The sequence below is a fragment of the Pleurodeles waltl genome, unplaced genomic scaffold (assembly GCF_031143425.1).
Source record: "Pleurodeles waltl isolate 20211129_DDA unplaced genomic scaffold, aPleWal1.hap1.20221129 scaffold_39, whole genome shotgun sequence".
NCBI lineage: Eukaryota > Metazoa > Chordata > Amphibia > Caudata > Salamandridae > Pleurodeles > Pleurodeles waltl.
In genome coordinates this window covers 4,860,512-4,931,938 of record NW_027150097.1, presented here as the reverse complement: position 1 = coordinate 4,931,938, position 71,427 = coordinate 4,860,512, and the positions used below count along the sequence as shown (strand labels likewise).

Below are 71,427 nucleotides of genomic sequence, written 5' to 3'. Positions count from 1 at the left end.
TTCCTAAGAATGTGCGCTTACGTGCTTTTAAGAACATATGTCTGGTGTTGTGACAAAACAGCAGTGACCACTTCAGCTCAGCACTTGCTTCTTCCTCTGCTGTCCCAAAATACTGTGGAATTACTAGTATCTGCGCCTCTGACAAGGCTGCTGACATCCAATTGATGATTCGTAGGCTTGTGGGCTCTGAGTGCTTTGGCTGTGCTGCCCCCTGGCGGTCACTCTGTGAAGATGCAGGTACCTGGGAACAACCCAGACTACTTCTGAGCTGCTTCTTCTCTGTGTGAACCAATCCAGTGTCAGGACTGGAGTCGGTGCTGTTAGTAGATAGAGAAGGAGTATAACTCGAGCCCCAGGAGGGCAGCCTGGAGCCTGTGACAGGTGCAGGGGAGTGTCGTCAAGGAAGCAGCTGGAAGATAACTGGAGAGGGGTCTGTGGGGCCATCAGTCTGGTGAGGAAACCCAGGAGTCAAGGGGTGTCCTGCGGGAGGGGCGTGGCTTTGTCTGGCTCAAGGGGAGGGGTTAGTAATAGTCAATGCAGGGACTGCTGCTGTCCTCCGTGTCCTGGGCTCTGTGTATGTGTAGAAGTTCTAAGGTTGTAAATAATGAGACCTGACAGGTTGTGGCAGAAATGATGACTTCTGGTCATTCCTTCTCTTTTGTCAGAAGTGAGGTGTCTGTTACCCCAATTGATTGTGTACTACTGAGAAGAACAATATAACTCTCAGTGTACGGAATGCCGTGTGACCTTGGGAGACACCTCACATACACTGAGCTGTATGAAGAGGTCACAGTTCCCATATGGTCTAGCAGTTAGGATTCCTGGTTTTCACCCAGGCGGCCCGGGTTCGACTCCCGGTATGGGAAATCCATTTTTTGTTTTTCACTACTCAGACATTTTAATCTTTCTCAGTTTTTTTCTATAAACCTAAATGCACCTAAAGTCTTAATAAATGTCACTTGCTTTGTCTTCTGCTTCCATCTAATGCCGTCAGAGGTTTACACCGACCCCCAAATCTACTGCCCTCTCTCCCCAGCCCTTGACCTGTACATTAATACTATGAAGGGTTATTCCTTGTTTTTCTTTTATTGCACAACAAAAAGTACAGATTATATAATGAGACCGGGGCACAGAGAAGAAGGCAGCAATTGACTGTGGTCCCACCATGGGAAATTCGCATTTTATTACCTGCTCCGTCCATACTGTGGGTTCATCATTTGTTTTATGACATGATTCCCCTGCTGTGTTGTTTCTAGTATAAGACTTGAGCACTTTATGTGTTTTATATCATCTGTGATATTGCAGCTGCTGTTTGCAGTGTCCACATTTTGCAACCAGTGTGCTTTGTACCCTCACTGCTACTCTCTCAGAGAGGGTAGGCTGAACACTACAGGTAGTATCAGACACCAGAGATGCCTCCTGTACCTGGAATAAAACTATGCTTCTTTGTAAGAAATACAGGGGTGAAGATCTGCTGCATTCACAGTGACCCACTTTGTCTTTTACAAAGGTTCCCAGCCGTGCAAAGACTCTTGGTGGTTAGTTAAGGGGCCATGCTAAATGGAGATTTCGAAGCATCAGACGAGACGTTTTCTTTGTTTCTGCATCAGCAAAAGTATATTTCTGTTTTTATGTTATTACTTGTGAAATACACATTTTAGTTGTGCTGTTGGACTTGTCATGTTTGATTTACAGTGTGAACGAATTCAAGCGATAGACAGTAGGTGGTGACTGACACTGTCAGGACTCCTAGGGTTGAGGATCGTGGACGTTGGTTCCATCGTGTAATGATTAGCACTCTGGACTCTGAATCCAGCAATCTGAGTTCCAATATCGGTAGGACCTGGAATGTTTGTAATAATACTTTTGTTTTAATTTATTGCAGGTCTTGAGCAGGAAACAATTTGTATCTCTGACATAACCCGTCTCTTCCTATTTTCATTCCCCTCGTGGTTTCTGCGGCTTGGGGGCATCTATACATTATTCTATAGGCGTTGCTGGGGGCACGTGATGCTACACACAGGTGTTGTCTACGTCCTGTGTCTGTGTGGACACCTCTCTACTCTGGCTACACAACAGTAAGATGCACAGTGTGGACCTGACTCCACGCGGCCTTCACACCGGATAACTTACAAGGAGAGAGAAACTTACGGAAATGTACGGTGTGAAAGAACGACTTTACCAAAGTGTTAATGTATGAAATTGCCCTTTGCTTTTTTTTTTGTGAGTTGCAAATGGTAACCTTTGACTAAAGCAAGTACCCAAAAATAAACAGTTTTCAGCTGGACTCATATAACTTGCATTTGCAGTGGAAGATCTGCCTGGAGCAGTATATGAGTGTGAAAAGGTCTCTAGTTTTGTCTTGAAATACCAGAGACGTCGGCGCTCTCCACCTTTCTCCTTCGACATCACATCCTGATGCTGAACAGTATTAGCACATAAATGAATAAAAAACTGGCTGACGTGTACATGCACATGTGTGCATATGTACCACGGTGCTATAGTCTGATGACATGTATGTGCCAGTCTGTGGGGTCAAAGGGCAGTCAGAAGTTACTGGGCCACAGTTGTATCAATGAGGACTGTGTACTTCCTGTGCCCTGGGGCATTCGTACTCTGGTCCCTCAAACTAGGGTGGAAGCCCCCCTTTAGCACATGACTCTCAGAATAACAAGTCAGAGCAGACATTAGTGTAACTGGGTACTCACACTTGTGAAAGGAGCAAGTGCAAGTAGTGAACTGCAACCTGACCTCACAGCATACACTTTAGACATCCTTTGTAAACACACACACATATTTTCAGTCTAACTTGTTTACATTTTACATCAATAAATATGGTAATATTTGTACTTGAAATGTTTAATTTGCCTACCTTTTGCGCATATTCCTAGTACCTTATATTTTAACTTTTCTCCATTCGGGTGTATACAATTGGTATAAAGTCAGAAAGGGAGAAGACGACCGAGAATGCCTAAGAGTGTGTGCTTACATGCTTTTAAGAACATATGTCTGGTGTTGTGACAAAACAGCAGTGACCACTTCAGCTCAGCACTTGCTTCTTCCTCTGCTGCCCCAAAATACTGTGGAATTACTAGTCTCTGCGCCTCTGACAAGGCTGCTGACATCCAATTGATGGTTCTTGGCTTGTTGGCTGTGAGTGCTTTGGCTGTGCTGCCCCCTGGCGGTCACTCTGTGAAGATGGAGGTACCTGGGAACAACCCAGACTACTTCTGAGCTGCTTCTTCTCTGTGTGTACCAATCCAGTGTCAGGACTGGAGTCGGTGCTGTTAGTAGATAGAGAAGGAGTATAACTCGAGCCCCAGGAGGGCAGCCTGGAGCCTGTGACAGGTGCAGGGGAGTGTCGTCAAGGAAGCAGCTGGAAGATAACTGGAGAGGGGTCTGTGGGGCCATCAGTCTGGTGAGGAAACCCAGGAGTCAAGGGGTGTCCTGGGGGAGGGGCGTGGCTTTGTCTGGCTCAAGGGGAGGGGTTAGTAATAGTCAATGCAGGGACTGCTGCTGTCCTCCGTGTCCTGGGCTCTGTGTATGTGTAGAAGTTCTAAGGTTGTAAATAATGAGACCTGACAGGTTGTGGCAGAAATGATGACTTCTGGTCATTCCTTCTCTTTTGTCAGAAGTGAGGTGTCTGTTACCCCAATTGATTGTGTACTACTGAGAAGAACAATAGAACTCTCAGTGTACGGAATGCAGTGTGACCGTGGGAGACACCTCACATGGACTGAGCTGTATAAAGAGGTCACAGTTCCCATATGGTCTAGCGGTTAGGATTCCTGGTTTTCACCCAGCCGGCCCAAGTTCGACTCCCGGTATGGGAAATCATTTTTTTTTTTCACTACTCAGACATTTTAATCTTTCTCAGTTTTTTTCTATAAACCTAAATGCACCTAAAGTCTTAATAAATGTCACTTGCTTTGTCTTCTGCTTCCATCTAATGCCGTCAGAGGTTTACACCGACCCCCAAATCTACTGCCCTCTCTCCCCAGCCCTTGACCTGTACATTAATAATATGAAGGGTTATTCCTTGTTTTTCTTTTATTGCACAACAAAAAGTACAGATTATATAATGAGACCGGGGCACAGAGAAGAAGGCAGCAATTGACTGTGGTCCCACCATGGGAAATTCGCATTTTATTACCTGCCCCGTCCATACTGTGGGTTCATCATTTGTTTTATGACATGATTCCCCTGCTGTGTTGTTTCTAGTATAAGACTTGAGTACTTTATGTGTTTTATATCATCTGTGATATTGAAGCTGCTGTTTGCAGTGTCCACATTTTGCAACCAGTGTGCTTTGTACCCTCACTGCTGCTCTCTTAGAGAGGGGAGGCTGAACACTACCGGTAGTATCAGACACCAGAGATGCCTCCTGTATCTGGAATAAAACTCTGCTTCTTTGTAAGAAATACAGGGGTGAAGATCTGCTGCATTCACAGTGACCCACTGAGTCTTTTACAAAGGTTCCCAGCCGTGCAAAGACTCTTGGTGGTTAGTTAAGGGGCCATGCTAAATGGAGATTTCGAAGCATCAGACGAGACGTTTTTTTTGTTTCTGCATCAGCAAAAGTATATTTCTGTTTTTATGTTATTACTTGTGAAATACACATTTTAGTTGTGCTGTTGAATTTGGCATGTTTGATTTACAGTGTGAACGAATTCAAGCGATAGACAGTAGGTGGCGACTGACACTGCTTCAGGACTCCTAGGGTTGAGGATCGTGGACGTTGGTTCCATCGTGTAATGATTAGCACTCTGGACTCTGAATCCAGCAATCTGAGTTCCAATATCGGTAGGACCTGGAATGTTTGTAATAATACTTTTGTTTTAATTTATTGCAGGTCTTGAGCAGGAAACCATTTGTATTTCTGACATAACCCGTCTCTTCCTGTTTTCATTCCCCTCGTGGTTTCTGCGGCTTGGGGGCATCTATACATTATTCTATAGGCGTTGCTGGGGGCACGTGATGCTACACACAGGTGTTGTCTACGTCCTGTGTCTGTGTGGACACCTCTCTACTCTGGCTACATAACAGTAAGATGCACAGTGTGGACCTGACTCCACGCGGCCTTCACACCGGATAACTTACAAGGATAGAAAAACTTCCTGAAATGTACGGTGTGAAAGAACGACTTTACCAAAGTGTTAATGTATGAAATTGCCCTTTGATTTTTTTTTGTGAGTTGCAAATGGTAACCTTTGACTAAAGCAAGTACCCAAAAATAAACAGTTTTCAGCTGGTCTCATATCTTGCATTTGCAGTGGAAGATCTGCCTGGAGCAGTATATGAGTGTGAAAAGGTCTCTAGTTTTGTCTTGAAATACCAGAGACTTCGGCGCTCTCCACCTTTCTCCTTCGACATCACATCCTGATGCTGAACAGTATTAGCACATAAATGAATAAAAAACTGGCTGACGTGTACATGCACATGTGTGCATATGTACCACGGTGCTATAGTCTGATGACATATATGTGCCAGTCTGTGGGGTCAAAGGGCAGTCAGAGGTTACTGGGCCACAGTTGTATCAATGAGGACTGTGTACTTCCTGTGCCCTGGGGCATTCGTACTCTGGTCCCTCAAACTAGGGTGGAAGCCCCCCTTTAGCACATGACTCTCAGAATAACAAGTCAGAGCAGACATTAGTGTAACTGGGTACTCACACTTGTGAAAGGCGCAAGAGCAAGTAGTGAACTGCAACCTGACCTCACAACATACACTTTAGACATCCTTTGTAAACACACACACATATTTTCAGTCTAACTTGTTTACATTTTACATCAATAAATATGGTAATATTTGTACTTGAAATGTTTAATATGCCTACCTTTGGCGCATATTCCTAGTCCCTTATATTTTAACTTTTCTCCATTCGGGTGTATACAATTGGTATAATGTCAGAAAGGGAGAAGACGACCGAGAATGCCTAAGAATGTGCGCTTACATGCTTTTAAGAACATATGTCTGGTGTTGTGACAAAACAGCACTGACCACTTTAGCTCAGCACTTGCTTCTTCCTCTGCTGTCCCAAAATACTGTGGAATTACTAGTCTCTGCGCCTCTGACAGGGCTGCTGACATCCAATTGATGATTCGTAGGCTTGTGGGCTGTGAGTGCTTTGGCTGTGCTGCCCCCTGGCGGTCACTCTGTGAAGATGCAGGTACCTGGGAACAACCCAGACTACTTCTGAGCTGCTTCTTCTCTGTGTGAACCATTCCATTGTCAGGACTGGAGTCGGTGCTGTTAGTAGATAGAGAAGGAGTATAACTCGAGCCCCAGGAGGGCAGCCTGGAGCCTGTGACAGGTGCAGGGGAGTGTCGTCAAGGAAGCAGCTGGAAGATAACTGGAGAGGGGTCTGTGGGGCCATCAGTCTGGTGAGGAAACCCAGGAGTCAAGGGGTGTCCTGGGGGAGGGGCGTGGCTTTGTCTGGCTCAAGGGGAGGGGTTAGTAATAGTCAATGAATGGACTGCTGCTGTCCTCCGTGTCCTGGGCTCTGTGTATGTGTAGAATTTCTAAGGTTGTAAATAATGAGACCTGACAGGTTGTGGCAGAAATGATGACTTCTGGTCATTCCTTCTCTTTTGTCAGAAGTGAGGTGTCTGTTACCCCAATTGATTGTGTACTACTGAGAAGAACAATATAACTCTCAGTGTACGGAATGCCGTGTGACCTTGGGAGACACCTCACATTCACTGAGCTGTATGAAGAGGTCACAGTTCCCATATGGTCTAGCAGTTAGGATTCCTGGTTTTCACCCAGGCAGCCTGGGTTCGACTCCTGGTATGGGAAATCCATTTTTTGTTTTTCACTACTCAGACATTTTAATCTTTCTCAGTTTTTTTCTATAAACCTAAATGCACCTAAAGTCTTAATAAATGTCACTTGCTTTGTCTACTGCTTCCATCTAATGCCGTCAGAGGTTTACACCGACCCCCAAATCTACTGCCCTCTCTCCCCAGCCCTTGACCTGTACATTAATACTATGAAGGGTTATTCCTTGTTTTTCTTTTATTGCACAACAAAAAGTACAGATTATATAATGAGACCGGGGCACAGAGAAGAAGGCAGCAATTGACTGTGGTCCCACCATGGGAAATTCGCATTTTATTACCTGCCCCGTCCATACTGTGGGTTCATCATTTGTTTTATGACATGATTCCCCTGCTGTGTTGTTTCTAGTATAAGACTTGAGCACTTTATGTGTTTTATATCATCTGTGATATTGCAGCTGCTGTTTGCAGTGTCCACATTTTGCAACCAGTGTGCTTTGTACCCTCACTGCTGCTCTCTCAGAGAGGGTAGGCTGAACACTACAGGTAGTATCAGACATCAGAGATGCCTCCTGTACCTGGAATAAAACTATGCTTCTTTGTAAGAAATACAGGGGTGAAGATCTGCTGCATTCACAGTGACCCACTTTGTCTTTTACAAAGGTTCCCAGCCGTGCAAAGACTCTTGGTGGTTAGTTAAGGGGCCATGCTAAATGGAGATTTCGAAGCATCAGACGAAACGTTTTCTTTGTTTCTGCATCAGCAAAAGTATATTTCTGTTTTTATGTTATTACTTGTGAAATACACATTTTAGTTGTGCTGTTGTACTTGTCATGTTTGATTTACAGTGTGAACGAATTCAAGCGATAGACAGTAGGTGGTGACTGACACTGTCAGGACTCCTAGGGTTGAGGATCGTGGACGTTGGTTCCATCGTGTAATGATTAGCACTCTGGACTCTGAATCCAGCAATCTGAGTTCCAATATCGGTAGGACCTGGAATGTTTGTAATAATACTTTTGTTTTAATTTATTGCAGGTCTTGAGCAGGAAACAATTTGTATCTCTGACATAACCCGTCTCTTCCTATTTTCATTCCCCTCGTGGTTTCTGCGGCTTGGGGGCATCTATACATTATTCTATAGGCGTTGCTGGGGGCACGTGATGCTACACACAGGTGTTGTCTACGTCCTGTGTCTGTGTGGACACCTCTCTACTCTGGCTACACAACAGTAAGATGCACAGTGTGGACCTGACTCCACGCGGCCTTCACACCGGATAACTTACAAGGAGAGAGAAACTTACGGAAATGTACGGTGTGAAAGAACAACTTTACCAAAGTGTTAATGTATGAAATTGCCCTTTGCTTTTTTTTTTGTGAGTTGCAAATGGTAACCTTTGACTAAAGCAAGTACCCAAAAATAAACAGTTTTCAGCTGGACTCATATAACTTGCATTTGCAGTGGAAGATCTGCCTGGAGCAGTATATGAGTGTGAAAAGGTCTCTAGTTTTGTCTTGAAATACCAGAGACGTCGGCGCTCTCCACCTTTCTCCTTCGACATCACATCCTGATGCTGAACAGTATTAGCACATAAATGAATAAAAAACTGGCTGACGTGTACCTGCACACGTGTGCATATGTACCACGGTGCTATAGTCTGATGACATATATGTGCCAGTCTGTGGGGTCAAAGGGCAGTCAGAAGTTACTGGGCCACAGTTGTATCAATGAGGACTGTGTACTTCCTGTGCCCTGGGGCATTCGTACTCTGGTCCCTCAAACTAGGGTGGAAGCCCCCCTTTAGCACATGACTCTCAGAATAACAAGTCAGAGCAGACATTAGTGTAACTGGGTACTCACACTTGTGAAAGGCGCAAGTGCAAGTAGTGAACTGCAACCTGACCTCACAGCATACACTTTAGACATCCATTGTAAACACACACACATATTTTCAGTCTAACTTGTTTACATTTTACATCAATAAATATGGTAATATTTGTACTTGAAATGTTTAATTTGCCTACCTTTGGCGCATATTCCTAGTACCTTATATTTTAACTTTTCTCCATTCGGGTGTATACAATTGGTATAATGTCAGAAAGGGAGAAGACGACCGAGAATGCCTAAGAATGTGCGCTTACATGCTTTTAAGAACATATGTCTGGTGTTGTGACAAAACAGCAGTGACCACTTCAGCTCAGCACTTGCTTCTTCCTCTGCTGTCCCAAAATACTGTGGAATTACTAGTATCTGCGCCTCTGACAAGGCTGCTGACATCCAATTGATGATTCGTAGGCTTGTGGGCTCTGAGTGCTTTGGCTGTGCTGCCCCCTGGCGGTCACTCTGTGAAGATGCAGGTACCTGGGAACAACCCAGACTACTTCTGAGCTGCTTCTTCTCTGTGTGAACCAATCCAGTGTCAGGACTGGAGTCGGTGCTGTTAGTAGATAGAGAAGGAGTATAACTCGAGCCCCAGGAGGGCAGCCTGGAGCCTGTGACAGGTGCAGGGGAGTGTCGTCAAGGAAGCAGCTGGAAGATAACTGGAGAGGGGTCTGTGGGGCCATCAGTCTGGTGAGGAAACCCAGGAGTCAAGGGGTGTCCTGCGGGAGGGGCGTGGCTTTGTCTGGCTCAAGGGGAGGGGTTAGTAATAGTCAATGCAGGGACTGCTGCTGTCCTCCGTGTCCTGGGCTCTGTGTATGTGTAGAAGTTCTAAGGTTGTAAATAATGAGACCTGACAGGTTGTGGCAGAAATGATGACTTCTGGTCATTCCTTCTCTTTTGTCAGAAGTGAGGTGTCTGTTACCCCAATTGATTGTGTACTACTGAGAAGAACAATATAACTCTCAGTGTACGGAATGCCGTGTGACCTTGGGAGACACCTCACATACACTGAGCTGTATGAAGAGGTCACAGTTCCCATATGGTCTAGCAGTTAGGATTCCTTGTTTTCACCCAGGCGGCCCGGGTTCGACTCCCGGTATGGGAAATCCATTTTTTTTTCACTACTCAGACATTTTAATCTTTCTCCGATTTTTTCTATAAACCTAAATGCACCTAAAGTCTTAATAAATGTCACTTGCTTTGTCTTCTGCTTCCATCTAATGCCGTCAGAGGTTTACACCGACCCCCAAATCTACTGCCCTCTCTCCCCAGCCCTTGACCTGTACATTAATACTATGAAGGGTTATTCCTTGTTTTTCTTTTATTGCACAACAAAAAGTACAGATTATATAATGAGACCAGGGCACAGAGAAGAAGGCAGCAATTGACTGTGGTCCCACCATGGGAAATTCGCATTTTATTACCTGCCCCGTCCATACTGTGGGTTCATCATTTGTTTTATGACATGATTCCCCTGCTGTGTTGTTTCTAGTATAAGACTTGAGCACTTTATGTGTTTTATATCATCTGTGATATTGCAGCTGCTGTTTGCAGTGTCCACATTTTGCAACCAATGTGCTTTGTACCCTCACTGCTGCTCTCTCAGAGAGGGTAGGCTGAACACTACAGGTAGTATCAGACACCAGAGATGCCTCCTGTACCTGGAATAAAACTCTGCTTCTTTGTAAGAAATACAGGGGTGAAGATCTGCTGCATTCACAGTGACCCACTGAGTCTTTTACAAAGGTTCCCAGCCGTGCAAAGACTCTTGGTGGTTAGTTAAGGGGCCATGCTAAATGGAGATTCCGAAGCATCAGACGAGACTTTTTCTTTGTTTCTGCATCAGCAAAAGAATATTTCTGTTTTTATGTTATTACTTGTGAAATACACATTTTAGTTGTGCTGTTGGACTTGTCATGTTTGATTTACAGTGTGAACGAATTCAAGCGATAGACAGTAGGTGGCGACTGACACTGCTTCAGGACTCCTAGGGTTGAGGATCGTGGACGTTGGTTCCATCGTGTAATGATTAGCACTCTGGACTCTGAATCCAGCAATCTGAGTTCCAATATCGGTAGGACCTGGAATGTTTGTAATAATACTTTTGTTTTAATTTATTGCAGGTCTTGAGCAGGAAACCATTTGTATCTCTGACATAACCCGTCTCTTCCTGTTTTCATTCCCCTCGTGGTTTCTGCGGCTTGGGGGCATCTATACATTATTCTATAGGCGTTGCTGGGGGCACGTGATGCTACACATAGGTGTTGTCTACGTTCTGTGTGTGTGTGGACACCTCTCTACTCTGGCTACACAACAGTAAGATGCACAGTGTGGACCTGACTCCACGCGGCCTTCACACCGGATAACTTACAAGGAGAGAGAAACTTACGGAAATGTACGGTGTGAAAGAACGACTTTACCAAAGTGTTAATGTATGAAATTGCCCTTTGCTTTTTTTTGGTGAGTTGCAAATGGTAACCTTTGACTAAAGCAAGTACCCAAAAATAAACAGTTTTCAGCTGGACTCATATAACTTGCATTTGCAGTGGAAGATCTGCCTGGAGCAGTATATGAGTGTGAAAAGGTCTCTAGTTTTGTCTTGAAATACCAGAGACTTCGGCGCTCTCCACCTTTCTCCTTCGACATCACATCCTGATGCTGAACAGTATTAGCACATAAATGAATAAAAAACTGGCTGACGTGTACATGCACACGTGTGCATATGTACCACGGTGCTATAGTCTGATGACATATATGTGCCAGTCTGTGGGGTCAAAGGGCAGTCAGAAGTTACTGGGCCACAGTTGTATCAATGAGGACTGTGTACTTCCTGTGCCCTGGGGCATTCGTACTCTGGTCCCTCAAACTAGGGTGGAAGCCCCCCTTTAGCACATGACTCTCAGAATAACAAGTCAGAGCAGACATTAGTGTAACTGGGTACTCACACTTGTGAAAGGCGCAAGTGCAAGTAGTGAACTGCAACCTGACCTCACAGCATACACTTTAGACATCCATTGTAAACACACACACATATTTTCAGTCTAACTTGTTTACATTTTACATCAATAAATATGGTAATATTTGTACTTGAAATGTTTAATTTGCCTACCTTTGGCGCATATTCCTAGTACCTTATATTTTAACTTTTCTCCATTCGGGTGTATGCAATTGGTATAATGTCAGAAAGGGAGAAGACGACCGAGAATGCCTAAGAATGTGCGCTTACATGCTTTTAAGAACATATGTCTGGTGTTGTGACAAAACAGCAGTGACCACTTCAGCTCAGCACTTGCTTCTTCCTCTGCTGTCCCAAAATACTGTGGAATTACTAGTCTCTGCGCCTCTGACAAGGCTGCTGACATCCAATTGATGATTCGTAGGCTTGTGGGCTCTGAGTGCTTTGGCTGTGCAGCCCACTGGCGGTCACTCTGTGAAGATGCAGGTACCTGGGAACAACCCAGACTACTTCTGAGCTGCTTCTTCTCTGTGTGAACCAATCCAGTGTCAGGACTGGAGTCGGTGCTGTTAGTAGATAGAGAAGGAGTATAACTCGAGCCCCAGGAGGGCAGCCTGGAGCCTGTGACTGGTGCAGGGGAGTGTTGTCAAGGAAGCAGCTGGAAGATAACTGGAGAGGGGTCTGTGGGGCCATCAGTCTGGTGAGGAAACCCAGCAGTCAAGGGGTGTCCTGGGGGAGGGGCGTGGCTTTGTCTGGCTCAAGGGGAGGGGTTAGTAATAGTCAATGCAGGGACTGCTGCTGTCCTCCGTGTCCTGGGCTCTGTGTATGTGTAGAAGTTCTAAGGTTGTAAATAATGAGACCTGACAGGTTGTGGCAGAAATGATGACTTCTGGTCATTCCTTCTCTTTTGTCAGAAGTGAGGTGTCTGTTACCCCAATTGATTGTGTACTACTGAGAAGAACAATATAACTCTCAGTGTACGGAATGCCGTGTGACCTTGGGAGACACCTCACATACACTGAGCTGTATGAAGAGGTCACAGTTCCCATATGGTCTAGCAGTTAGGATTCCTGGTTTTCACCCAGGCAGCCTGGGTTCGACTCCCGGTATGGGAAATCCATTTTTTGTTTTTCACTACTCAGACATTTTAATCTTTCTCAGTTTTTTTCTATAAACCTAAATGCGCCTAAAGTCTTAATAAATGTCACTTGCTTTGTCTTCTGCTTCCATCTAATGCCGTCAGAGGTTTACACCGACCCCCAAATCTACTGCCCTCTCTCCCCAGCCCTTGACCTGTACATTAATACTATGAAGGGTTATTCCTTGTTTTTCTTTTATTGCACAACAAAAAGTACAGATTATATAATGAGACCGGGGCACAGAGAAGAAGGCAGCAATTGACTGTGGTCCCACCATGGGAAATTCGCATTTTATTACCTGCCCCGTCCATACTGTGGGTTCATCATTTGTTTTATGACATGATTCCCCTGCTGTGTTGTTTCTAGTATAAGACTTGAGCACTTTATGTGTTTTATATCATCTGTGATATTGTAGCTGCTGTTTGCAGTGTCCACATTTTGCAACCAGTGTGCTTTGTACCCTCACTGCTGCTCTCTCAGAGAGGGTAGGCTGAACACTACAGGTAGTATCAGACACCAGAGATGCCTCCTGTACCTGGAATAAAACTATGCTTCTTTGTAAGAAATACAGGGGTGAAGATCTGCTGCATTCACAGTGACCCACTTTGTCTTTTACAAAGGTTCCCAGCCGTGCAAAGACTCTTGGTGGTTAGTTAAGGGGCCATGCTAAATGGAGATTTCGAAGCATCAAACGAGACGTTTTCTTTGTTTCTGCATCAGCAAAAGTATATTTCTGTTTTTATGTTATTACTTGTGAAATACACATTTTAGTTGTGCTGTTGGACTTGTCATGTTTGATTTACAGTGTGGACGAATTCAAGCGATAGACAGTAGGTGGTGACTGACACTGTCAGGACTCCTAGGGTTGAGGATCGTGGACGTTGGTTCCATCGTGTAATGATTAGCACTCTGGACTCTGAATCCAGCAATCTGAGTTCCAATATCGGTAGGACCTGGAATGTTTGTAATAATACTTTTGTTTTAATTTATTGCAGGTCTTGAGCAGGAAACAATTTGTATCTCTGACATAACCCGTCTCTTCCTATTTTCATTCCCCTCGTGGTTTCTGCGGCTTGGGGGCATCTATACATTATTCTATAGGCGTTGCTGGGGGCACGTGATGCTACACACAGGTGTTGTCTACGTCCTGTGTCTGTGTGGACACCTCTCTACTCTGGCTACACAACAGTAAGATGCACAGTGTGGACCTGACTCCACGCGGCCTTCACACCGGATAACTTACAAGGAGAGAGAAACTTACGGAAATGTACGGTGTGAAAGAACGACTTTACCAAAGTGTTAATGTATGAAATTGCCCTTTGCTTTTTTTTTTGTGAGTTGCAAATGGTAACCTTTGACTAAAGCAAGTACCCAAAAATAAACAGTTTTCAGCTGGACTCATATAACTTGCATTTGCAGTGGAAGATCTGCCTGGAGCAGTATATGAGTGTGAAAAGGTCTCTAGTTTTGTCTTGAAATACCAGAGACGTCGGCGCTCTCCACCTTTCTCCTTCGACATCACATCCTGATGCTGAACAGTATTAGCACATAAATGAATAAAAAACTGGCTGATGTGTACATGCACATGTGTGCATATGTACCACGGTGCTATAGTCTGATGACATGTATGTGCCAGTCTGTGGGGTCAAAGGGCAGTCAGAAGTTACTGGGCCACAGTTGTATCAATGAGGACTGTGTACTTCCTGTGCCCTGGGGCATTCGTACTCTGGTCCCTCAAACTAGGGTGGAAGCCCCCCTTTAGCACATGACTCTCAGAATAACAAGTCAGAGCAGACATTAGTGTAACTGGGTACTCACACTTGTGAAAGGCGCAAGTGCAAGTAGTGAACTGCAACCTGACCTCACAGCATACACTTTAGACATCCTTTGTAAACACACACACATATTTTCAGTCTAACTTGTTTACATTTTACATCAATAAATATGGTAATATTTGTACTTGAAATGTTTAATTTGCCTACCTTTTGCGCATATTCCTAGTACCTTATATTTTAACTTTTCTCCATTCGGGTGTATACAATTGGTATAAAGTCAGAAAGGGAGAAGACGACCGAGAATGCCTAAGAATGTGTGCTTACATGCTTTTAAGAACATATGTCTGGTGTTGTGACAAAACAGCAGTGACCACTTCAGCTCAGCACTTGCTTCTTCCTCTGCTGCCCCAAAATACTGTGGAATTACTAGTCTCTGCGCCTCTGACAAGGCTGCTGACATCCAATTGATGGTTCTTGGCTTGTTGGCTGTGAGTGCTTTGGCTGTGCTGCCCCCTGGCGGTCACTCTGTGAAGATGGAGGTACCTGGGAACAACCCAGACTACTTCTGAGCTGCTTCTTCTCTGTGTGTACCAATCCAGTGTCAGGACTGGAGTCGGTGCTGTTAGTAGATAGAGAAGGAGTATAACTCGAGCCCCAGGAGGGCAACCTGGAGCCTGTGACTGGTGCAGGGGAGTGTCGTCAAGGAAGCAGCTGGAAGATAATTGGAGAGGGGTCTGTGGGGCCATCAGTCTGGTGAGGAAACCCAGGAGTCAAGGGGTGTCCTGGGGGAGGGGCGTGGCTTTGTCTGGCTCAAGGGGAGGGGTTAGTAATAGTCAATGCAGGGACTGCTGCTGTCCTCCGTGTCCTGGGCTCTGTGTATGTGTAGAAGTTCTAAGGTTGTAAATAATGAGACCTGACAGGTTGTGGCAGAAATGATGACTTCTGGTCATTCCTTCTCTTTTGTCAGAAGTGAGGTGTCTGTTACCCCAATTGATTGTGTACTACTGAGAAGAACAATATAACTCTCAGTGTACGGAATGCAGTGTGACCGTGGGAGACACCTCACATACACTGAGCTGTATGAAAAGGTCACAGTTCCCATATGGTCTAGCGGTTAGGATTCCTGGTTTTCACCCAGGCGGCCCGGGTTCGACTCCCGGTATGGGAAATCCATTTTTTGTTTTTCACTACTCAGACATTTTAATCTTTCTCAGTTTTTTTCTATAAACCTAAATGCACCTAAAGTCTTAATAAATGTCACTTGCTTTGTCTTCTGCTTCCATCTAATGCCGTCAGAGGTTTACACCGACCCCCAAATCTACTGCCCTCTCTCCCCAGCCCTTGACCTGTACATTAATACTATGAAGGGTTATTCCTTGTTTTTCTTTTATTGCACAACAAAAAGTACAGATTATATAATGAGACCGGGGCACAGAGAAGAAGGCAGCAATTGACTGTGGTCCCACCATGGGAAATTCGCATTTTATTACCTGCCCCGTCCATACTGTGGGTTCATCATTTGTTTTATGACATGATTCCCCTGCTGTGTTGTTTCTAGTATAAGACTTGAGCACTTTATGTGTTTTATATCATCTGTGATATTGCAGCTGCTGTTTGCAGTGTCCACATTTTGCAACCAGTGTGCTTTGTACCCTCACTGCTGCTCTCTCAGAGAGGGTAGGCTGAACACTACAGGTAGTATCAGACACCAGAGATGCCTCCTGTACCTGGAATAAAACTATGCTTCTTTGTAAGAAATACAGGGGTGAAGATCTGCTGCATTCACAGTGACCCACTTTGTCTTTTACAAAGGTTCCCAGCCGTGCAAAGACTCTTGGTGGTTAGTTAAGGGGCCATGCTAAATGGAGATTTCGAAGCATCAGACGAGACGTTTTCTTTGTTTCTGCATCAGCAAAAGTATATTTCTGTTTTTATGTTATTACTTGTGAAATACACATTTTAGTTGTGCTGTTGGACTTGTCATGTTTGATTTACAGTGTGAACGAATTCAAGCGATAGACAGTAGGTGGTGACTGACACTGTCAGGACTCCTAGGGTTGAGGATCGTGGACGTTGGTTCCATCGTGTAATGATTAGCACTCTGGACTCTGAATCCAGCAATCTGAGTTCCAATATCGGTAGGACCTGGAATGTTTGTAATAATACTTTTGTTTTAATTTATTGCAGGTCTTGAGCAGGAAACAATTTGTATCTCTGACATAACCCGTCTCTTCCTATTTTCATTCCCCTCGTGGTTTCTGCGGCTTGGGGGCATCTATACATTTTTCTATAGGCGTTGCTGGGGGCACGTGATGATACACACAGGTGTTGTCTACGTCCTGTGTCTGTGTGGACACCTCTCTACTCTGGCTACACAACAGTAAGATGCACAGTGTGGACCTGACTCCACGCGGCCTTCACACCGGATAACTTACAAGGAGAGAGAAACTTACGGAAATGTACGGTGTGAAAGAACGACTTTACCAAAGTGTTAATGTATGAAATTGCCCTTTGCTTTTTTTTTTGTGAGTTGCAAATGGTAACCTTTGACTAAAGCAAGTACCCAAAAATAAACAGTTTTCAGCTGGACTCATATAACTTGCATTTGCAGTGGATGATCTGCCTTGAGCAGTATATGAGTGTGAAAAGGTCTCTAGTTTTGTCTTGAAATACCAGAGACGTCGGCGCTCTCCACCTTTCTCCTTCGACATCACATCCTGATGCTGAACAGTATTAGCACATAAATGAATAAAAAACTGGCTGACGTGTACATGCACATGTGTGCATATGTACCACGGTGCTATAGTCTGATGACATGTATGTGCCAGTCTGTGGGGTCAAAGGGCAGTCAGAAGTTACTGGGCCACAGTTGTATCAATGAGGACTGTGTACTTCCTGTGCCCTGGGGCATTCGTACTCTGGTCCCTCAAACTAGGGTGGAAGCCCCCCTTTAGCACATGACTCTCAGAATAACAAGTCAGAGCAGACATTAGTGTAACTGGGTACTCACACTTGTGAAAGGCGCAAGTGCAAGTAGTTAACTGCAACCTGACCTCACAGCATACACTTTAGACATCCTTTGTAAACACACACACATATTTTCAGTCTAACTTGTTTACATTTTACATCAATAAATATGGTAATATTTGTACTTGAAATGTTTAATTTGCCTACCTTTTGCGCATATTCCTAGTACCTTATATTTTAACTTTTCTCCATTCGGGTGTATACAATTGGTATAAAGTCAGAAAGGGAGAAGACGACCGAGAATGCCTAAGAATGTGTGCTTACATGCTTTTAAGAACATATGTCTGGTGTTGTGACAAAACAGCAGTGACCACTTCAGCTCAGCACTTGCTTCTTCCTCTGCTGCCCCAAAATACTGTGGAATTACTAGTCTCTGCGCCTCTGACAAGGCTGCTGACATCCAATTGATGGTTCTTGGCTTGTTGGCTGTGAGTGCTTTGGCTGTGCTGCCCCCTGGCGGTCACTCTGTGAAGATGGAGGTACCTGGGAACAACCCAGACTACTTCTGAGCTGCTTCTTCTCTGTGTGTACCAATCCAGTGTCAGGACTGGAGTCGGTGCTGTTAGTAGATAGAGAAGGAGTATAACTCGAGCCCCAGGAGGGCAGCCTGGAGCCTGTGACAGGTGCAGGGGAGTGTCGTCAAGGAAGCAGCTGGAAGATAACTGGAGAGGGGTCTGTGGGGCCATCAGTCTGGTGAGGAAACCCAGGAGTCAAGGGGTGTCCTGGGGGAGGGGCGTGGCTTTGTCTGGCTCAACGGGAGGGGTTAGTAATAGTCAATGCAGGGACTGCTGCTGTCCTCCGTGTCCTGGGCTCTGTGTATGTGTAGAAGTTCTAAGGTTGTAAATAATGAGACCTGACAGGTTGTGGCAGAAATGATGACTTCTGGTCATTCCTTCTCTTTTGTCAGAAGTGAGGTGTCTGTTACCCCAATTGATTGTGTACTACTGAGAAGAACAATATAACTCTCAGTGTACGGAATGCAGTGTGACCGTGGGAGACACCTCACATACACTGAGCTGTATGAGAGGTCACAGTTCCCATATGGTCTAGCGGTTAGGAATCCTGGTTTTCACCCAGGCGGCCCGGGTTCGACTCCCGGTATGGGAAATCCATTTTTTTTTCACTACTCAGACATTTTAATCTTTCTCCGATTTTTTCTATAAACCTAAATGCACCTAAAGTCTTAATAAATGTCACTTGCTTTGTCTTCTGCTTCCATCTAATGCCGTCAGAGGTTTACACCGACCCCCAAATCTACTGCCCTCTCTCCCCAGCCCTTGACCTGTACATTAATACTATGAAGGGTTATTCCTTGTTTTTCTTTTATTGCACAACAAAAAGTACAGATTATATAATGAGACCAGGGCACAGAGAAGAAGGCAGCAATTGACTGTGGTCCCACCATGGGAAATTCACATTTTATTACCTGCCCCGTCCATACTGTGGGTTCATCATTTGTTTTATGACATGATTCCCCTGCTGTGTTGTTTCTAGTATAAGACTTGAGCACTTTATGTGTTTTATATCATCTGTGATATTGCAGCTGCTGTTTGCAGTGTCCACATTTTGCAACCAATGTGCTTTGTACCCTCACTGCTGCTCTCTCAGAGAGGGTAGGCTGAACACTACAGGTAGTATCAGACACCAGAGATGCCTCCTGTACCTGGAATAAAACTCTGCTTCTTTGTAAGAAATACAGGGGTGAAGATCTGCTGCATTCACAGTGACCCACTGAGTCTTTTACAAAGGTTCCCAGCCGTGCAAAGACTCTTGGTGGTTAGTTAAGGGGCCATGCTAAATGGAGATTCCGAAGCATCAGACGAGACTTTTTCTTTGTTTCTGCATCAGCAAAAGTATATTTCTGTTTTTATGTTATTACTTGTGAAATACACATTTTAGTTGTGCTGTTGGACTTGTCATCTTTGATTTACAGTGTGAACGAATTCAAGCGATAGACAGTAGGTGGCGACTGACACTGCTTCAGGACTCCTAGGGTTGAGGATCGTGGACGTTGGTTCCATCGTGTAATGATTAGCACTCTGGACTCTGAATCCAGCAATCTGAGTTCCAATATCGGTAGGACCTGGAATGTTTGTAATAATACTTTTGTTTTAATTTATTGCAGGTCTTGAGCAGGAAACCATTTGTATCTCTGACATAACCCGTCTCTTCCTGTTTTCATTCCCCTCGTGGTTTCTGCGGCTTGGGGGCATCTATACATTATTCTATAGGCGTTGCTGGGGGCACGTGATGCTACACATAGGTGTTGTCTACGTTCTGTGTGTGTGTGGACACCTCTCTACTCTGGCTACACAACAGTAAGATGCACAGTGTGGACCTGACTCCACGCGGCCTTCACACCGGATAACTTACAAGGAGAGAGAAACTTACGGAAATGTACGGTGTGAAAGAACGACTTTACCAAAGTGTTAATGTATGAAATTGCCCTTTGCTTTTTTTTTGGTGAGTTGCAAATGGTAACCTTTGACTAAAGCAAGTACCCAAAAATAAACAGTTTTCAGCTGGACTCATATAACTTGCATTTGCAGTGGAAGATCTGCCTGGAGCAGTATATGAGTGTGAAAAGGTCTCTAGTTTTGTCTTGAAATACCAGAGACTTCGGCGCTCTCCACCTTTCTCCTTCGACATCACATCCTGATGCTGAACAGTATTAGCACATAAATGAATAAAAAACTGGCTGACGTGTACATGCACACGTGTGCATATGTACCACGGTGCTATAGTCTGATGACATATATGTGCCAGTCTGTGGGGTCAAAGGGCAGTCAGAAGTTACTGGGCCACAGTTGTATCAATGAGGACTGTGTACTTCCTGTGCCCTGGGGCATTCGTACTCTGGTCCCTCAAACTAGGGTGGAAGCCCCCCTTTAGCACATGACTCTCAGAATAACAAGTCAGAGCAGACATTAGTGTAACTGGGTACTCACACTTGTGAAAGGCGCAAGTGCAAGTAGTGAACTGCAACCTGACCTCACAGCATACACTTTAGACATCCATTGTAAACACACACACATATTTTCAGTCTAACTTGTTTACATTTTACATCAATAAATATGGTAATATTTGTACTTGAAATGTTTAATTTGCCTACCTTTGGCGCATATTCCTAGTACCTTATATTTTAACTTTTCTCCATTCGGGTGTATACAATTGGTATAATGTCAGAAAGGGAGAAGACGACCGAGAATGCCTAAGAATGTGCGCTTACATGCTTTTAAGAACATATGTCTGGTGTTGTGACAAAACAGCAGTGACCACTTCAGCTCAGCACTTGCTTCTTCCTCTGCTGTCCCAAAATACTGTGGAATTACTAGTATCTGCGCCTCTGACAAGGCTGCTGACATCCAATTGATGATTCGTAGGCTTGTGGGCTCTGAGTGCTTTGGCTGTGCTGCCCCCTGGCGGTCACTCTGTGCAGATGCAGGTACCTGGGAACAACCCAGACTACTTCTGAGCTGCTTCTTCTCTGTGTGAACCAATCCAGTGTCAGGACTGGAGTCGGTGCTGTTAGTAGATAGAGAAGGAGTATAACTCGAGCCCCAGGAGGGCAGCCTGGAGCCTGTGACAGGTGCAGGGGAGTGTCGTCAAGGAAGCAGCTGGAAGATACCTGGAGAGGGGTCTGTGGGGCCATCAGTCTGGTGAGGAAACCCAGGAGTCAAGGGGTGTCCTGCGGGAGGGGCGTGGCTTTGTCTGGCTCAAGTGGAGGGGTTAGTAATAGTCAATGCAGGGACTGCTGCTGTCCTCCGTGTCCTGGGCTCTGTGTATGTGTAGAAGTTCTAAGGTTGTAAATAATGAGACCTGACAGGTTGTGGCAGAAATGATGACTTCTGGTCATTCCTTCTCTTTTGTCAGAAGTGAGGTGTCTGTTACCCCAATTGATTGTGTACTACTGAGAAGAACAATATAACTCTCAGTGTACGGAATGCCGTGTGACCTTGGGAGACACCTCACATAAACTGAGCTGTATGAAGAGGTCACAGTTCCCATATGGTCTAGCAGTTAGGATTCCTGGTTTTCACCCAGGCGGCCCGGGTTCGACTCCCGGTATGGGAAATCCATTTTTTGTTTTTCACTACTCAGACATTTTAATCTTTCTCAGTTTTTTTCTATAAACCTAAATGCACCTAAAGTCTTAATAAATGTCACTTGCTTTGTCTTCTGCTTCCATCTAATGCCGTCAGAGGTTTACACCGACCCCCAAATCTACTGCCCTCTCTCCCCAGCCCTTGACCTGTACATTAATACTATGAAGGGTTATTCCTTGTTTTTCTTTTATTGCACAACAAAAAGTACAGATTATATAATGAGACCGGGGCACAGAGAAGAAGGCAGCAATTGACTGTGGTCCCACCATGGGAAATTCGCATTTTATTACCTGCTCCGTCCATACTGTGGGTTCATCATTTGTTTTATGACATGATTCCCCTGCTGTGTTGTTTCTAGTATAAGACTTGAGCACTTTATGTGTTTTATATCATCTGTGATATTGCAGCTGCTGTTTGCAGTGTCCACATTTTGCAACCAGTGTGCTTTGTACCCTCACTGCTACTCTCTCAGAGAGGGTAGGCTGAACACTACAGGTAGTATCAGACACCAGAGATGCCTCCTGTACCTGGAATAAAACTATGCTTCTTTGTAAGAAATACAGGGGTGAAGATCTGCTGCATTCACAGTGACCCACTTTGTCTTTTACAAAGGTTCCCAGCCGTGCAAAGACTCTTGGTGGTTAGTTAAGGGGCCATGCTAAATGGAGATTTCGAAGCATCAGACGAGACGTTTTCTTTGTTTCTGCATCAGCAAAAGTATATTTCTGTTTTTATGTTATTACTTGTGAAATACACATTTTAGTTGTGCTGTTGGACTTGTCATGTTTGATTTACAGTGTGAACGAATTCAAGCGATAGACAGTAGGTGGTGACTGACACTGTCAGGACTCCTAGGGTTGAGGATCGTGGACGTTGGTTCCATCGTGTAATGATTAGCACTCTGGACTCTGAATCCAGCAATCTGAGTTCCAATATCGGTAGGACCTGGAATGTTTGTAATAATACTTTTGTTTTAATTTATTGCAGGTCTTGAGCAGGAAACAATTTGTATCTCTGACATAACCCGTCTCTTCCTATTTTCATTCCCCTCGTGGTTTCTGCGGCTTGGGGGCATCTATACATTATTCTATAGGCGTTGCTGGGGGCACGTGATGCTACACACAGGTGTTGTCTACGTCCTGTGTCTGTGTGGACACCTCTCTACTCTGGCTACACAACAGTAAGATGCACAGTGTGGACCTGACTCCACGCGGCCTTCACACCGGATAACTTACAAGGAGAGAGAAACTTACGGAAATGTACGGTGTGAAAGAACGACTTTACCAAAGTGTTAATGTATGAAATTGCCCTTTGCTTTTTTTTTTGTGAGTTGCAAATGGTAACCTTTGACTAAAGCAAGTACCCAAAAATAAACAGTTTTCAGCTGGACTCATATAACTTGCATTTGCAGTGGAAGATCTGCCTGGAGCAGTATATGAGTGTGAAAAGGTCTCTAGTTTTGTCTTGAAATACCAGAGACGTCGGCGCTCTCCACCTTTCTCCTTCGACATCACATCCTGATGCTGAACAGTATTAGCACATAAATGAATAAAAAACTGGCTGACGTGTACATGCACATGTGTGCATATGTACCACGGTGCTATAGTCTGATGACATGTATGTGCCAGTCTGTGGGGTCAAAGGGCAGTCAGAAGTTACTGGGCCACAGTTGTATCAATGAGGACTGTGTACTTCCTGTGCCCTGGGGCATTCGTACTCTGGTCCCTCAAACTAGGGTGCAAGCCCCCCTTTAGCACATGACTCTCAGAATAACAAGTCAGAGCAGACATTAGTGTAACTGGGTACTCACACTTGTGAAAGGAGCAAGTGCAAGTAGTGAACTGCAACCTGACCTCACAGCATACACTTTAGACATCCTTTGTAAACACACACACATATTTTCAGTCTAACTTGTTTACATTTTACATCAATAAATATGGTAATATTTGTACTTGAAATGTTTAATTTGCCTACCTTTTGCGCATATTCCTAGTACCTTATATTTTAACTTTTCTCCATTCGGGTGTATACAATTGGTATAAAGTCAGAAAGGGAGAAGACGACCGAGAATGCCTAAGAGTGTGTGCTTACATGCTTTTAAGAACATATGTCTGGTGTTGTGACAAAACAGCAGTGACCACTTCAGCTCAGCACTTGCTTCTTCCTCTGCTGCCCCAAAATACTGTGGAATTATTAGGCTCTGCGCCTCTGACAAGGCTGCTGACATCCAATTGATGGTTCTTGGCTTGTTGGCTGTGAGTGCTTTGGCTGTGCTGCCCCCTGGCGGTCACTCTGTGAAGATGGAGGTACCTGGGAACAACCCAGACTACTTCTGAGCTGCTTCTTCTCTGTGTGTACCAATCCAGTGTCAGGACTGGAGTCGGTGCTGTTAGTAGATAGAGAAGGAGTATAACTCGAGCCCCAGGAGGGCAGCCTGGAGCCTGTGACAGGTGCAGGGGAGTGTCGTCAAGGAAGCAGCTGGAAGATAACTGGAGAGGGGTCTGTGGGGCCATCAGTCTGGTGAGGAAACCCAGGAGTCAAGGGGTGTCCTGGGGGAGGGGCGTGGCTTTGTCTGGCTCAAGGGGAGGGGTTAGTAATAGTCAATGCAGGGACTGCTGCTGTCCTCCGTGTCCTGGGCTCTGTGTATGTGTAGAAGTTCTAAGGTTGTAAATAATGAGACCTGACAGGTTGTGGCAGAAATGATGACTTCTGGTCATTCCTTCTCTTTTGTCAGAAGTGAGGTGTCTGTTACCCCAATTGATTGTGTACTACTGAGAAGAACAATAGAACTCTCAGTGTACGGAATGCAGTGTGACCGTGGGAGACACCTCACATGGACTGAGCTGTATAAAGAGGTCACAGTTCCCATATGGTCTAGCGGTTAGGATTCCTGGTTTTCACCCAGCCGGCCCAAGTTCGACTCCCGGTATGGGAAATCATTTTTTTTTTTCACTACTCAGACATTTTAATCTTTCTCAGTTTTTTTCTATAAACCTAAATGCACCTAAAGTCTTAATAAATGTCACTTGCTTTGTCTTCTGCTTCCATCTAATGCCGTCAGAGGTTTACACCGACCCCCAAATCTACTGCCCTCTCTCCCCAGCCCTTGACCTGTACATTAATAATATGAAGGGTTATTCCTTGTTTTTCTTTTATTGCACAACAAAAAGTACAGATTATATAATGAGACCGGGGCACAGAGAAGAAGGCAGCAATTGACTGTGGTCCCACCATGGGAAATTCGCATTTTATTACCTGCCCCGTCCATACTGTGGGTTCATCATTTGTTTTATGACATGATTCCCCTGCTGTGTTGTTTCTAGTATAAGACTTGAGTACTTTATGTGTTTTATATCATCTGTGATATTGAAGCTGCTGTTTGCAGTGTCCACATTTTGCAACCAGTGTGCTTTGTACCCTCACTGCTGCTCTCTTAGAGAGGGGAGGCTGAACACTACCGGTAGTATCAGACACCAGAGATGCCTCCTGTATCTGGAATAAAACTCTGCTTCTTTGTAAGAAATACAGGGGTGAAGATCTGCTGCATTCACAGTGACCCACTGAGTCTTTTACAAAGGTTCCCAGCCGTGCAAAGACTCTTGGTGGTTAGTTAAGGGGCCATGCTAAATGGAGATTTCGAAGCATCAGACGAGACGTTTTTTTTGTTTCTGCATCAGCAAAAGTATATTTCTGTTTTTATGTTATTACTTGTGAAATACACATTTTAGTTGTGCTGTTGAATTTGGCATGTTTGATTTACAGTGTGAACGAATTCAAGCGATAGACAGTAGGTGGCGACTGACACTGCTTCAGGACTCCTAGGGTTGAGGATCGTGGACGTTGGTTCCATTGTGTAATGATTAGCACTCTGGACTCTGAATCCAGCAATCTGAGTTCCAATATCGGTAGGACCTGGAATGTTTGTAATAATACTTTTGTTTTAATTTATTGCAGGTCTTGAGCAGGAAACCATTTGTATTTCTGACATAACCCGTCTCTTCCTGTTTTCATTCCCCTCGTGGTTTCTGCGGCTTGGGGGCATCTATACATTATTCTATAGGCGTTGCTGGGGGCACGTGATGCTACACACAGGTGTTGTCTACGTCCTGTGTCTGTGTGGACACCTCTCTACTCTGGCTACATAACAGTAAGATGCACAGTGTGGACCTGACTCCACGCGGCCTTCACACCGGATAACTTACAAGGATAGAAAAACTTCCTGAAATGTACGGTGTGAAAGAACGACTTTACCAAAGTGTTAATGTATGAAATTGCCCTTTGATTTTTTTTTGTGAGTTGCAAATGGTAACCTTTGACTAAAGCAAGTACCCAAAAATAAACAGTTTTCAGCTGGTCTCATATCTTGCATTTGCAGTGGAAGATCTGCCTGGAGCAGTATATGAGTGTGAAAAGGTCTCTAGTTTTGTCTTGAAATACCAGAGACTTCGGCGCTCTCCACCTTTCTCCTTCGACATCACATCCTGATGCTGAACAGTATTAGCACATAAATGAATAAAAAACTGGCTGACGTGTACATGCACATGTGTGCATATGTACCACGGTGCTATAGTCTGATGACATATATGTGCCAGTCTGTGGGGTCAAAGGGCAGTCAGAGGTTACTGGGCCACAGTTGTATCAATGAGGACTGTGTACTTCCTGTGCCCTGGGGCATTCGTACTCTGGTCCCTCAAACTAGGGTGGAAGCCCCCCTTTAGCACATGACTCTCAGAATAACAAGTCAGAGCAGACATTAGTGTAACTGGGTACTCACACTTGTGAAAGGCGCAAGAGCAAGTAGTGAACTGCAACCTGACCTCACAACATACACTTTAGACATCCTTTGTAAACACACACACATATTTTCAGTCTAACTTGTTTACATTTTACATCAATAAATATGGTAATATTTGTACTTGAAATGTTTAATATGCCTACCTTTGGCGCATATTCCTAGTCCCTTATATTTTAACTTTTCTCCATTCGGGTGTATACAATTGGTATAATGTCAGAAAGGGAGAAGACGACCGAGAATGCCTAAGAATGTGCGCTTACATGCTTTTAAGAACATATGTCTGGTGTTGTGACAAAACAGCACTGACCACTTCAGCTCAGCACTTGCTTCTTCCTCTGCTGTCCCAAAATACTGTGGAATTACTAGTCTCTGCGCCTCTGACAGGGCTGCTGACATCCAATTGATGATTCGTAGGCTTGTGGGCTGTGAGTGCTTTGGCTGTGCTGCCCCCTGGCGGTCACTCTGTGAAGATGCAGGTACCTGGGAACAACCCAGACTACTTCTGAGCTGCTTCTTCTCTGTGTGAACCATTCCATTGTCAGGACTGGAGTCGGTGCTGTTAGTAGATAGAGAAGGAGTATAACTCGAGCCCCAGGAGGGCAGCCTGGAGCCTGTGACAGGTGCAGGGGAGTGTCGTCAAGGAAGCAGCTGGAAGATAACTGGAGAGGGGTCTGTGGGGCCATCAGTCTGGTGAGGAAACCCAGGAGTCAAGGGGTGTCCTGGGGGAGGGGCGTGGCTTTGTCTGGCTCAAGGGGAGGGGTTAGTAATAGTCAATGAATGGACTGCTGCTGTCCTCCGTGTCCTGGGCTCTGTGTATGTGTAGAAGTTCTAAGGTTGTAAATAATGAGACCTGACAGGTTGTGGCAGAAATGATGACTTCTGGTCATTCCTTCTCTTTTGTCAGAAGTGAGGTGTCTGTTACCCCAATTGATTGTGTACTACTGAGAAGAACAATATAACTCTCAGTGTACGGAATGCCGTGTGACCTTGGGAGACACCTCACATTCACTGAGCTGTATGAAGAGGTCACAGTTCCCATATGGTCTAGCAGTTAGGATTCCTGGTTTTCACCCAGGCAGCCTGGGTTCGACTCCTGGTATGGGAAATCCATTTTTTGTTTTTCACTACTCAGACATTTTAATCTTTCTCAGTTTTTTTCTATAAACCTAAATGCACCTAAAGTCTTAATAAATGTCACTTGCTTTGTCTACTGCTTCCATCTAATGCCGTCAGAGGTTTACACCGACCCCCAAATCTACTGCCCTCTCTCCCCAGCCCTTGACCTGTACATTAATACTATGAAGGGTTATTCCTTGTTTTTCTTTTATTGCACAACAAAAAGTACAGATTATATAATGAGACCGGGGCACAGAGAAGAAGGCAGCAATTGACTGTGGTCCCACCATGGGAAATTCGCATTTTATTACCTGCCCCGTCCATATTGTGGGTTCATCATTTGTTTTATGACATGATTCCCCTGCTGTGTTGTTTCTAGTATAAGACTTGAGCACTTTATGTGTTTTATATCATCTGTGATATTGCAGCTGCTGTTTGCAGTGTCCACATTTTGCAACCAGTGTGCTTTGTACCCTCACTGCTGCTCTCTCAGAGAGGGTAGGCTGAACACTACAGGTAGTATCAGACATCAGAGATGCCTCCTGTACCTGGAATAAAACTATGCTTCTTTGTAAGAAATACAGGGGTGAAGATCTGCTGCATTCACAGTGACCCACTTTGTCTTTTACAAAGGTTCCCAGCCGTGCAAAGACTCTTGGTGGTTAGTTAAGGGGCCATGCTAAATGGAGATTTCGAAGCATCAGACGAAACGTTTTCTTTGTTTCTGCATCAGCAAAAGTATATTTCTGTTTTTATGTTATTACTTGTGAAATACACATTTTAGTTGTGCTGTTGTACTTGTCATGTTTGATTTACAGTGTGAACGAATTCAAGCGATAGACAGTAGGTGGTGACTGACACTGTCAGGACTCCTAGGGTTGAGGATCGTGGACGTTGGTTCCATCGTGTAATGATTAGCACTCTGGACTCTGAATCCAGCAATCTGAGTTCCAATATCGGTAGGACCTGGAATGTTTGTAATAATACTTTTGTTTTAATTTATTGCAGGTCTTGAGCAGGAAACAATTTGTATCTCTGACATAACCCGTCTCTTCCTATTTTCATTCCCCTCGTGGTTTCTGCGGCTTGGGGGCATCTATACATTATTCTATAGGCGTTGCTGGGGGCACGTGATGCTACACACAGGTGTTGTCTACGTCCTGTGTCTGTGTGGACACCTCTCTACTCTGGCTACACAACAGTAAGATGCACAGTGTGGACCTGACTCCACGCGGCCTTCACACCGGATAACTTACAAGGAGAGAGAAACTTACGGAAATGTACGGTGTGAAAGAACGACTTTACCAAAGTGTTAATGTATGAAATTGCCCTTTGCTTTTTTTTTTGTGAGTTGCAAATGGTAACCTTTGACTAAAGCAAGTACCCAAAAATAAACAGTTTTCAGCTGGACTCATATAACTTGCATTTGCAGTGGAAGATCTGCCTGGAGCAGTATATGAGTGTGAAAAGGTCTCTAGTTTTGTCTTGAAATACCAGAGACGTCGGCGCTCTCCACCTTTCTCCTTCGACATCACATCCTGATGCTGAACAGTATTAGCACATAAATGAATAAAAAACTGGCTGACGTGTACATGCACATGTGTGCATATGTACCACGGTGCTATAGTCTGATGACATGTATGTGCCAGTCTGTGGGGTCAAAGGGCAGTCAGAAGTTACTGGGCCACAGTTGTATCAATGAGGACTGTGTACTTCCTGTGCCCTGGGGCATTCGTACTCTGGTCCCTCAAACTAGGGTGGAAGCCCCCCTTTAGCACATGACTCTCAGAATAACAAGTCAGAGCAGACATTAGTGTAACTGGGTACTCACACTTGTGAAAGGCGCAAGTGCAAGTAGTGAACTGCAACCTGACCTCACAGCATACACTTTAGACATCCTTTTAAAACACACACACATATTTTCAGTCTAACTTGTTTACATTTTACATCAATAAATATGGTAATATTTGTACTTGAAATGTTTAATTTGCCTACCTTTTGCACATATTCCTAGTACCTTATATTTTAACTTTTCTCCATTCGGGTGTATACAATTGGTATAAAGTCAGAAAGGGAGAAGACGACCGAGAATGCCTAAGAATGTGCGCTTACATGCTTTTAACAACATATGTCTGGTGTTGTGACAAAACAGCAGTGACCACTTCAGCTCAGCACTTGCTTCTTCCTCTGCTGCCCCAAAATACTGTGGTATTACTAGTCTCTGCGCCTCTGACAAGGCTGCTGACATCCAATTGATGGTTCTTGGCTTGTTGGCTGTGAGTGCTTTGGCTGTGCTGCCCCCTGGCGGTCACTCTGTGAAGATGGAGGTACCTGGGAACAACCCAGACTACTTCTGAGCTGCTTCTTCTCTGTGTGTACCAATCCAGTGTCAGGACTGGAGTCGGTGCTGTTAGTAGATAGAGAAGGAGTATAACTCGAGCCCCAGGAGGGCAGCCTGGAGCCTGAGACAGGTGCAGGGGAGTGTCGTCAAGGAAGCAGCTGGAAGATAACTGGAGAGGGGTCTGTGGGGCCATCAGTCTGGTGAGGAAACCCAGGAGTCAAGGGGTGTCCTGGGGGAGGGGCGTGGCTTTGTCTGGCTCAAGGGGAGGGGTTAGTAATAGTCAATGCAGGGACTGCTGCTGTCCTCCGTGTCCTGGGCTCTGTGTATGTGTAGAAGTTCTAAGGTTGTAAATAATGAGACCTGACAGGTTGTGGCAGAAATGATGACTTCTGGTCATTCCTTCTCTTTTGTCAGAAGTTAGGTGTCTGTTACCCCAATTGATTGTGTACTACTGAGAAGAACAATATAACTCTCAGTGTACGGAATGCAGTGTGACCGTGGGAGACACCTCACATACACTGAGCTGTATGAAGAAGCCACAGTTCCCATATGGTCTAGCGGTTAGGATTCCTGGTTTTCACCCAGGGGGTCCGGGTTCGACTCCCGGTATGGGAAATCCATTTTTTTTTCACTACTCAGACATTTTAATCTTTCTCAGTTTTTTTCTATAAACCTAAATGCACCTAAAGTCTTAATAAATGTCACTTGCTTTGTCTTCTGCTTCCATCTAATGCCGTCAGAGGTTTACACCGACCCCCAAATCTACTGCCTTCTCTCCCCAGCCCTTGACCTGTACATTAATACTATGAAGGGTTATTCCTTGTTTTTCTTTTATTGCACAACAAAAAGTACAGATTATATAATGAGACCGGGGCACAGAGAAGAAGGCAGCAATTGACTGTGATCCCACCATGGGAAATTCACATTTTATTACCTGCCCCGTCCATACTGTGGGTTCATCATTTGTTTTATGACATGATTCGCCTGCTGTGTTGTTTCTAGTATAAGACTTGAGCACTTTATGTGTTTTATATCATCTGTGATATTGCAGCTGTTCTTTGCAGTGTCCACATTTTGCAACCAGTGTGCTTTGTACCCTCACTGCTGCTCTCTCAGAGAGGGTAGGCTGAACGCTACAGGTAGTATCAGACACCAGAGATGCCTCCTGTACCTGGAATAAAACTCTGCTTCTTTGTAAGAAATACAGGGGTGAAGATCTGCTGTATTCACAGTGACCCACTGAGTCTTTTACAAAGGTTCCCAGCCGTGCAAAGACTCTTGGTGGTTAGTTAAGGGGCCATGCTAAATGGAGATTTCGAAGCATCAGACGAGACGTTTTCTTTGTTTATGCATCAGCAAAAGTATATTTCTGTTTTTATGTTATTACTTGTGAAATCCACATTTTAGTTGTGCTGTTGGACTTGTCATGTTTGATTTACAGTGTGAACGAATTCAAGCGATAGACAGTAGGTGGCGACTGACACTGCTTCCGGACTCCTAGGGTTGAGGATCGTGGACGTTGGTTCCATCGTGTAATGATTAGCACTCTGGACTCTGAATCCAGCAATCTGAGTTCCAATATCGGTAGGACCTGGAATGTTTGTAATAATACTTTTGTTTTAATTTATTGCAGGTCTTGAGCAGGAAACAATTTGTATCTCTGACATAACCCGTCTCTTCCTATTTTCATTCCCCTCGTGGTTTCTGCGGCTTGGGGGCATCTATACATTATTCTATAGGCGTTGCTGGGGGCACGTGATGATACACACAGGTGTTGTCTACGTCCTGTGTCTGTGTGGACACCTCTCTACTCTGGCTACACAACAGTAAGATGCACAGTGTGGACCTGACTCCACGCGGCCTTCACACCGGATAACTTACAAGGAGAGAGAAACTTACGGAAATGTACGGTGTGAAAGAACGACTTTACCAAAGTGTTAATGTATGAAATTGCCCTTTGCTTTTTTTTTTGTGAGTTGCAAATGGTAACCTTTGACTAAAGCAAGTACCCAAAAATAAACAGTTTTCAGCTGGACTCATATAACTTGCATTTGCAGTGGAAGATCTGCCTGGAGCAGTATATGAGTGTGAAAAGGTCTCTAGTTTTGTCTTGAAATACCAGAGACTTCGGCGCTCTCCACCTTTCTCCTTCGACATCACATCCTGATGCTGAACAGTATTAGCACATAAATGAATAAAAAACTGGCTGACGTGTACATGCACATGTGTGCATATGTACCACGGTGCTATAGTCTGATGACATGTATGTGCCAGTCTGTGGGGTCAAAGGGCAGTCAGAAGTTACTGGGCCACAGTTGTATCAATGAGGACTGTGTACTTCCTGTGCCCTGGGGCATTCGTACTCTGGTCCCTCAAACTAGGGTGGAAGCCCCCCTTTAGCACATGACTCTCAGAATAACAAGTCAGAGCAGACATTAGTGTAACTGGGTACTCACACTTGTGAAAGGCGCAAGTGCAAGTAGTGAACTGCAACCTGACCTCACAGCATACACTTTAGACATCCTTTGTAAACACACACACATATTTTCAGTCTAACTTGTTTACATTTTACATCAATAAATATGGTAATATTTGTACTTGAAATGTTTAATTTGCCTACCTTTGGCGCATATTCCTAGTACCTTATATTTTAACTTTTCTCCATTCGGGTGTATACAATTGGTATAATGTCAGAAAGGGAGAAGACGACCGAGAATGACTAAGAATGTGCGCTTACATGCTTTTAACAACATGAATTACTAGTCTCTGCGCCTCTGACAAGGCTGCTGACATCCAATTTATGGTTCGTAGGCTTGTGGGCTGTGAATGCTTTTGCTGTGCTGCCCCCTGGCGGTCACTCTGTGAAGATGGAGGTACCTGGGAACAACCCAGACTACTTCTGAGCTGCTTCTTCTCTGTGTGTACCAATCCAGTGTCAGGACTGGAGTCGGTGCTGTTAGTAGATAGAGAAGGAGTATAACTCGAGCCCCAGGAGGGCAGCCTGGAGCCTGTGACAGGTGCAGGGGAGTGTCGTCAAGGAAGCAGCTGGAAGATAACTGGAGAGGGGTCTGTGGGGCCATCAGTCTGGTGAGGAAACCCAGGAGTCAAGGGGTGTCCTGGGGGAGGGGCGTGGCTTTGTCTGGCTCAAGGGGAGGGGTTAGTAATAGTCAATGCAGGGACTGCTGCTGTCCTCCGTGTCCTGGGCTCTGTGTATGTGTAGAAGTTCTAAGGTTGTAAATAATGTGACCTGACAGGTTGTGGCAGAAATGATGACTTCTGGTCATTCCTTCTCTTTTGTCAGAAGTGAGGTGTCTGTTACCCCAATTGATTGTGTACTACTGAGAAGAACAATAGAACTCTCAGTGTACGGAATGCAGTGTGACCTTGGGAGACACCTCACATGGACTGAGCTGTATAAAGAGGTCACAGTTCCCATATGGTCTAGCGGTTAGGATTCCTGGTTTTCACCCACCCGGCCCAAGTTCGACTCCCGGTATGGGAAATCAATTTTTTTTTTCACTACTCAGACATTTTAATCTTTCTCAGTTTTTTTCTATAAACCTAAATGCACCTAAAGTCTTAATAAATGTCACTTGCTTTGTCTTCTGCTTCCATCTAATGCCGTCAGAGGTTTACACCGACCCCCAAATCTACTGCCCTCTCTCCCCAGCCCTTGACCTGTACATTAATACTATGAAGGGTTATTCCTTGTTTTTCTTTTATTGCACAAGAAAAAGTACAGATTATATAATGAGACCGGGGCACAGAGAAGAAGGCAGCATGGGAAATTCCCATTTTATTACCTGCCAGTCCATACTGTGGGTTCATCATTTTTTTAATGACATGATTCCCCTGCTGTGTTGTTTCTAGTATAAGACTTGAGTACTTTATGTGTTTTATATCATCTGTGATATTGAAGCTGCTGTTTGCAGTGTCCACATTTTGCAACCAGTGTGCTTTGTACCCTCACTGCTGCTCTCTTAGAGAGGGGAGGCTGAACACTACCGGTAGTATCAGACACCAGAGATGCCTCCTGTACCTGGAATAAAACTCTGCTTCTTTGTAAGAAATACAGGGGTGAAGATCTGCTGCATTCACAGTGACCCACTGAGTCTTTTACAAAGGTTCCCAGCCGTGCAAAGACTCTTGGTGGTTAGTTAAGGGGCCATGCTAAATGGAGATTTCGAAGCATCAGACGAGACGTTTTTTTTGTTTCTGCATCAGCAAAAGTATATTTCTGTTTTTATGTTATTACTTGTGAAATACACATTTTAGTTGTGCTGTTGAATTTGGCATGTTTGATTTACAGTGTGAACGAATTCAAGCGATAGACAGTAGGTGGCGACTGACACTGCTTCAGGACTCCTAGGGTTGAGGATCGTGGACGTTGGTTCCATCGTGTAATGATTAGCACTCTGGACTCTGAATCCAGCAATCTGAGTTCCAATATCGGTAGGACCTGGAATATTTGTAATAATACTTTTGTTTTAATTTATTGCAGGTCTTGAGCAGGAAACCATTTGTATTTCTGACATAACCCGTCTCTTCCTGTTTTCATTCCCCTCGTGGTTTCTGCGGCTTGGGGGCATCTATACATTATTCTATAGGCGTTGCTGGGGGCACGTGATGCTACACACAGGTGTTGTCAACGTCCTGTGTCTGTGTGGACACCTCTCTACTCTGGCTACATAACAGTAAGATGCACAGTGTGGACCTGACTCCACGCGGCCTTCACACCGGATAACTTACAAGGAAAGAAAAACTTCCTGAAATGTACGGTGTGAAAGAACGACTTTACCAAAGTGTTAATGTATGAAATTGCCCTTTGATTTTTTTTTGTGAGTTACAAATGGTAACCTTTGACTAAAGCAAGTACCCAAAAATAAACAGTTTTCAGCTGGTCTCATTTCTTGCATTTGCAGTGGAAGATCTGCCTGGAGCAGTATATGAGTGTGAAAAGGTCTCTAGTTTTGTCTTGAAATACCAGAGACTTCGGCGCTCTCCACCTTTCTCCTTCGACATCACATCCTGATGCTGAACAGTATTAGCACATAAATGAATAAAAAACTGGCTGACGTGTACATGCACATGTGTGCATATGTACCACGGTGCTATAGTCTGATGACATATATGTGCCAGTCTGTGGGGTCAAAGGGCAGTCAGAGGTTACTGGGCCACAGTTGTATCAATGAGGACTGTGTACTTCCTGTGCCCTGGGGCATTCGTACTCTGGTCCCTCAAACTAGGGTGGAAGCCCCCCTTTAGCACATGACTCTCAGAATAACAAGTCAGAGCAGACATTAGTGTAACTGGGTACTCACACTTGTGAAAGGCGCAAGAGCAAGTAGTGAACTGCAACCTGACCTCACAACATACACTTTAGACATCCTTTGTAAACACACACACATATTTTCAGTCTAACTTGTTTACATTTTACATCAATAAATATGGTAATATTTGTACTTGAAATGTTTAATATGCCTACCTTTGGCGCATATTCCTAGTCCCTTATATTTTAACTTTTCTCAATTCGGGTGTATACAATTGGTATAATGTCAGAAAGGGAGAAGACGACCGAGAATGCCTAAGAATGTGCGCTTACATGCTTTTAAGAACATATGTCTGGTGTTGTGACAAAACAGCACTGACCACTTCAGCTCAGCACTTGCTTCTTCCTCTGCTGTCCCAAAATACTGTGGAATTACTAGTCTCTGCGCCTCTGACAGGGCTGCTGACATCCAATTGATGATTCGTAGGCTTGTGGGCTGTGAGTGCTTTGGCTGTGCTGCCCCCTGGCGGTCACTCTGTGAAGATGCAGGTACCTGGGAACAACCCAGACTACTTCTGAGCTGCTTCTTCTCTGTGTGAACCATTCCATTGTCAGGACTGGAGTCGGTGCTGTTAGTAGATAGAGAAGGAGTATAACTCGAGCCCCAGGAGGGCAGCCTGGAGCCTGTGACAGGTGCAGGGGAGTGTCGTCAAGGAAACAGCTGGAAGATAACTGGAGAGGGGTCTGTGGGGCCATCAGTTTGGTGAGGAAACCCAGGAGTCAAGGGGTGTCCTGGGGGAGGGGCGTGGCTTTGTCTGGCTCAAGGGGAGGGGTTAGTAATAGTCAATGCAGGGACTGCTGCTGTCCTCCGTGTCCTGGGCTCTGTGTATGTGTAGAAGTTCTAAGGTTGTAAATAATGAGACCTGACAGGTTGTTGCAGAAATGATGACTTCTGGTCATTCCTTCTCTTTTGTCAGAAGTGAGGTGTCTGTTACCCCAATTGATTGTGTACTACTGAGAAGAACAATATAACTCTCAGTGTACGGAATGCAGTGTGACCTTGGGAGACACCTCACATACACTGAGCTGTATAAACCGTTCACAGTTCACATGTGGTCTAGCGGTTAGGATTCCTGGTTTTCACCCAGGCGGCCCGGGTTCGACTCCTGGTATAGGAAATCCATTTTTTTTTTTCACTACTCAGACATTTTAATCTTTCTCAGTTTTTTTCTATAAACCTAAATGCACCTAAAGTCTTAATAAATGTCACTTGCTTTGTCTTCTGCTTCCATCTAATGCCGTCAGAGGTTTACACCGACCCCCAAATCTACTGCCCTCTCGCCCTAGCCCTTGACCTGTACATTAATACTATGAAGGGTTATTCCTTGTTTTTCTTTTATTGCACAACAAAAAGTACAGATTATATAATGAGACCGGGGCACAGAGAAAAGAAGGCAGCAATTGACGGTGGTCCCACCATGGGAAATTCACATTTTATTACCTGCCCCGTCCATACTGTGGGTTCATCATTTGTTTTAGGACATGATTCCCCTGCTGTGTTGTTTCTAGTATAAGCCTTGAGCACTTTATGTGTTTTATATCATCTGTGATATTGAAGCTGCTGTTTGCAGTATCCACATTTTGCAACCAGTGTGCTTTGTACCCTCACTGCTGCTCTCTCAGAGAGGGTAGGCTGAACACTACCGGTAGTATCAGACACCAGAGATGCCTCCTGTACCTGGAATAAAACTCTGCTTCTTTGTAAGAAATACAGGGGTGAAGATCTGCTGCATTCACAGTGACCCACTGACTCTTTTACAAAGGTTCCCAGCCGTGCAAAGACTCTTGGTGGTTAGTTAAGGGGCCATGCTAAATGGAGATTTCGAAGCATCAGACGAGACGTTTTTTTTGTTTCTGCATCAGCAAAAGTATATTTCTGTTTTTATGTTATTACTTGTGAAATACACATTTTAGTGTTGCTGTTGGATTTGTCATGTTTGATTTACAGTGTGAACGAATTCAAGCGATAGACAGTAGGTGGCGACTGACACTGCTTCAGGACTCCTAGGGTTGAGGATCGTGGACGTTGGTTCCATCGTGTAATGATTAGCACTCTGGACTCTGAATCCAGCAATCTGAGTTCCAATATCGGTAGGACCTGGAATGTTTGTAATAATACTTTTGTTTTAATTTATTGCAGGTCTTGAGCAGAAAACCATTTGTATTTCTGACATAACCCGTCTCTTCCTGTTTTCATACCCCTCGTGGTTTCTGCGGCTTGGGGGCATCTATACATTATTCTATAGGCGTTGCTGGGGGCACGTGATGCTACACACAGGTGTTGTCTACGTCCTGTGTCTGTGTGGACACCTCTCTACTCTGGCTACACAACAGTAAGATGCACAGTGTGGACCTGACTCCACGCGGCCTTCACACCGGATAACTTACAAGCAGAGAGAAACTTCCTGAAATGTACGGTGTGAAAGAACGACTTTACCAAAGTGTTAATGTATGAAATTGCCCTTTGACTTTTTTTTGTGAGTTGCAAATGGTAACCTTTGACTAAAGCAAGTACCCAAAAATAAACAGTTTTCAGCTGGACTCATATAACTTGCATTTGCAGTGGAAGATCTGCCTGGAGCAGTATATGAGTGTGAAAAGGTCTCTAGTTTTGTCTTGAAATACCAGAGACTTCGGCGCTCTCCACCAGTCTCCTTCGACATCTCATCCTGATGCTGAACAGTATTAGCACATAAATGAATAAAAAACTGGCTGACGTGTACATGCACATGTGTGCATATGTACCACGGTGCTATAGTCTGATGACATATATGTGCCAGTCTGTGGGGTCAAAGGGCAGTCAGAAGTTACTGGGCCACAGTTGTATCAATGAGGACTGTGTACTTCCTGTGCCCTGGGGCATTCGTACTCTGGTCCCTCAAACTAGGGTGGAAGCCCCCCTTTAGCACATGACTCTCAGAATAACAAGTCAGAGCAGACATTAGTGTAACTGGGTACTCACACTTGTGAAAGGCACAAGTGCAAGTAGTGAACTGCAACCTGACCTCACAGCATACACTTTAGACATCCTTTGTAAACACACACACATATTTTCAGTCTAACTTGTTTACATTTTACATCAATAAATATGGTAATATTTGTACTTGAAATGTTTAATTTGCCTACCTTTGGCGCATATTCCTAGTACATTATATTTTAACTTTTCTCCATTCGGGTGTATTCAATTGGTATAATGTCAGAAAGGGAGAAGACGACCGAGAATTCCTAAGAATGTGCGCTTACGTGCTTTTAAGAACATATGTCTGGTGTTGTGACAAAACAGCAGTGACCACTTCAGCTCAGCACTTGCTTCTTCCTCTGCTGTCCCAAAATATTGTGGAATTACTAGTCTCTGTGCCTCTGACAAGGCTGCTGACATCCAATTGATGATTTGTAGCCTTGTGGGCTGTGAGTGCTTTGGCTGTGCTGCCCCCTGGCAGTCACTCTGTGAAGATGCAGGTACCTGGGAACAACCCAGACTACTTCTGAGCTGTTTCTTCTCTGTGTGAACCAATCCAGTGTCAGGACTGGAGTCGGTGCTGTTAGTAGATAGAGAAGGAGGATAACTCGAGCCCCAGGAGGGCAGCCTGGAGCCTGTGACAGGTGCAGGGGAGTGTCGTCAAGGAAGCAGCTGGAAGATAACTGGACAGGGGTCTGTGGGGCCATCAGTCTGGTGAGGAAACCCAGGAGTGTCCTACGGGAGGGGCGTGGCTTTGTCTGGCTCAAGGGGAGGGGTTAGTAATAGTGAATGCAGGGACTGCTGCTGTCTTCCGTGTCCTGGGCTCTGTGTATGTGTAGAAGCTCTAAGGTTGTAAATAATGAGACCTGACAGGTTGTGGCAGAAATGATGACTTCTGGTCATTCCTTCTCTTTTGTCAGAAGTGAGGTGTCTGTTACCCCAATTGATTGTGTACTACTGAGAAGAACAATATAACTCTCAGTGTACGGAATGCACTGTGATCTTGGGAGACACCTCACATACACTAAGCTGTATAAAAAGTTCACAGTTCCCATATGGTCTAGCGGTTAGGATTCCTGTTTTTCACCCAGGCGGCCTGGGTTCGACTCCCGGTATGGGAAATCCATATTTTTTTTTTTCACTACTCAGACATTTTAATCTTTCTCAGTTTTTTTCTATAAACCTAAATGCACCTAAAGTCTTAATAAATGTCACTTGCTTTGTCTTCTGCTTCCATCTAATGCCGTCAGAGGTTTACACCGACCCCCAAATCTACTGCCCTCTCTCCCCAGCCCTTGACCTGTACATTAATACTATGAAGGGTTATTCCTTGTTTTTCTTTTATTGCACAACAAAAAGTACAGATTATATAAAGAGACCGGGGCACAGAGAAGAAGGCAGCAATTGACTGTGGTCCCACCATGGGAAATTCACATTTTATTACCTGCCCCGTCCATACTGTGGGTTCATCATTTGTTTTATGACATGATTTCCCTGCTGTGTTGTTTCTAGTATAAGACTTGAGTACTTTATGTGTTTTATATCATCTGTGATATTGCAGCTGTTGTTTGCAGTGTCCACATTTTGCAACCAGTGTGCTTTGTACCCTCACTGCTGCTCTCTCAGAGAGGGTAGGCTGAACACTACCGGTAGTATCAGACACCAGAGATGCCTCCTGTACCTGGAATAAAACTCTGCTTCTTTGTAAGAAATACAGGGGTGAAGATCTGCTGCATTCACAGTGACCCACTGACCCTTTTACAAAGGTTCCCAGCCGTGCAAAGACTCTTGGTGGTTAGTTAAGGGGCCATGCTAAATGGAGATTTCGAAGCATCAGACGAGACGTTTTCTTTGTTTCTGCATCAGCAAAAGTATATTTCTGTTTTTATGTTATTACTTGTGAAATACACATTTTAGTTGTGCTGTTGGATTTGTCATGTTTGATTTACAGTGTGAACGAATTCAAGCGATAGACAGTAGGTGGCGACTGACACTGCTTCAGGACTCCTAGGGTTGAGGATCGTGGACGTTGGTTCCATCGTGTAATGATTAGCACTCTGGACTCTGAATCCAGCAATCTGAGTTCCAATATCGGTAGGACCTGGAATGTTTGTAATAATACTTTTGTTTTAATTTATTGCAGGTCTTGAGCAGGAAACAATTTGTATCTCTGACATAACCCGTCTCTTCCTATTTTCATTCCCCTCGTGGTTTCTGCGGCTTGGGGGCATCTATACATTATTCTATAGGTGTTGCTGGGGGCACGTGATGCTACACACAGGTGTTGTCTACGTCCTGTGTCTGTGTGGACACCTCTCTACTCTGGCTACACAACAGTAAGATGCACAGTGTGGACCTGACTCCACGCGGCCTTCACACCGGATAACTTACAAGGAGAGAGAAACTTACGGAAATGTACGGTGTGAAAGAACGACTTTACCAAAGTGTTAATGTATGAAATTGCCCTTTGCTTTTTTTTTTGTGAGTTGCAAATGGTAATCTTTGACTAAAGCAAGTACCCAAAAATAAACAGTTTTCAGCTGGACTCATATAACTTGCATTTGCAGTGGAAGATCTGCCTGGAGCAGTATATGAGTGTGAAAAGGTCTCTAGTTTTGTCTTGAAATACCAGAGACGTCGGCGCTCTCCACCTTTCGCCTTCGACATCACATCCTGATGCTGAACAGTATTAGCACATAAATGAATAAAAAACTGGCTGATGTGTACATGCACATGTGTGCATATGTACCACGGTGCTATAGTCTGATGACATGTATGTGCCAGTCTGTGGGGTCAAAGGGCAGTCAGAAGTTACTGGGCCACAGTTGTATCAATGAGGACTGTGTACTTCCTGTGCCCTGGGGCATTCGTACTCTGGTCCCTCAAACTAGGGTGGAAGCCCCCCTTTAGCACATGACTCTCAGAATAACAAGTCAGAGCAGACATTAGTGTAACTGGGTACTCACACTTGTGAAAGGCGCAAGTGCAAGTAGTGAACTGCAACCTGACCTCACAGCATACACTTTAGACATCCCTTGTAAACACACACACATATTTTCAGTCTAACTTGTTTACATTTTACATCAATAAATATGGTAATATTTGTACTTGAAATGTTTAATTTGCCTATCTTTGGCGCATATTCCTAGTACCTTATATTTTAACTTTTCTCCATTCGGGTGTATACAATTGGTATAATGTCAGAAAGGGAGAAGACGACCGAGAATTCCTAAGAGTGTGTGCTTACATGCTTTTAAGAACATATGTCTGGTGTTGTGACAAAACAGCAGTGACCACTTCAGCTCAGCACTTGCTTCTTCCTCTGCTGTCCCAAAATATTGTGGAATTACTAGTCTCTGCGCCTCTGACAAGGCTGCTGACATCCAATTGATGATTTGTAGCCTTGTGGGCTGTGAGTGCTTTGGCTGTGCTGCCCCCTGGCAGTCACTCTGTGAAGATGCAGGTACCTGGGAACAACCCAGACTACTTCTGAGCTGCTTCTTCTCTGTGTGAACCAATCCAGTGTCAGGACTGGAGTCGGTGCTGTTAGTAGATAGAGAAGGAGTATAACTCGAGCCCCAGGAGGGCAGCCTGGAGCCTGTGACAGGTGCAGGGGAGTGTCGTCAGGGAAGTAGCTGGAAGATAACTGGAGAGGGGTCTGTGTTGCCATCAGTCTAGTGAGGAAACCCAGGAGTCAAGGGGTGTCCTGGGGGAGGGGCGTGGCTTTGTCTGGCTCAAGGGGAGGGGTTAGTAATAGTGAATGCAGGGACTGCTGCTGTCCTCCGTGTCCTGGGCTCTGTGTATGTGTAGAAGCTCTAAGGTTGTAAATAATGAGACCTGACAGGTTGTGGCAGAAATGATGACTTCTGGTCATTCCTTCTCTTTTGTCAGAAGTGAGGTGTCTGTTACCCCAATTGATTGTGTACTACTGAGAAGAACAATATAACTCTCAGTGTACGGAATGCACTGTGATCTTGGGAGACACCTCACATACACTAAGCTGTAGAAAAAGTTCATAGTTCCCATATGGTCTAGCGGTTAGGATTCCTGGTTTTCACCCAGGAGGCCTGGGTTCGACTCCCGGTAGGGGAAATCCATATTTTTTTTTTTTCACTACTCAGACATTTTAATCTTTCTCAGTTTTTTTCTATAAACCTAAATGCACCTAAAGTCTTAATAAATGTCACTTGCTTTGTCTTCTGCTTCCATCTAATGCCGTCAGAGGTTTACACCGACCCCCAAATCTACTGCCCTCTCTCCCCAGCCCTTGACCTGTACATTAATACTATGAAGGGTTATTCCTTGTTTTTCTTTTATTGCACAACAAAAAGTACAGATTATATAAAGAGACCGGGGCACAGAGAAGAAGGCAGCAATTGACTGTGGTCCCACCATGGGAAATTCGCATTTTATTACCTGCCCCGTCCATACTGTGGGTTCATCATTTGTTTTATGACATGATTTCCCTGCTGTGTTGTTTCTAGTATAAGACTTGAGTACTTTATGTGTTTTATATCATCTGTGATATTGCAGCTGTTGTTTGCAGTGTCCACATTTTGCAACCAGTGTGCTTTGTACCCTCACTGCTGCTCTCTCAGAGAGGGTAGGCTGAACACTACCGGTAGTATCAGACACCAGAGATGCCTCCTGTACCTGGAATAAAACTCTGCTTCTTTGTAAGAAATACAGGGGTGAAGATCTGCTGCATTCACAGTGACCCACTGACCCTTTTACAAAGGTTCCCAGCCGTGCAAAGACTCTTGGTGGTTAGTTAAGGGGCCATGCTAAATGGAGATTTCGAAGCATCAGACGAGACGTTTTCTTTGTTTCTGCATCAGCAAAAGTATATTTCTGTTTTTATGTTATTACTTGTGAAATACACATTTTAGTTGTGCTGTTGGATTTGTCATGTTTGATTTACAGTGTGAACGAATTCAAGCGATAGACAGTAGGTGGCGACTGACACTGCTTCAGGACTCCTAGGGTTGAGGATCGTGGACGTTGGTTCCATCGTGTAATGATTAGCACTCTGGACTCTGAATCCAGCAATCTGAGTTCCAATATCGGTAGGACCTGGAATGTTTGTAATAATACTTTTGTTTTAATTTATTGCAGGTCTTGAGCAGGAAACCATTTGTATCTCTGACATAACCCGTCTCTTCCTCTTTTCATTCCCCTCGTGGTTTCTGCGGTTTGGGGGCATCTATACATTATTCTATAGGCGTTGCTGGGGACACTTGATGCTACACACAGGTGTTGTCTACGTCCTGTGTCTGTGTGGACACCTCTCTACTCTGGCTACACAACTGTAAGAAGCACAGTGTGGACCTGCCTCCACTTGGCCTTCACACCGGATAACTTACAAGGAGAGAGAAATTTACGGAAATGTACGATGTGAAAGAACGACTGTACCAAAGTGTTAATGTATGAAATTGCCCTTTGCTTTTTTTTGTGAGTTGCAAATGGTAACCTTTGACTAAAGCAAGTACCCAAAAATAAACAGTTTTCAGCTGAACTCATATAACTTGCATTTGCAGTGGAAGATCTGCCTGGAGCAGTATATGAGTGTGAAAAGGTCTCTAGTTTTGTCTTGAAATACCAGAGACTTCGGCGCTCTCCACCAGTCTCCTTCGACATCACATCCTGATGCTGAACAGTATTAGCAGATAAATGAATAAAAAACTGGCTGACGTGTACATGCACATGTGTGCATATGTACCACGGTGCTATAGTCTGATGACATATATGTGCCAGTCTGTGGGGTCAAAGGGCAGTCAGAAGTTACTGGGCCACAGTTGTATCAATGAGGACTGTGTACTTCCTGTGCCCTGGGGCATTCGTACTCTGGTCCCTCAAACTAGGGTGGAAGCCCCCCTTTAGCACATGACTCTCAGAATAACAAGTCAGAGCAGACATTAGTGTAACTGGGTACTCACACTTGTGAAAGGCACAAGTGCAAGTAGTGAACTGCAACCTGACCTCACAGCATACACTTTAGACATCTTTTGTAAACACACAAACATATTTTCAGTATAACTTGTTTACATTTTACATCAATAAATATGGTAATATTTGTATTTGAAATGTTTAATTTGCTTACCTTTGGCGCATATTCCTAGTACCTTATATTTTAACTTTTCTCCATTCGGGTGTATACAATTGGTATAATGTCAGAAAGGGAGAAGAAGACCGAGAATTCCTAAGAATGTGAGCTTACATGCTTTTAAGAACATATGTCTGGTGTTGTGACAAAACAGCAGTGACCACTTCAGCTCAGCACTTGCTTCTTCCTCTGCTGTCCCAAAATATTGTGGAATTACTAGTCTCTGCGCCTCTGACAAGGCTGCTGACATCCAATTGATGATTTGTAGCATTGTGGGCTGTGAGTGCTTTGGCTGTGCTGCCCCCTGGCAGTCACTCTGTGAAGATGCAGGTACCTGGGAACAACCCAGACTACTTCTGAGCTGTTTCTTCTCTGTGTGAACCAATCCAGTGTCAGGACTGGAGTCGGTGCTGTTAGTAGATAGAGAAGGAGTATAACTCGAGCCCCAGGAGGGCAGCCTGGAGCCTGTGACAGGTGCAGGGGAGTGTCGTCAAGGAAGCAGCTGGAAGATAACTGGAGAGGGGTCTGTGGGGCCATCAGTCTGGTGAGGAAACCCAGGAGTGTCCTACGGGAGGGGCGTGGCTTTGTCTGGCTCAAGGGGAGGGGTTAGTAATAGTGAATGCAGGGACTGCTGCTGTCCTCCGTGTCCTGGGCTCTGTGTATGTGTAGAAGCTCTAAGGTTGTAAATAATGAGACCTGACAGGTTGTGGCAGAAATGATGACTTCTGGTCATTCCTTCTCTTTTGTCAGAAGTGAGGTGTCTGTTACCCCAATTGATTGTGTACTACTGAGAAGAACAATATAACTCTCAGTGTACGGACTGCACTGTGACCCTGGGAGACACCTCACATACACTAAGCTGTATAAAAAGTTCACAGTTCCCATATGGTCTAGCGGTTAGGATTTCTGGTTTTCACCCAGGTGGCCTGGGTTCGACTCCCGGTATGGGAAATCCATATATTTTTTTTTCACTACTCAGACATTTTAATCTTTCTCAGTTTTTTTCTATAAACCTAAATGCACCTAAAGTCTTAATAAATGTCACTTGCTTTGTCTTCTGCTTCCATCTAATGCCGTCAGAGGTTTACACCGACCCCCAAATCTACTGCCCTCTCTCCCCAGCCCTTGACCTGTACATTAATACTATGAAGGGTTATTCCTTGTTTTTCTTTTATTGCACAACAAAAAGTACAGATTATATAAAGAGACCGGGGCACAGAGAAGAAGGCAGCAATTGACTGTGGTCCCACCATGGGAAATTCGCATTTTATTACCTGCCCCGTCCATACTGTGGGTTCATCATTTGTTTTATGACATGATTTCCCTGCTGTGTTGTTTCTAGTATAAGACTTGAGTACTTTATGTGTTTTATATCATCTGTGATATTGCAGCTGTTGTTTGCAGTGTCCACATTTTGCAACCAGTGTGCTTTGTACCCTCACTGCTGCTCTCTCAGAGAGGGTAGGCTGAACACTACCGGTAGTATCAGACACCAGAGATGCCTCCTGTACCTGGAATAAAACTCTGCTTCTTTGTAAGAAATACAGGGGTGAAGATCTGCTGCATTCACAGTGACCCACTGACCCTTTTACAAAGGTTCCCAGCCGTGCAAAGACTCTTGGTGGTTAGTTAAGGGGCCATGCTAAATGGAGATTTCGAAGCATCAGACGAGACGTTTTCTTTGTTTCTGCATCAGCAAAAGTATATTTCTGTTTTTATGTTATTACTTGTGAAATACACATTTTAGTTGTGCTGTTGGATTTGTCATGTTTGATTTACAGTGTGAACGAATTCAAGCGATAGACAGTAGGTGGCGACTGACACTGCTTCAGGACTCCTAGGGTTGAGGATCGTGGACGTTGGTTCCATCGTGTAATGATTAGCACTCTGGACTCTGAATCCAGCAATCTGAGTTCCAATATCGGTAGGACCTGGAATGTTTGTAATAATACTTTTGTTTTAATTTATTGCAGGTCTTGAGCAGGAAACCATTTGTATCTCTGACATAACCCGTCTCTTCCTCTTTTCATTCCCCTCGTGGTTTCTGCGGTTTGGGGGCATCTATACATTATTCTATAGGCGTTGCTGGGGACACTTGATGCTACACACAGGTGTTGTCTACATCCTGTGTCTGTGTGGACACCTCTCTACTCTGGCTACACAACTGTAAGATGCACAGTGTGGACCTGACTCCACTTGGCCTTCACACCGGATAACTTACAAGGAGAGAGAAACTTACGGAAATGTACGGTGTGAAAGAACGACTTTACCAAAGTGTTAATGTATGAAATTGCCCTTTGCTTTTTTTTTGTGAGTTGCAAATGGTAACCTTTGACTAAAGCAAGTACCCAAAAATAAACAGTTTTCAGCTGGACTCATATAACTTGCATTTGCAGTGGAAGATCTGCCTGGAGCAGTATATGAGTGTGAAAAGGTCTCTAGTTTTGTCTTGAAATACCAGAGACTTCGGCGCTCTCCACCAGTCTCCTTCGACATCACATCCTGATGCTGAACAGTATTAGCACATAAATGAATAAAAAACTGGCTGACGTGTACATGCACATGTGTGCATATGTACAACAGTGCTATAGTCTGATGACATATATGTGCCAGTCTGTGGGGTCAAAGGGCAGTCAGAAGTTACTGGGCCACAGTTGTATCAATGAGGACTGTGTACTTCCTGTGCCCTGGGGCATTCGTACTCTGGTCGCTCAAACTAGGGTGGAAGCCCCCCTTTAGCACATGACTCTCAGAATAACAAGTCAGAGCAGACATTAGTGTAACTGGGTACTCACACTTGTGAAAGGCACAAGTGCAAGTAGTGAACTGCAACCTGACCTCACAGCATACACTTTAGACATCCTTTGTAAACACACACACATATTTTCAGTCTAACTTGTTTACATTTTACATCAATAAATATGGTAATATTTGTATTTGAAATGTTTAATTTGCCTACCTTTGGCGCATATTCCTAGTACCTTATATTTTAACTTTTCTCCATTCGGGTGTATACAATTGGTATAATGTCAGAAAGGGAGAAGACGACCGAGAATTCCTAAGAATGTGCGCTTACGTGCTTTTAAGAACATATGTCTGGTGTTGTGACAAAACAGCAGTGACCACTTCAGCTCAGCACTTGCTTCTTCCTCTGCTGTCCCAAAATATTGTGGAATTACTAGTCTCTGCGCCTCTGACAAGGCTGCTGACATCCTATTGATGATTCGTAGGCTTGTGGGCTGTGAGTGCTTTGGCTGTGCTGCCCCCTGGCGGTCACTCTGTGGAGATGCAGGTATCTGGGAACAACCCAGACTACTTCTGAGCTGTTTCTTCTCTGTGTGAACCAATCCAGTGTCAGGACTGGAGTCGGTGCTGTTAGTAGATAGAGAAGGAGTATAACTCGAGCCCCAGGAGGGCAGCCTGGAACCTGTGACAGGTGCAGGGGAGTGTCGTCAAGGAAGCAGCTGGAAGATAACTGGAGAGGGGTCTGTGGGGCCATCAGTCTGGTGAGGAAACCCAGGAGTGTCCTACGGGAGGGGCGTGGCTTTGTCTGGCTCAAGGGGAGGGGTTAGTAATAGTGAATGCAGGGACTGCTGCTGTCCTCCGTGTCCTGGGCTCTGTGTATGTGTAGAAGCTCTAAGGTTGTAAATAATGAGACCTGACAGGTTGTGGCAGAAATGATGACTTCTGGTCATTCCTTCTCTTTTGTCAGAAGTGAGGTGTCTGTTACCCCAATTGATTGTGTACTACTGAGAAGAACAATATAACTCTCAGTGTACGGAATGCACTGTGACCTTGGGAGACACCTCACATACACTAAGCTGTATTAAAAGTTCACAGTTCCCATATGGTCTAGCGGTTAGGATTCCTGGTTTTCACCCAGACGGCTTGGGTTTGACTCCTGGTATGGGAAATCCATTTTTTTTTTTTTCACTACTCAGACATTTTAATCTTTCTCAGTTTTTTTCTATAAACCTAAATGCACCTAAAGTCTAAATAAATGTCACTTGCTTTGTCTTCTGCTTCCATCTAATGCCGTCAGAGGTTTACACCGACCCCCAAATCTACTGCCCTCTCTCCCCAGCCCTTGACCTGTACATTAATACTATGAAGGGTTATTCCTTGTTTTTCTTTTATTGCACAACAAAAAGTACAGATTATATAAAGAGACCGGGGCACAGAGAAGAAGGCAGCAATTGACTGTGGTCCCACCATGGGAAATTCGCATTTTATTACCTGCCCCGTCCATACTGTGGGTTCATCATTTGTTTTATGACATGATTCCCCTGCTGTGTTGTTTCTAGTATAAGACTTGAGTACTTTATGTGTTTTATATCATCTGTGATATTGCAGCTGTTGTTTGCAGTGTCCATATTTTGCAACCAGTGTGCTTTGTACCCTCACTGCTGCTCTCTCAGAGAGGGTAGGCTGAACACTACCGGTAGTATCAGACACCAGAGATGCCTCCTGTACCTGGAATAAAACTCTGCTTCTTTGTAAGAAATACAGGGGTAAAGATCTGCTGCATTCACAGTGACCCACTGACCCTTTTACGAAGGTTCCCAGCCGTGCAAAGACTCTTGGTGGTTAGTTAAGGGGCCATGCTAAATGGAGATTTCAAAGCATCAGACGAGACGTTTTCTTTGTTTCTGCATCAGCAAAAGTATATTTCTGTTTTTATGTTATTACTTGTGAAATACACATTTTAGTTGTGCTGTTGGATTTGTCATGTTTGATTTACAGTGTGAACGAATTCAAGCGATAGACAGTAGGTGGCGACTGACACTGCTTCAGGACTCCTAGGGTTGAGGATCGTGGACGTTGGTTCCATAGTGTAATGATTAGCACTCTGGACTCTGAATCCAGCAATCTGAGTTCCAATATCGTTAGGACCTGGAATGTTTGTAATAATACTTTTGTTTTAATTTATTGCAGGTCTTGAGCAGGAAACCATTTGTATCTCTGACATAACCCGTCTCTTCCTCTTTTCATTCCCCTCGTGGTTTCTGCGGTTTGGGGGCATCTATACATTATTCTATAGGCGTTGATGGGGACACTTGATGCTACACACAGGTGTTGTCTACGTCCTGTGTCTGTGTGGACACCTCTCTACTCTGGCTACAAAACTGTAAGATGCACAGTGTGGACCTGCCTCCACTTGGCCTTCACACCGGATAACTTACAAGGAGAGAGAAACTTACGGAAATGTACGATGTGAAAGAACGACTGTACCAAAGTGTTAATGTATGAAATTGCCCTTTGCTTTTTTTTGTGAGTTGCAAATGGTAACCTTTGACTAAAGCAAGTACCCAAAAATAAACAGTTTTCAGCTGGACTCATATAACTTGCATTTGCAGTGGAAGATCTGCCTGGAGCAGTATATGAGTGTGAAAAGGTCTCTAGTTTTGTCTTGAAATACCAGAGACTTCGGCGCTCTCCACCAGTCTCCTTCGACATCACATCCTGATGCTGAACAGTATTAGCAGATAAATGAATAAAAAACTGGCTGACGTGTACATGCACATGTTTGCATATGTACCACGGTGCTATAGTCTGATGACATATATGTGCCAGTCTGTGGGGTCAAAGGGCAGTCAGAAGTTACTGGGCCACAGTTGTATCAATGAGGACTGTGTACTTCCTGTGCCCTGGGGCATTCGTACTCTGGTCCCTCAAACTAGGGTGGAAGCCCCCCTTTAGCACATGACTCTCAGAATAACAAGTCAGAACAGACATTAGTGTAACTGGGTACTCACACTTGTGAAAGGCACAAGTGCAAGTAGTGAACTGCAACCTGACCTCACAGCATACACTTTAGACATCTTTTGTAAACACACACACATATTTTCAGTCTAACTTGTTTACATTTTACATCAATAAATATGGTAATATTTGTACTTGAAATGTTTAATTTGCCTACCTTTGGCGCATATTCCTAGTACCTTATATTTTAACTTTTCTCCATTCGGGTGTATACAATTGGTATAATGTCAGAAAGGGAGAAGACGACCGAGAATTCCTAAGAATGTGTGCTTACATGCTTTTAAGAACATATGTCTGGTGTTGTGACAAAACAGCAGTGACCACTTCAGCTCAGCACTTGCTTCTTCCTCTGCTGTCCCAAAATATTGTGGAATTACTAGTCTCTGCGCCTCTGACAAGGCTGCTGACATCCAATTGATGATTTGTAGCCTTGTGGGCTGTGAGAGCTTTGGCTGTGCTGCCCCCTGGCAGTCACTCTGTGAAGATGCAGGTACCTGGGAACAACCCAGACTACTTCTGAGCTGTTTCTTCTCTGTGTGAACCAATCCAGTGTCAGGACTGGAGTCGGTGCTGTTAGTAGATAGAGAAGGAGTATAACTCGAGCCCCAGGAGGGCAGCCTGGAGCCTGTGACAGGTGCAGGGGAGTGTCGTCAAGGAAGCAGCTGGAAGATAACTGGAGAGGGGTCTGTGGGGCCATCAGTCTGGTGAGGAAACCCAGGAGTGTCCTACGGGAGGGGCGTGGCTTTGTCTGGCTCAAGGGGAGGGGTTAGTAATAGTGAATGCAGGGACTGCTGCTGTCCTCCGTGTCCTGGGCTCTGTGTATGTGTAGAAGCTCTAAGGTTGTAAATAATGAGACCTGACAGGTTGTGGCAGAAATGATGACTTCTGGTCATTCCTTCTCTTTTGTCAGAAGTGAGGTGTCTGTTACCCCAATTGATTGTGTACTACTGAGAAGAACAATATAACTCTCAGTGTACGGAATGCACTGTGACCTTGGGAGACACCTCACATACACTAAGCTGTATAAAAAGTTCACAGTTCCCATATGTTCTGCGGTTAGGATTCCTGGTTTTCACCCAGGTGGCCTGGGTTCGACTCCCGGTATGGGAAATCCATATTTTTTTTTTTCACTACTCAGACATTTTAATCTTTCTCAGTTTTTTTCTATTAACCTAAATGCACCTAAAGTCTTAATAAATGTCACTTGCTTTGTCTTCTGCTTCCATCTAATGCCGTCAGAGGTTTACACCGACCCCCAAATCTACTGCCCTCTCTCCCCAGCCCTTGACCTGTACATTAATACTATGAAGGGTTATTCCTTGTTTTTCTTTTATTGCACAACAAAAAGTACAGATTATATAAAGAGACCGGGGCACAGAGAAGAAGGCAGCAATTGACTGTGGTCCCACCATGGGAAATTCGCATTTTATTACCTGCCCCGTCCATACTGTGGGTTTATCATTTGTTTTATGACATGATTCCCCTGCTGTGTTGTTTCTAGTATAAGACTTGAGTACTTTATGTGTTTTATATCATCTGTGATATTGCAGCTGTTGTTTGCAGTGTCCACATTTTGCAACCAGTGTGCTTTGTACCCTCACTGCTGCTCTCTCAGAGAGGGTAGGCTGAACACTACCGGTAGTATCAGACACCAGAGATGCCTCCTGTACCTGGAATAAAACTCTGCTTCTTTGTAAGAAATACAGGGGTGAAGATCTGCTGCATTCACAGTGACCCACTGACCCTTTTACAAAGGTTCCCAGCCGTGCAAAGACTCTTGGTGGTTAGTTAAGGGGCCATGCTAAATGGAGATTTCGAAGCATCAGACGAGACGTTTTCTTTGTTTCTGCATCAGCAAAAGTATATTTCTGTTTTTATGTTATTACTTGTGAAATACACATTTTAGTTGTGCTGTTGGATTTGTCATGTTTGATTTACAGTGTGAACGAATTCAAGCGATAGACAGTAGGTGGCGACTGACACTGCTTCAGGACTCCTAGGGTTGAGGATCGTGGACGTTTGTTCAATCGTGTAATGATTAGCACTCTGGACTCTGAATCCAGCAATCTGAGTTCCAATATCGGTAGGACCTGGAATGTTTGTAATAATACTTTTGTTTTAATTTATTACAGGTCTTGAGCAGGAAACCATTTGTATCTCTGACATAACCCGTCTCTTCCTCTTTTCATTCCCCTCGTGGTTTCTGCGGTTTGGGGGCATCTATACATTATTCTATAGGCGTTGCTGGGGACACTTGATGCTACACACAGGTGTTGTCTACGTCCTGTGTCTGTGTGGACACCTCTCTACTCTGGCTACACAACTGTAAGATGCACAGTGTGGACATGACTCCACTTGGCCTTCACACCGGATAACTTACAAGGAGAGAGAAACTTACGGAAATGTACTGTGTGAAAGAACGACTTTACCAAAGTGTTAATGTATGAAATTGCCCTTTGCTTTTTTTTTGTGAGTTGCAAATGGTAACCTTTGACTAAAGCAAGTACCCAAAAATAAACAGTTTTCAGCTGGACTCATATAACTTGCATTTGCAGTGGAAGATCTGCCTGGAGCAGTATATGAGTGTGAAAAGGTCTCTAGTTTTGTCTTGAAATACCAGAGACTTCGGCGCTCTCCACCAGTCTCCTTCGACATCACATCCTGATGCTGAACAGTATTAGCACATAAATGAATAAAAAACTGGCTGACGTGTACATGTACATGTGTGCATATGTACCACGGTGCTATAGTCTGATGACATATATGTGCCAGTCTGTGGGGTCAAAGGGCAGTCAGAAGTTACTGGGCCACAGTTGTATCAATGAGGACTGTGTACTTCCTGTGCCCTGGGGCATTCGTACTCTGGTCCCTCAAACTAGGGTGGAAGCCCCCCTTTAGCACATGACTCTCAGAATAACAAGTCAGAGCAGACATTAGTGTAACTGGGTACTCACACTTGTGAAAGGCACAAGTGCAAGTAGTGAACTGCAACCTGACCTCACAGCATACACTTTAGACATCCTTTGTAAACACACACACATATTTTCAGTCTAACTTGTTTACATTTTACATCAATAAATATGGTAATATTTGTACTTGAAATGTTTAATTTGCCTACCTTTGGCGCATATTCCTAGTACATTATATTTTAACTTTTCTCCATTCGGGTGTATACAATTGGTATAATGTCAGAAAGGGAGAAGACGACCGAGAATTCCTAAGAATGTGCGCTTACGTGCTTTTAAGAACATATGTCTGGTGTTGTGACAAAACAGCAGTGACCACTTCAGCTCAGCACTTGCTTCTTCCTCTGCTGTCCCAAAATATTGTAGAATTACTAGTCTCTGCGCCTCTGACAAGGCTGCTGACATCCAATTGATGATTTGTAGCCTTGTGGGCTGTGAGTGCTTTGGCTGTGCTGCCCCCTGGCGGTCACTCTGTGAAGATGCAGGTACCTGGGTGCAACCCAGACTACTTCTGAGCTGTTTCTTCTCTGTGTGAACCAATCCAGTGTCAGGACTGGAGTCGGTGCTGTTAGTAGATAGAGAAAGAGTATAACTTGAGCCCCAGGAGGGCAGCCTGGAGCCTGTGACAGGTGCAGGGGAGTGTCGTCAAGGAAGCAGCTGGAAGATAACTGGAGAGGGGTCTGTGGGGCCATCAGTCTGGTGAGGAAACCCAGGAGTGTCCTACGGGAGGGGCGTGGCTTTGTCTGGCTCAAGGGGAGGGGTTAGTAATAGTGAATGCAGGGACTGCTGCTGTCCTCCATGTCCTGGGCTCTGTGTATGTGTAGAAGCTCTAAGGTTGTAAATAATGAGACCTGACAGGTTGTGGCAGAAATGATGACTTCTGGTCATTCCTTCTCTTTTGTCAGAAGTGAGGTGTCTGTTACCCCAATTGATTGTGTACTACTGAGAAGAACAATATAACTCTCAGTGTACGGAATGCACTGTGACCTTGGGAGACACCTCACATACACTAAGCTGTATAAAAAGGTCACAGTTCCCATATGGTCTAGTGGTTAGGATTCCTGGTTTTCACCCAGGCGGCCTGGGTTCGACTCCCGGTATGGGAAATCCATATTTTTTTTTTTCACTACTCAGACATTTTAATCTTTCTCAGTTTTTTTCTATAAACCTAAATGCACCTAAAGTCTTAATAAATGTCACTTGCTTTGTCTTCTGCTTCCATCTAATGCCGTCAGAGGTTTACACCGACCCCCAAATCTACTGCCCTCTCTCCCCAGCCCTTGACCTGTACATTAATACTATGAAGGGTTATTCCTTGTTTTTCTTTTATTGCACAACAAAAAGTACAGATTATATAAAGAGACCGGGGCACAGAGAAGAAGGCAGCAATTGACTGTGGTCCCACCATGGGAAATTCGCATTTTATTACCTGCCCCGTCCATACTGTGGGTTCATCATTTGTTTTATGACATGATTCCCCTGCTGTGTTGTTTCTAGTATAAGACTTGAGTACTTTATGTGTTTTATATCATCTGTGATATTGCAGCTGTTGTTTGCAGTGTCCACATTTTGCAACCAGTGTGCTTTGTACCCTCACTGCTGCTCTCTCAGAGAGGGTAGGCTGAACACTACCGGTAGTATCAGACACCAGAGATGCCTCCTGTACCTGGAATAAAACTCTGCTTCTTTGTAAGAAATACAGGGGTAAAGATCTGCTGCATTCACAGTGACCCACTGACCATTTTACGAAGGTTCCCAGCCGTGCAAAGACTCTTGGTGGTTAGTTAAGGGGCCATGCTAAATGGAGATTTCAAAGCATCAGACGAGACGTTTTCTTTGTTTCTGCATCAGCAAAAGTATATTTCTGTTTTTATGTTATTACTTGTGAAATACACATTTTAGTTGTGCTGTTGGATTTGTCATGTTTGATTTACAGTGTGAACATATTCAAGCGATAGACAGTAGGTGGCGACTGACACTGCTTCAGGACTCCTAGGGTTGAGGATCGTGGAAGTTGGTTCAATCGTGTAATGATTAGCACTCTGGACTCTGAATCCAGCAATCTGAGTTCCAATATCGGTAGGACCTGGAATGTTTGTAATAATACTTTTGTTTTAATTTATTGCAGGTCTTGAGCAGGAAACCATTTGTATCTCTGACATAACCCGTCTCTTCCTCTTTTCATTCCCCTCGTGGTTTCTGCGGTTTGGGGGCATCTATACATTATTCTATAGGCGTTGCTGGGGACACTTGATGCTACACACAGGTGTTGTCTACGTCCTGTGTCTGTGTGGACACCTCTCTACTCTGGCTACACAACTGTAAGATGCACAGTGTGGACCTGACTCCACTTGGCCTTCACACCGGATAACTTACAAGGAGAGAGAAACTTACGGAAATGTACGGTGTGAAAGAACGACTTTACCAAAGTGTTAATGTATGAAATTGCCCTTTGCTTTTTTTTTGTGAGTTGCAAATGGTAACCTTTGACTAAAGCAAGTACCCAAAAATAAACAGTTTTCAGCTGGACTCATATAACTTGCATTTGCAGTGGAAGATCTGCCTGGAGCAGTATATGAGTGTGAAAAGGTCTCTAGTTTTTTCTTGAAATACCAGAGACTTCGGCGCTCTCCACCAGTCTCCTTCGACATCACTTCCTGATGCTGAACAGTATTAGCACATAAATGAATAAAAAACTGGCTGACGTGTACATGCACATGTGTGCATATGTACCACGGTGCTATAGTCTGATGACATATATGTGCCAGTCTGTTGGGTCAAAGGGCAGTCAGAAGTTACTGGGCCACAGTTGTATCAATGAGGACTGTGTACTTCCTGTGCCCTGGGGCATTCGTACTCTGGTCCCTCAAACTAGGGTGGAAGCCCCCCTTTAGCACATGACTCTCAGAATAACAAGTCAGAGCAGACATTAGTGTAACTGGGTACTCACACTTGTGAAAGGCACAAGTGCAAGTAGTGAACTGCAACCTGACCTCACAGCATACACTTTAGACATCCTTTGTAAACGCACACACATATTTTCAGTCTAACTTGTTTACATTTTACATCAATAAATATGGTAATATTTGTACTTGAAATGTTTAATTTGCCTACCTTTGGCGCATATTCCTAGTACCTTATATTTTAACTTTTCTCCATTCGGGTGTATACAATTGGTATAATGTCAGAAAGGGAGAAGGCGACCGAGAATTCCTAAGAATGTGCGCTTACGTGCTTTTAAGAACATATGTCTGGTGTTGTGACAAAACAGCAGTGAACACTTCAGCTCAGCACTTGCTTCTTCCTCTGCTGTCCCAAAATATTGTAGAATTACTAGTCTCTGTGCCTCTGACAAGGCTGCTGACATCCAATTGATGATTTGTAGCCTTGTGGTCTGTGAGTGCTTTGGCTGTGCTGCCCCCTGGCGGTCACTCTGTGAAGATGCAGGTACCTGGGAACAACCCAGACTACTTCTGAGCTGTTTCTTCTCTGTGTGAACCAATCCAGTGTCAGGACTGGAGTCGGTGCTGTTAGTAGATAGAGAAAGAGTATAACTCGAGCCCCAGGAGGGCAGCCTGGAGCCTATGACAGGTGCAGGGGAGTGTCGTCAAGGAAGCAGCTGGAAGATAACTGGAGAGGGGTCTGTGGGGCCATCAGTCTGGTGAGGAAACCCAGGAGTGTCCTACGGGAGGGGCGTGGCTTTGTCTGGCTCAAGGGGAGGGGTTAGTAATAGTGAATGCAGGGACTGCTGCTGTCCTCCGTGTCCTGGGCTCTGTGTATGTGTAGAAGCTCTAAGGTTGTAAATAATGAGACCTGACAGGTTGTGGCAGAAATGATGACTTCTGGTCATTCCTTCTCTTTTGTCAGAAGTGAGGTGTCTGTTACCCCAATTGATTGTGTACTACTGAGAAGAACAATATAACTCTCAGTGTACGGAATGCACTGTGACCTTGGGAGACACCTCACATACACTAAGCTGTATAAAAAGTTCACAGTTCCCATATGGTCTAGCAGTTAGGATTCCTGGTTTTCACCCAGGCGGCCTGGGTTCGACTCCCGGTATGGGAAATCCATTTTTTGTTTTTCACTATTCAGACATTTTAATCTTTCTCAGTTTTTTTCTATAAACCTAAATGCACCTAAAGTCTTAATAAATGTCACTTGCTTTGTCTTCTGCTTCCATCTAATGCCGTCAGAGTTTTACACCGACCCCCAAATCTACTGCCCTCTCTCCCCAGCCCTTGACCTGTACATTAATACTATGAAGGGTTATTCCTTGTTTTTCTTTTATTGCACAACAAAAAGTACAGATTATATAAAGAGACCGGGGCACAGAGAAGAAGGCAGCAATTGACTGTGGTCCCACCATGGGAAATTCGCATTTTATTACCTGCCCCGTCCATACTGTGGGTTCATCATTTGTTTTATGACATGATTCCCCTGCTGTGTTGTTTCTAGTATAAGACTTGAGTACTTTATGTGTTTTATATCATCTGTGATATTGCAGCTGTTGTTTGCAGTGTCCACATTTTGCAACCAGTGTGCTTTGTACCCTCACTGCTGCTCTCTCAGAGAGGGTAGGCTGAACACTACCGGTAGTATCAGACACCAGAGATGCCTCCTGTACCTGGAATAAAACTCTGCTTCTTTGTAAGAAATACAGGGGTGAAGATCTGCTGCATTCACAGTGACCCACTGACCCTTTTACGAAGGTTCCCAGCTGTGCAAAGACTCTTGGTGGTTAGTTAAGGGGCCATGCTAAATGGAGATTTCAAAGCATCAGACGAGACGTTTTCTTTGTTTCTGCATCAGCAAAAGTATATTTCTGTTTTTATGTTATTACTTGTGAAATACACATTTTAGTTGTGCTGTTGGATTTGTCATGTTTGATTTACAGTGTGAACGAATTCAAGCGATAGACAGTAGGTGGCGACTGACACTGCTTCAGGACTCCTAGGGTTGAGGATCGTGGACGTTGGTTCCATCGTGTAATGATTAGCACTCTGGACTCTGAATCCAGCAATCTGAGTTCCAATATCGGTAGGACCTGGAATGTTTGTAATAATACTTTTGTTTTAATTTATTGCAGGTCTTGAGCAGGAAACCATTTGTATTTCTGACATAACCCGTCTCTTCCTCTTTTCATTCCCGTCGTGGTTTCTGCGGTTTGGGGGCATCTATACATTATTCTATAGGCGTTGATGGGGACACTTGATGCTACACACAGGTGTTGTCTACGTCCTGTGTCTGTGTGGACACCTCTCTACTCTGGCTACACAACTGTAAGAAGCACAGTGTGGACCTGCCTCCACTTGGCCTTCACACCGGATAACTTACAAGGAGAGAGAAATTTACGGAAATGTACGATGTGAAAGAACGACTGTACCAAAGTGTTAATGTATGAAATTGCCCTTTGCTTTTTTTTGTGAGTTGCAAATGGTAACCTTTGACTAAAGCAAGTACCCAAAAATAAACAGTTTTCAGCTGAACTCATATAACTTGCATTTGCAGTGGAAGATCTGCCTGGAGCAGTATATGAGTGTGAAAAGGTCTCTAGTTTTGTCTTGAAATACCAGAGACTTCGGCGCTCTCCACCAGTCTCCTTCGACATCACATCCTGATGCTGAACAGTATTAGCAGATAAATGAATAAAAAACTGGCTGACGTGTACATGCACATGTGTGCATATGTACCACGGTGCTATAGTCTGATGACATATATGTGCCAGTCTGTGGGGTCAAAGGGCAGTCAGAAGTTACTGGGCCACAGTTGTATCAATGAGGACTGTGTACTTCCTGTGCCCTGGGGCATTCGTACTCTGGTCCCTCAAACTAGGGTGGAAGCCCCCCTTTAGCACATGACTCTCAGAATAACAAGTCAGAGCAGACATTAGTGTAACTGGGTACTCACACTTGTGAAAGGCACAAGTGCAAGTAGTGAACTGCAACCTGACCTCACAGCATACACTTTAGACATCTTTTGTAAACACACACACATATTTTCAGTCTAACTTGTTTACATTTTACATCAATAAATATGGTAATATTTGTACTTGAAATGTTTAATTTGCTTACCTTTGGCGCATATTCCTAGTACCTTATATTTTAACTTTTCTCCATTCGGGTGTATACAATTGGTATAATGTCAGAAAGGGAGAAGAAGACCGAGAATTCCTAAGAATGTGAGCTTACATGCTTTTAAGAACATATGTCTGGTGTTGTGACAAAACAGCAGTGACCACTTCAGCTCAGCACTTGCTTCTTCCTCTGCTGTCCCAAAATATTGTGGAATTACTAGTCTCTACGCCTCTGAGAAGGCTGCTGACATCCAATTGATGATTTGTAGCATTGTGGGCTGTGAGTGCTTTGGCTGTGCTGCCCCCTGGCAGTCACTCTGTGAAGATGCAGGTACCTGGGAACAACCCAGACTACTTCTGAGCTGTTTCTTCTCTGTGTGAACCAATCCAGTGTCAGGACTAGAGTCGGTGCTGTTAGTAGATAGAGAAGGAGTATAACTCGAGCCCCAGGAGGGCAGCCTGGAGCCTGTGACAGGTGCAGGGGAGTGTTGTCAAGGAAGCAGCTGGAAGATAACTGGAGAGGGGTCTGTGGGGCCATCAGTCTGGTGAGGAAACCCAGGAGTGTCCTACGGGAGGGGCGTGGCTTTGTCTGGCTCAAGGGGAGGGGTTAGTAATAGTGAATGCAGGGACTGCTGCTGTCCTCCGTGTCCTGGGCTCTGTGTATGTGTAGAAGCTCTAAGGTTGTAAATAATGAGACCTGACAGGTTGTGGCAGAAATGATGACTTCTGGTCATTCCTTCTTTTTTGTCAGAAGTGAGGTGTCTGTTACCCCAATTGATTGTGTACTACTGAGAAGAACAATATAACTCTCAGTGTACGGACTGCACTGTGACCCTGGGAGACACCTCACATACACTAAGCTGTATAAAAAGTTCACAGTTCCCATATGGTCTAGCGGTTAGGATTCCTGGTTTTCACCCAGGTGGCCTGGGTTCGACTCCCGGTATGGGAAATCCATATATTTTTTTTTCACTACTCAGACATTTTAATCTTTCTCAGTTTTTTTCTATAAACCTAAATGCACCTAAAGTCTTAATAAATGTCACTTGCTTTGTCTTCTGCTTCCATCTAATGCCGTCAGAGGTTTACACCGACCCCCAAATCTACTGCCCTCTCTCCCCAGCCCTTGACCTGTACATTAATACTATGAAGGGTTATTCCTTGTTTTTCTTTTATTGCACAACAAAAAGTACAGATTATATAAAGAGACCGGGGCACAGAGAAGAAGGCAGCAATTGACTGTGGTCTCACCATGGGAAATTCGCATTTTATTACCTGCCCCGTCCATACTGTGGGTTCATCATTTGTTTTATGACATGATTCCCCTGCTGTGTTGTTTCTAGTATAAGACTTGAGTACTTTATGTGTTTTATATCATCTGTGATATTGCAGCTGTTGTTTGCAGTGTCCACATTTTGCAACCAGTGTGCTTTGTACCCTCACTGCTGCTCTCTCAGAGAGGGTAGGCTGAACACTACCGGTAGTATCAGACACCAGAGATGCCTCCTGTACCTGGAATAAAACTCTGCTTCTTTGTAAGAAATACAGGGGTGAAGATCTGCTGCATTCACAGTGACCCACTGACCCTTTTACAAAGGTTCCCAGCCGTGCAAAGACTCTTGGTGGTTAGTTAAGGGGCCATGCTAAATGGAGATTTCGAAGCATCAGACGAGACGTTTTCTTTGTTTCTGCATCAGCAAAAGTATATTTCTGTTTTTATGTTATTACTTGTGAAATACACATTTTAGTTGTGCTGTTGGATTTGTCATGTTTGATTTACAGTGTGAACGAATTCAAGCGATAGACAGTAGGTGGCGACTGACACTGCTTCAGGACTCCTAGGGTTGAGGATCGTGGACGTTGGTTCAATCGTGTAATGATTAGCACTCTGGACTCTGAATCCAGCAATCTGAGTTCCAATATCGGTAGGACCTGGAATGTTTGTAATAATACTTTTGTTTTAATTTATTACAGGTCTTGAGCAGGAAACCATTTGTATCTCTGACATAACCCGTCTCTTCCTCTTTTCATTCCCCTCGTGGTTTCTGCGGTTTGGGGGCATCTATACATTATTCTATAGGCGTTGCTGGGGACACTTGATGCTACACACAGGTGTTGTCTACGTCCTGTGTCTGTGTGGACACCTCTCTACTCTGGCTACACAACTGTAAGATGCACAGTGTGGACATGACTCCACTTGGCCTTCACACCGGATAACTTACAAGGAGAGAGAAACTTACGGAAATGTACGGTGTGAAAGAACGACTTTACCAAAGTGTTAATGTATGAAATTGCCCTTTGCTTTTTTTTTGTGAATTGCAAATGGTAACCTTTGACTAAAGCAAGTACCCAACAATAAACAGTTTTCAGCTGGACTCATATAACTTGCATTTGCAGTGGAAGATCTGCCTGGAGCAGTATATGAGTGTGAAAAGGTCTCTAGTTTTTTCTTGAAATACCAGAGACTTCGGCGCTCTCCACCAGTCTCCTTCGACATCACATCCTGATGCTGAACAGTATTAGCACATAAATGAATAAAAAACTGGCTGACGTGTACATGCACATGTGTGCATATGTACCACGGTGCAATAGTCTGATGACATATATGTGCCAGTCTGTGGGGTCAAAGGGCAGTCAGAAGTTACTGGGCCACAGTTGTATCAATGAGGACTGTGTACTTCCTGTGCCCTGGGGCATTCGTACTCTGGTCCCTCAAACTAGGGTGGAAGCCCCCCTTTAGCACATGACTCTCAGAATAACAAGTCAGAGCAGACATTAGTGTAACTGGGTACTCACACTTGTGAAAGGCACAAGTGCAAGTAGTGAACTGCAACCTGACCTCACAGCATACACTTTAGACATCCTTTGTAAACGCACACACATATTTTCAGTCTAACTTGTTTACATTTTACATCAATAAATATGGTAATATTTGTACTTGAAATGTTTAATTTGCCTACCTTTGGCGCATATTCCTAGTACCTTATATTTTAACTTTTCTCCATTCGGGTGTATACAATTGGTATAATGTCAGAAAGGGAGAAGGCGACCGAGAATTCCTAAGAATGTGCGCTTACGTGCTTTTAAGAACATATGTCTGGTGTTGTGACAAAACAGCAGTGAACACTTCAGCTCAGCACTTGCTTCTTCCTCTGCTGTCCCAAAATATTGTAGAATTACTAGTCTCTGCGCCTCTGACAAGGCTGCTGACATCCAATTGATGATTTGTAGCCTTGTGGGCTGTGAGTGCTTTGGCTGTGCTGCCCCCTGGCGGTCACTCTGTGAAGATGCAGGTACCTGGGAACAACCCAGACTACTTCTGAGCTGTTTCTTCTCTGTGTGAACCAATCCAGTGTCAGGACTGGAGTCGGTGCTGTTAGTAGATAGAGAAAGAGTATAACTCGAGCCCCAGGAGGGCAGCCTGGAGCCTGTGACAGGTGCAGGGGAGTGTCGTCAAGGAAGCAGCTGGAAGATAACTGGAGAGGGGTCTGTGGGGCCATCAGTCTGGTGAGGAAACCCAGGAGTGTCCTACGGGAGGGGCGTGGCTTTGTCTGGCTCAAGGGGAGGGGTTAGTAATAGTGAATGCAGGGACTGCTGCTGTCCTCCGTGTCCTGGGCTCTGTGTATGTGTAGAAGCTCTAAGGTTGTAAATAATGAGACCTGACAGGTTGTGGCAGAAATGATGACTTCTGGTCATTCCTTCTCTTTTGTCAGAAGTGAGGTGTCTGTTACCCCAATTGATTGTGTACTACTGAGAAGAACAATATAACTCTCAGTGTACGGAATGCACTGTGACCTTGGGAGACACCTCACATACACTAAGCTGTATAAAAAGTTCACAGTTCCCATATGGTCTAGCAGTTAGGATTCCTGGTTTTCACCCAGGCGGCCTGGGTTCGACTCCCGGTATGGGAAATCCATTTTTTGTTTTTCACTACTCAGACATTTTAATCTTTCTCAGTTTTTTTCTATAAACCTAAATGCACCTAAAGTCTTAATAAATGTCACTTGCTTTGTCTTCTGCTTCCATCTAATGCCGTCAGAGTTTTACACCGACCCCCAAATCTACTGCCCTCTCTCCCCAGCCCTTGACCTGTACATTAATACTATGAAGGGTTATTCCTTGTTTTTCTTTTATTGCACAACAAAAAGTACAGATTATATAAAGAGACCGGGGCACAGAGAAGAAGGCAGCAATTGACTGTGGTCCCACCATGGGAAATTCGCATTTTATTACCTGCCCCGTCCATACTGTGGGTTCATCATTTGTTTTATGACATGATTCCCCTGCTGTGTTGTTTCTAGTATAAGACTTGAGTACTTTATGTGTTTTATATCATCTGTGATATTGCAGCTGTTGTTTGCAGTGTCCACATTTTGCAACCAGTGTGCTTTGTACCCTCACTGCTGCTCTCTCAGAGAGGGTAGGCTGAACACTACCGGTAGTATCAGACACCAGAGATGCCTCCTGTACCTGGAATAAAACTCTGCTTCTTTGTAAGAAATACAGGGGTGAAGATCTGCTGCATTCACAGTGACCCACTGACCCTTTTACGAAGGTTCCCAGCCGTGCAAAGACTCTTGGTGGTTAGTTAAGGGGCCATGCTAAATGGAGATTTCGAAGCATCAGACGAGACGTTTTCTTTGTTTCTGCATCAGCAAAAGTATATTTCTGTTTTTATGTTATCACTTGTGAAATACACATTTTAGTTGTGCTGTTGGATTTGTCATGTTTGATTTACAGTGTGAACGAATTCAAGCGATAGACAGTAGGTGGCGACTGACACTGCTTCAGGACTCCTAGGGTCGAGGATCGTGGACGTTGGTTCCATCGTGTAATGATTAGCACTCTGGACTCTGAATCCAGCAATCTGAGTTCCAATATCGGTAGGACCTGGAATGTTTGTAATAATACTTTTGTTTTAATTTATTGCAGGTCTTGAGCAGGAAACCATTTGTATTTCTGACATAACCCGTCTCTTCCTCTTTTCATTCCCCTCGTGGTTTCTGCGGTTTGGGGGCATCTATACATTATTCTATAGGCGTTGATGGGGACACTTGATGCTACACACAGGTGTTGTCTACGTCCTGTGTCTGTGTGGACACCTCTCTACTCTGGCTACACAACTGTAAGAAGCACAGTGTGGACCTGCCTCCACTTGGCCTTCACACCGGATAACTTACAAGGAGAGAGAAATTTACGGAAATGTACGATGTGAAAGAACGACTGTACCAAAGTGTTAATGTATGAAATTGCCCTTTGCTTTTTTTTGTGAGTTGCAAATGGTAACCTTTGACTAAAGCAAGTACCCAAAAATAAACAGTTTTCAGCTGAACTCATATAACTTGCATTTGCAGTGGAAGATCTGCCTGGAGCAGTATATGAGTGTGAAAAGGTCTCTAGTTTTGTCTTGAAATACCAGAGACTTCGGCGCTCTCCACCAGTCTCCTTCGACATCACATCCTGATGCTGAACAGTATTAGCAGATAAATGAATAAAAAACTGGCTGACGTGTACATGCACATGTGTGCATATGTACCACGGTGCTATAGTCTGATGACATATATGTGCCAGTCTGTGGGGTCAAAGGGCAGTCAGAAGTTACTGGGCCACAGTTGTATCAATGAGGACTGTGTACTTCCTGTGCCCTGGGGCATTCGTACTCTGGTCCCTCAAACTAGGGTGGAAGCCCCCCTTTAGCACATGACTCTCAGAATAACAAGTCAGAGCAGACATTAGTGTAACTGGGTACTCACACTTGTGAAAGGCACAAGTGCAAGTAGTGAACTGCAACCTGACCTCACAGCATACACTTTAGACATCTTTTGTAAACACACACACATATTTTCAGTCTAACTTGTTTACATTTTACATCAATAAATATGGTAATATTTGTACTTGAAATGTTTAATTTGCTTACCTTTGGCACATATTCCTAGTACCTTATATTTTAACTTTTCTCCATTCGGGTGTATACAATTGGTATAATGTCAGAAAGGGAGAAGAAGACCGAGAATTCCTAAGAATGTGAGCTTACATGCTTTTAAGAACATATGTCTGGTGTTGTGACAAAACAGCAGTGACCACTTCAGCTCAGCACTTGCTTCTTCCTCTGCTGTCCCAAAATATTGTGGAATTACTAGTCTCTACGCCTCTGACAAGGCTGCTGACATCCAATTGATGATTTGTAGCATTGTGGGCTGTGAGTGCTTTGGCTGTGCAGCCCCCTGGCAGTCACTCTGTGAAGATGCAGGTACCTGGGAACAACCCAGACTACTTCTGAGCTGTTTCTTCTCTGTGTGAACCAATCCAGTGTCAGGACTAGAGTCGGTGCTGTTAGTAGATAGAGAAGGAGTATAACTCGAGCCCCAGGAGGGCAGCCTGGAGCCTGTGACAGGTGCAGGGGAGTGTTGTCAAGGAAGCAGCTGGAAGATAACTGGAGAGGGGTCTGTGGGGCCATCAGTCTGGTGAGGAAACCCAGGAGTGTCCTACGGGAGGGGCGTGGCTTTGTCTGGCTCAAGGGGAGGGGTTAGTAATAGTGAATGCAGGGACTGCTGCTGTCCTCCGTGTCCTGGGCTCTGTGTATGTGTAGAAGCTCTAAGGTTGTAAATAATGAGACCTGACAGGTTGTGGCAGAAATGATGACTTCTGGTCATTCCTTCTTTTTTGTCAGAAGTGAGGTGTCTGTTACCCCAATTGATTGTGTACTACTGAGAAGAACAATATAACTCTCAGTGTACGGACTGCACTGTGACCCTGGGAGACACCTCACATACACTAAGCTGTATAAAAAGTTCACAGTTCCCATATGGTCTAGCGGTTAGGATTCCTGGTTTTCACCCAGGTGGCCTGGGTTCGACTCCCGGTATGGGAAATCCATATATTTTTTTTTCACTACTCAGACATTTTAATCTTTCTCAGTTTTTTTCTATAAACCTAAATGCACCTAAAGTCTTAATAAATGTCACTTGCTTTGTCTTCTGCTTCCATCTAATGCCGTCAGAGGTTTACACCGACCCCCAAATCTACTGCCCTCTCTCCCCAGCCCTTGACCTGTACATTAATACTATGAAGGGTTATTCCTTGTTTTTCTTTTATTGCACAACAAAAAGTACAGATTATATAAAGAGACCGGGGCACAGAGAAGAAGGCAGCAATTGACTGTGGTCTCACCATGGGAAATTCGCATTTTATTACCTGCCCCGTCCATACTGTGGGTTCATCATTTGTTTTATGACATGATTCCCCTGCTGTGTTGTTTCTAGTATAAGACTTGAGTACTTTATGTGTTTTATATCATCTGTGATATTGCAGCTGTTGTTTGCAGTGTCCACATTTTGCAACCAGTGTGCTTTGTACCCTCACTGCTGCTCTCTCAGAGAGGGTAGGCTGAACACTACCGGTAGTATCAGACACCAGAGATGCCTCCTGTACCTGGAATAAAACTCTGCTTCTTTGTAAGAAATACAGGGGTGAAGATCTGCTGCATTCACAGTGACCCACTGACCCTTTTACAAAGGTTCCCAGCCGTGCAAAGACTCTTGGTGGTTAGTTAAGGGGCCATGCTAAATGGAGATTTCGAAGCATCAGACGAGACGTTTTCTTTGTTTCTGCATCAGCAAAAGTATATTTCTGTTTTTATGTTATTACTTGTGAAATACACATTTTAGTTGTGCTGTTGGATTTGTCATGTTTGATTTACAGTGTGAACGAATTCAAGCGATAGACAGTAGGTGGCGACTGACACTGCTTCAGGACTCCTAGGGTTGAGGATCGTGGACGTTGGTTCAATCGTGTAATGATTAGCACTCTGGACTCTGAATCCAGCAATCTGAGTTCCAATATCGGTAGGACCTGGAATGTTTGTAATAATACTTTTGTTTTAATTTATTACAGGTCTTGAGCAGGAAACCATTTGTATCTCTGACATAACCCGTCTCTTCCTCTTTTCATTCCCCTCGTGGTTTCTGCGGTTTGGGGGCATCTATACATTATTCTATAGGCGTTGCTGGGGACACTTGATGCTACACACAGGTGTTGTCTACGTCCTGTGTCTGTGTGGACACCTCTCTACTCTGGCTACACAACTGTAAGATGCACAGTGTGGACATGACTCCACTTGGCCTTCACACCGGATAACTTACAAGGAGAGAGAAACTTACGGAAATGTACGGTGTGAAAGAACGACTTTACCAAAGTGTTAATGTATGAAATTGCCCTTTGCTTTTTTTTTGTGAATTGCAAATGGTAACCTTTGACTAAAGCAAGTACCCAAAAATAAACAGTTTTCAGCTGGACTCATATAACTTGCATTTGCAGTGGAAGATCTGCCTGGAGCAGTATATGAGTGTGAAAAGGTCTCTAGTTTTTTCTTGAAATACCAGAGACTTCGGCGCTCTCCACCAGTCTCCTTCGACATCACATCCTGATGCTGAACAGTATTAGCACATAAATGAATAAAAAACTGGCTGACGTGTACATGCACATGTGTGCATATGTACCACGGTGCTATAGTCTGATGACATATATGTGCCAGTCTGTGGGGTCAAAGGGCAGTCAGAAGTTACTGGGCCACAGTTGTATCAATGAGGACTGTGTACTTCCTGTGCCCTGGGGCATTCGTACTCTGGTCCCTCAAACTAGGGTGGAAGCCCCCCTTTAGCACATGACTCTCAGAATAACAAGTCAGAGCAGACATTAGTGTAACTGGGTACTCACACTTGTGAAAGGCACAAGTGCAAGTAGTGAACTGCAACCTGACCTCACAGCATACACTTTAGACATCCTTTGTAAACGCACACACATATTTTCAGTCTAACTTGTTTACATTTTACATCAATAAATATGGTAATATTTGTACTTGAAATGTTTAATTTGCCTACCTTTGGCGCATATTCCTAGTACCTTATATTTTAACTTTTCTCCATTCGGGTGTATACAATTGGTATAATGTCAGAAAGGGAGAAGGCGACCGAGAATTCCTAAGAATGTGCGCTTACGTGCTTTTAAGAACATATGTCTGGTGTTGTGACAAAACAGCAGTGAACACTTCAGCTCAGCACTTGCTTCTTCCTCTGCTGTCCCAAAATATTGTAGAATTACTAGTCTCTGCGCCTCTGACAAGGCTGCTGACATCCAATTGATGATTTGTAGCCTTGTGGGCTGTGAGTGCTTTGGCTGTGCTGCCCCCTGGCGGTCACTCTGTGAAGATGCAGGTACCTGGGAACAACCCAGACTACTTCTGAGCTGTTTCTTCTCTGTGTGAACCAATCCAGTGTCAGGACTGGAGTCGGTGCTGTTAGTAGATAGAGAAAGAGTATAACTCGAGCCCCAGGAGGGCAGCCTGGAGCCTGTGACAGGTGCAGGGGAGTGTCGTCAAGGAAGCAGCTGGAAGATAACTGGAGAGGGGTCTGTGGGGCCATCAGTCTGGTGAGGAAACCCAGGAGTGTCCTACGGGAGGGGCGTGGCTTTGTCTGGCTCAAGGGGAGGGGTTAGTAATAGTGAATGCAGGGACTGCTGCTGTCCTCCGTGTCCTGGGCTCTGTGTATGTGTAGAAGCTCTAAGGTTGTAAATAATGAGACCTGACAGGTTGTGGCAGAAATGATGACTTCTGGTCATTCCTTCTCTTTTGTCAGAAGTGAGGTGTCTGTTACCCCAATTGATTGTGTACTACTGAGAAGAACAATATAACTCTCAGTGTACGGAATGCACTGTGACCTTGGGAGACACCTCACATACACTAAGCTGTATAAAAAGTTCACAGTTCCCATATGGTCTAGCAGTTAGGATTCCTGGTTTTCACCCAGGCGGCCTGGGTTCAACTCCTGGTATGGGAAATCCATTTTTTGTTTTTCACTACTCAGACATTTTAATCTTTCTCAGTTTTTTTCTATAAACCTAAATGCACCTAAAGTCTTAATAAATGTCACTTGCTTTGTCTTCTGCTTCCATCTAATGCCGTCAGAGTTTTACACCGACCCCCAAATCTACTGCCCTCTCTCCCCAGCCCTTGACCTGTACATTAATACTATGAAGGGTTATTCCTTGTTTTTCTTTTATTGCACAACAAAAAGTACAGATTATATAAAGAGACCGGGGCACAGAGAAGAAGGCAGCAATTGACTGTGGTCCCACCATGGGAAATTCGCATTTTATTACCTGCCCCGTCCATACTGTGGGTTCATCATTTGTTTTATGACATGATTCCCCTGCTGTGTTGTTTCTAGTATAAGACTTGAGTACTTTATGTGTTTTATATCATCTGTGATATTGCAGCTGTTGTTTGCAGTGTCCACATTTTGCAACCAGTGTGCTTTGTACCCTCACTGCTGCTCTCTCAGAGAGGGTAGGCTGAACACTACCGGTAGTATCAGACACCAGAGATGCCTCCTGTACCTGGAATAAAACTCTGCTTCTTTGTAAGAAATACAGGGGTGAAGATCTGCTGCATTCACAGTGACCCACTGACCCTTTTACGAAGGTTCCCAGCCGTGCAAAGACTCTTGGTGGTTAGTTAAGGGGCCATGCTAAATGGAGATTTCGAAGCATCAGACGAGACGTTTTCTTTGTTTCTGCATCAGCAAAAGTATATTTCTGTTTTTATGTTATCACTTGTGAAATACACATTTTAGTTGTGCTGTTGGATTTGTCATGTTTGATTTACAGTGTGAACGAATTCAAGCGATAGACAGTAGGTGGCGACTGACACTGCTTCAGGACTCCTAGGGTCGAGGATCGTGGACGTTGGTTCCATCGTGTAATGATTAGCACTCTGGACTCTGAATCCAGCAATCTGAGTTCCAATATCGGTAGGACCTGGAATGTTTGTAATAATACTTTTGTTTTAATTTATTGCAGGTCTTGAGCAGGAAACCATTTGTATTTCTGACATAACCCGTCTCTTCCTCTTTTCATTCCCCTCGTGGTTTCTGCGGTTTGGGGGCATCTATACATTATTCTATAGGCGTTGATGGGGACACTTGATGCTACACACAGGTGTAGTCTACGTCCTGTGTCTGTGTGGACACCTCTCTACTCTGGCTACACAACTGTAAGAAGCACAGTGTGGACCTGCCTCCACTTGGCCTTCACACCGGATAACTTACAAGGAGAGAGAAATTTACGGAAATGTACGATGTGAAAGAACGACTGTACCAAAGTGTTAATGTATGAAATTGCCCTTTGCTTTTTTTTGTGAGTTGCAAATGGTAACCTTTGACTAAAGCAAGTACCCAAAAATAAACAGTTTTCAGCTGAACTCATATAACTTGCATTTGCAGTGGAAGATCTGCCTGGAGCAGTATATGAGTGTGAAAAGGTCTCTAGTTTTGTCTTGAAATACCAGAGACTTCGGCGCTCTCCACCAGTCTCCTTCGACATCACATCCTGATGCTGAACAGTATTAGCAGATAAATGAATAAAAAACTGGCTGACGTGTACATGCACATGTGTGCATATGTACCACGGTGCTATAGTCTGATGACATATATGTGCCAGTCTGTGGGGTCAAAGGGCAGTCAGAAGTTACTGGGCCACAGTTGTATCAATGAGGACTGTGTACTTCCTGTGCCCTGGGGCATTCGTACTCTGGTCCCTCAAACTAGGGTGGAAGCCCCCCTTTAGCACATGACTCTCAGAATAACAAGTCAGAGCAGACATTAGTGTAACTGGGTACTCACACTTGTGAAAGGCACAAGTGCAAGTAGTGAACTGCAACCTGACCTCACAGCATACACTTGTAAACACACACACATATTTTCAGTCTAACTTGTTTACATTTTACATCAATAAATATGGTAATATTTGTACTTGAAATGTTTAATTTGCCTACCTTTGGCGCATATTCCTAGTACCTTATATTTTAACTTTTCTCCATTCGGTTGTATACAATTGGTATAATGTCAGAAAGGGAGAAGACGACCGAGAATGCCTAAGAATGTGCGCTTACATGCTTTTAAGAACATATGTCTGGTGTTGTGACAAAACTGCAGTGACCACTTCAGCTCAGCACTTGCTTCTTCCTCTGCTGTCCCAAAATATTGTGGAATTACTAGTCTCTGTGCCTCTGACAAGGCTGCTGACATCCAATTGATGATTTGTAGCCTTGTGGGCTGTGAGTGCTTTGGCTGTGCTGCCCCCTGGCGGTCACTCTGTGAAGATGCAGGTACCTTGGAACAACCCAGACTACTTCTGAGCTGTTTCTTCTCTGTGTGAACCAATCCAGTGTCAGGACTGGAGTCGGTGCTGTTAGTAGATAGAGAAGGAGTATAACTCGAGCCCCAGGAGGGCAGCCTGGAGCCTGTGACAGGTGCAGGG

At 44.3% G+C, this 71,427-nt stretch overlaps 14 non-coding genes across 14 annotated transcripts; all 14 read left to right on the top strand.

Annotated features, from left to right (window-relative positions):
• Positions 1-794: 794 nt before the first annotated feature.
• On the top strand, positions 795-866 carry TRNAE-UUC (transfer RNA glutamic acid (anticodon UUC)). The gene has a single exon. It is a non-coding gene; the product is annotated as a tRNA-Glu (tRNA).
• An 11,794-nt stretch (positions 867-12,660) lies between these two features.
• TRNAE-UUC (transfer RNA glutamic acid (anticodon UUC)) lies at positions 12,661-12,732 on the top strand. Its single transcript has one exon. It is a non-coding gene; the product is annotated as a tRNA-Glu (tRNA).
• Positions 12,733-15,627: 2,895 nt separating this feature from the next.
• TRNAE-UUC (transfer RNA glutamic acid (anticodon UUC)) lies at positions 15,628-15,699 on the top strand. Its single transcript has one exon. It is a non-coding gene; the product is annotated as a tRNA-Glu (tRNA).
• Positions 15,700-18,593: 2,894 nt separating this feature from the next.
• TRNAE-UUC (transfer RNA glutamic acid (anticodon UUC)) lies at positions 18,594-18,665 on the top strand. Its single transcript has one exon. It is a non-coding gene; the product is annotated as a tRNA-Glu (tRNA).
• A 2,895-nt stretch (positions 18,666-21,560) lies between these two features.
• On the top strand, positions 21,561-21,632 carry TRNAE-UUC (transfer RNA glutamic acid (anticodon UUC)). Its single transcript has one exon. It is a non-coding gene; the product is annotated as a tRNA-Glu (tRNA).
• Positions 21,633-30,459: 8,827 nt separating this feature from the next.
• On the top strand, positions 30,460-30,531 carry TRNAE-UUC (transfer RNA glutamic acid (anticodon UUC)). Its single transcript has one exon. It is a non-coding gene; the product is annotated as a tRNA-Glu (tRNA).
• Positions 30,532-39,253: 8,722 nt separating this feature from the next.
• TRNAE-UUC (transfer RNA glutamic acid (anticodon UUC)) lies at positions 39,254-39,325 on the top strand. Its single transcript has one exon. It is a non-coding gene; the product is annotated as a tRNA-Glu (tRNA).
• A 2,899-nt stretch (positions 39,326-42,224) lies between these two features.
• On the top strand, positions 42,225-42,296 carry TRNAE-UUC (transfer RNA glutamic acid (anticodon UUC)). The gene has a single exon. It is a non-coding gene; the product is annotated as a tRNA-Glu (tRNA).
• Positions 42,297-45,186: 2,890 nt separating this feature from the next.
• TRNAE-UUC (transfer RNA glutamic acid (anticodon UUC)) lies at positions 45,187-45,258 on the top strand. Its single transcript has one exon. It is a non-coding gene; the product is annotated as a tRNA-Glu (tRNA).
• Positions 45,259-54,070: 8,812 nt separating this feature from the next.
• On the top strand, positions 54,071-54,142 carry TRNAE-UUC (transfer RNA glutamic acid (anticodon UUC)). The gene has a single exon. It is a non-coding gene; the product is annotated as a tRNA-Glu (tRNA).
• Positions 54,143-57,032: 2,890 nt separating this feature from the next.
• Positions 57,033-57,104, top strand: TRNAE-UUC (transfer RNA glutamic acid (anticodon UUC)). The gene has a single exon. It is a non-coding gene; the product is annotated as a tRNA-Glu (tRNA).
• Positions 57,105-59,992: 2,888 nt separating this feature from the next.
• TRNAE-UUC (transfer RNA glutamic acid (anticodon UUC)) lies at positions 59,993-60,064 on the top strand. Its single transcript has one exon. It is a non-coding gene; the product is annotated as a tRNA-Glu (tRNA).
• A 2,890-nt stretch (positions 60,065-62,954) lies between these two features.
• Positions 62,955-63,026, top strand: TRNAE-UUC (transfer RNA glutamic acid (anticodon UUC)). Its single transcript has one exon. It is a non-coding gene; the product is annotated as a tRNA-Glu (tRNA).
• A 2,888-nt stretch (positions 63,027-65,914) lies between these two features.
• Positions 65,915-65,986, top strand: TRNAE-UUC (transfer RNA glutamic acid (anticodon UUC)). Its single transcript has one exon. It is a non-coding gene; the product is annotated as a tRNA-Glu (tRNA).
• Positions 65,987-71,427: the final 5,441 nt, after the last annotated feature.